We start from the raw sequence: 72,089 nt of genomic DNA on the forward strand, positions 1-72,089 counted from the left end.
CCTGTCGTGATGGCGATTATTGTGGTACTAGGCAAGACGACATTTCCAAAATACTCCCAACATTTAATAGAAAATGAATCAAGAAATTTTAAATAACTAAAGTTTTCATAAAACGGGGTAAAAATCCAAAACACAAGTGCGGAAAAATAGCTCCAAAAAATCAGGGTGTCACTGAGCTCATGAGCATCTATACATCAACAGTCTAGAAAAGAAAGGTCTACGAGTGTCTGGATCAAATACAAATAAAAAGAAAAGACAAGGAAGGAGAAACAAGGACTGCAGACGTCGGGCAGCTACCTCGTAAATCTTCGAAGATCAACCGTGCACGATATCAACGTCCCCCGTGTCCAGAAACACTTGGATCTGCACACGAAGTGCAGCGTGAGTACAACCAAATCAATAAGTGACAATAATAAATAAGGAACTGAAAGATAGTGATGAGCTACATAGTTATAGTTCATTTTCAGTAATCTCAACAAGAAAGTAGACATGCTTTCAAATCCGACAATTTAAGTCAAATCAGTTTATACATGCCAAGTTCAAGTAAAAATTGGACACAATATCTCCTAGAAGTTTCAAAACAGTGACATATAACAGCTATGTGCAACAATAATGAAAGCAAATACAGCCTCTCAGGGCAACATCACTAGTCTTTCTCAATAGCTCATCACTCGGCTCTCATCCCTCAACACTCACACTCAATAGGTACCTGCGCTCACTGGGGAGTGTACAGACTCCTAAGAGGTTCCTTCAGCCCAAGTGCTATATCGTCGCGGTTTGCAGCCCGATCCCATAATATATAATAGCCATAAGGCTCGTTGCGCAGTGCAACCCGATCCACACACACACACACACACACACACACACACACACACACATATATATATATATATATATTGCAACCCGATCCATATACATACAAATAGCTCACATCTCGGCACTCAGGCCCTCACTCAGTCACCAACCTCTCCAGTCTCTCGGGCTTTCGGAAATCATAAAAATCAACCCAAACATAGATAATATAATGTATTAACATGAAACAAGAAGAGACTGAGATACGGTACGCAAGTAAAACTGTGACTGAGTATAAGACAATAATTAGCAAATAATTCAACAAGTACACGACCTCTGCGGATCCAGACAGTGTCAACACATAGCCGAAACATGATTTCTAACATGATTAGCAGTCAAATTTCTATAACAGAGGGAGAGCATATTGCTAACAATAAGTTATTCAACTTTACAGTTCCACGGAATGGACCAAGTCACAATTCCTACGGTGCACACCCACACGCCTGTCACCTTGCATGTGCGTCACCTCCAAACCAATCACATAATGCATAATCTGGGGTTTCATACCCTCAGAACCAGATTTAGAACTGTTGCTTATCTCAATCAGAGCAAAACTCTACTCCAATATGCCTTTGCCTCGCAAGTCGGCCTCCAAATGTCCCGAATCTAACCATAAACAGTACAATACAATCAATACGGGCTAAAGGAATCAATTCCACAAGAAAATACGAAATTATAAGCCAAAATCCGAAATTGGCCAAAAGCCGGCCCCCAGGCCCACGTCTCGAAATCCAACAAAGTTACAAAACTCGAAAGCCCATTCACTCACGAGTATAACCATACTAAATTTATCAAAATCCGACACCAAACGGCCATTCAAATCCCCAAAATTCCTTAGCCTCAAACCCCCAAATTACACCTCAAAAATACACCAACTAGGTGGAAAATCAGTGGGGAAACATAAATATTGAAGAAAATTGAACACAAGGAGCTTACCTCAAGAATCCCCTTGAAAAATCCTCTCAAAAACCTCCAAAATCCGAGCTCAAAATGTTAGAAATGGCAAAAATCTCGGAACCTTCGCTTATATAGGTTCTGCCAGGCCTTCTGCACCTGCAGCCAAAACCCGCTTCTGCGGTGAAAATTCTGCTTCTGCGAAAGTCACTTAGCCCCAGCTCCCTCCGCTTCTGCGACGTCTGGCCCGTATCTGCGGCCTCGCAGGTGTGGAAAAATCTTTGAACCTGCGAACCCCCTGTTCCTCTCTTCCTTGCCCGCTTCTGCGGCTTCTTTCCCGCTTCTGCGGCTCGCACCTGCGGTTCCCCATCCGTAGGTGCGATTACACCAACAAGAATCACACTTCAGCAATCTTTCAACACCCAACTTTGATCCGTTAGCCACTCGAAATTAACCCGAGGCCCTCGGGACCTCAAACAAACTTACCAACAAGTCTTAAATCACGATGCGAACTTACTCGAGCCTTCAAACGACCTCAAGCAATATCAAAAACACGAATCGCATATAGATTCAAGCCTAATGAACTTTGAAATTTTCAAATTCTGCAAAACGACGCCGAAACCTATCAAATCACGTCCGATTGACCTCAAAATTTGCACACAAGTCACAAATGACACCACGAACCTACTCCAACTTTCGGAAATCCAATCCGACCCCGATATCAAATAGTCCACTCCCGGTAAAACTTTCCAAAATTCGAACTTTTGCCATTTTCAAGCCTAACTCTACTACGGACCTCCAAATCACAATTCGGACACGTTCCTAAGTCCAAAATCAATTAACGGAGCTAACGGAACTGTCAAAATTCAAATTTGAGGTCATTTACACATAAGTCGACATCCGATCAATTTTTCCAACTTAAGCTTTCAATCATGAGACTAAGTGTCACTATTTACTCTAAAATCTCTCAGGACCCGAACCAACCAATCCGATAAGTCATATAACAGTTGTAGAGTACAAAAGGAGCAGAAAATGGGGGAACGGGGCTACAACTCTCGAAATGACCAACCCGGTCGTTACATCCTCACCCTCTTAAACATATGTTCGTCCTCGAACGGGTCTAGGAACATACCTAGAGTCACAAAAAGGCGTGGATATCTGCTCCGTATCTCCTGCTCGGTCTCTCAAGTAGCCTCCTCAACGGGCTGGCCTCTCCTCTACACCTTTACTAAAGCTATGTCCTTTGACCTCAACTTTCTAACCTACCGATCCAAAATGGACAGCGGCTCCACATCATAAGTCAAATCTCCATCCAACTGAACCGTGGTGAAATCGAAAACATGAGACGGATTGCCAATATACTTCCGGAACGTAGAAACATGAAATACTGGATGCACACTCGACAAACTAGGTGGCAAGGCAAGCTTGTAAGCCACCTCCCCAATCCTCTGAAGTACCTCAAAAGGACCAATAAACCGAGGGCTCAACTTTCCCTTCTTTCCGAACCTCATAACACCCTTCATGGGTGAAACCTTCAATAGAACCTTCTCCCAACCATGTAAGCAACATCACGGACATTCCTGTCGGTATAACTCTTCTGTCTAGACTGCGCCGTGCTAAGCCGCTCCTGAATCAATTTAACCTTGTCCAAAGCATCCTGAACCAAGTCATTACCAAATAGCCTAGACTCACCCGACTCAAACCAACCCACCGAAGATCTACATCGCCTCCCATACAAAGCCTCATACGGAGTTATCTGAATGCTCGACTGATATATGTTGTTGTAAGCAAACTCCGCGAGCGGCAGAAACTGGTCCCATGAAGCCCCGAAATCAATGATACAAGCACGTAGCATCTCCTCCAATATCTGAAAGGTGCGCTCGGACTATCCCTCCGTCTGAGGGTGAAATGCTGTACCCAACTCAACCTGAGTGCCCAACTCTCGCTGCACGACTCTCCAAAACTGTGATGTAAACTGTGTGCCTCTATTTGAAATGATGGAAACCGGTACACCGTGAAGGTGCACAATCTGTCTGATGTAAATCTCAGCCAACCGCTCTGAAGAATAAGTAGTACCAACTAGAATGAAGTGCGCGGACTTGGTCAGCCAATCCACAATCAACCAAATAGCATCGAACTTCCTCGAAGTCCATGGGAGCCCAACTACGAAATCCATGGTGATCCACTCCCACTTCCACTCTGGAATCTCTATCTTCTGAAGCAATCCACCCGGTCTCTAATGCTCATATTTTACATGATGACAGTTAAGACACCGAGATACAAACCCAACTATATCGTTCTTCATCCTCCTCCACCAATAATGTTGTCTTAAGGAAAAATAAGGACTGCTGGCGTCGGGTAGCTACCTCATAAAGCTTCGAAGATCAACCGTGCATGATATCAATGCCCACCGTGTCCAAAAACACCTGGATCTGCACACGAAGTGCAGGGTGTAACCTAGGCTCATGATTCGTGAGACCTATGTAACCTAGGTGTGCATCCCGATCCATATACATACAACCCTAAGGCTCGTTGTGGCATGCAACCCGTTCCATATACATACATATAGCTCACAACTTGGCACTCAGGCCCAAACTCAGTCACCAATCTCTCTAGTCTCTCGGGCTCTCAGAAATTGTAAAAATTAGCCCACATAGAGATAATATAATGTATCAATAAGAAACAAGAAGAGACTGAGATACGGCACAAGTAAAACTGTGACTGAGTACAAGACAACAATTAGCAAATAATTCAACAAGTACACGACCTCTGCGGGTCTCGATAGTGTCAACACGTGGCCTAAACAAGATTTCTAACATGATTAGCAGTCAAATTTCTATAACACATGGAGAGCATATGGCTAACAACAAGTTATTCAACCTTACAATTCCACGGAATGGACCAAGTCATAATTCCTACGATGCACGCCCACACGCCCGTCACCTAGCATGTGCATCACCTCCAAACCAATTACATAACGCATAATCCGGGGTTTCATACCCTTAGAACTAGATTTAGAACTGTTACTTACCTCAATTCGAGCAAACCTCTACTCTAATATGCCTTTGCCTCGCAAGTCGGCCTCCAAATGTCCCGAATCTAGCGACAAACAGTACAATACAATCAATATTAGCTAAAGGAATCAATTCCACAAGAAAATACGAAATTGGCCAAAAGCCGGCCCCCGGGCCCACGTCTCAAAATCCAAAAAAGTCACAAAACCCGAAAGCCCATTTACTCACGAGTCTAACCATACCAAATTTGTCAAAATTCGATACAAAATGGCCATTCAAATCCTCAAAATTGACTCTCCAAATCCCTAGCTTCAAACCCCCAAATTACACCTTAAAAACACACCAACTAGGTGGAAAAATCAGTGGGGAAACATAATTGTTGAAGAAAAATGAACACAAGGAGCTTACCTCAAGAATCCCTTGAAAAATCCTCTCAAAACCCTCAAAAATCCGAGCTCAAAATTTTAGAAATGGCAAAAATCTCGGAACCTTCGCTTAGATAGGTTCTGCCCAGGCCTTCTGCACCTGCGCCAAAATCCGCTTCTGCGGTGAAAATTGCGCTTCTGCGGAAGTCACTTAGCCCCAGCTACCTCCGCTTCTACGACGTCTGGCCCGCATCTGCAGCTTCGCAGGTGCGGGAAAATTTTCGCACCTGTGACCCCCATGTTCCTCTCTTCCTTGCCCGCTTCTACGGGCTTGCACCTGCAGTTCCCCATCCGCAGGTGCGATTACACCAGCAGGAATCACACTTGAGCAATCCTTCAACATCCAACTTTGATCCGTTAGCCACCTGAAATCAACCCGAGGCCCCCGAGACCTCAACCAAATATACTAACAAGTCTTAAATCACGATGCGAACATAGTCGAGCCTTCAAACCACCTCAAACAACATAAGAAACACAAATCGTACATAGATTCAAGCCTAATGAGCTTTGAAATTTCCAAATTCTACAAACGACGTCGAAACCTATCAAATCACGTCCGATTGACCTCAAATTTTGCACACAAGTCACAAATGACACCACGAACCTACTCCAACTTCCGAAAATCCAATCCGATCCCGATATCAAAACGTCCACTCCCGATCAAACTTTTCAAAATTCTGACATTCACCATTCAAGCCTAACTCAACTACGGACCTCCAAATCACAATCCGGACACGCTCCTTAGTCCAAAATCACCTAACGAAGCTAACGAACCCGTCAAAATTCAAATTCGAGGTCGTTTATACATATGTCGATATCCGATCAACTTTTCCAACTTAAGCTTTCAATTATGAGACTATGTGTCTCCATTCACTCGGAAATCTCTCCGTACCCGAACCAACCAACCCGGTAAGTCATATAACAGCTGTAGAGTACAAAAGGAGCAAAAAATGAGGCAACGGGGCTACAACTCTCGAAACGCTCGGCCGGGTCGTTACAATCCGTCCCAATACCAGCCCTTACTCCCATATTCAAATTCAAACCTCCCAGAGTTCAAGTCATGACAAGCCCAAAAAGACGGGCCATAAAAGTCTTCCGTTAACCAAGCGTCTTCATCAATAACCTTATATTTCATCCCCAGATGTCATGTTGAGAGAACTAGAAACACGTTAAGAGAAAAATCAAATTATTATAAAAATAAAAATATTTAAAAAAACAAAACTTGTAAAGATAGAAGTAAAAGTCTAATCTAGAGAAACATCTAACTCTAAGTCCCCGGCAACGGCGCTAAAGACTTGTTGCGGCCAAACGCACACGCAAGTATACACGGTCGTCAAGTAATAAAGTGACTAAAAGTCGGATGTCGAACCCACGAGGACTTGTGATTAACTATTAACTAAATTAGACTATCCTAATTATCTAAACAAGGATTAAATCCAAAAGTAGCAATGCTAAAGTAATTAAACTAAAAAGAAAATAACTAATGAACTTTAAATAGAGGAAGAGAAGACTTTTATATTATCAATGTGATGAAAACGATCTAGGGTTATGGGCTATCTAACATTCCTATTGTATTCTTCAATTGAATTGACTAAATTATTTATCTAGTTTATTGGTTAACAGGGTTAATATTGCTCATAAGAATCTGTCAAACTCTTACTCGCCTATTCAAGCTAACCTAATGCCAATATGTCTATGAAATTAGAACTAACAAGAATGAATTTATAATTCCTGAAAATCAACCAAGCAAGGCAATTAGGTATATGTCTATCCTAACCGCGAATCCGTTCCCCGATGCCTAGGTTCAAGAACTTGCTGTACTCCTATGTGCAATCTAGAATTCCCACTTTCGAATTCAATTCTAGATTCGTAGATAATATTTAATTGGTGATCAAGCAATCAAATAATTAAGCGCAAGATTGAATAAATAAACTAATATGATAAACTAAGAAATCAAAATCAATATTCAAATAACAATAGTCATGAAAGAACCACAACCCTAGAACATGAAGTTTAGCTCCACACAGACATGGTAGCCAAACAACAAATCATACAAAGAAACATAAAAATTACTAAGTTTGATGGAAGAAAGATGAAACCCGGCCTCCACGGCATCTCTGTGCTCTCCCTTCGTCAAAAGTTGCTCTAAAAAACGTTTTTACATGTATTTATACCAAGTAGGGTCAGGCCCAAACGAAACCACCTTCTCCTGCGCGGAATTGGAAAAATACTCTGTAAAAAATACACAGGCGCGCCACATGGGGCGACGCGCCACGCGGAGTGGTAGTGGACTTTATCAGGAACCTTGCAATTCCGAGGCAGCAGCAAAATAGGCAGCCGCGGCGCCCCACGCGCTGCAACTGCGGGTTTTTCTCAGAGTTTGCCTTTTTGCTTGATTTTTGAAGTTCAGACGTGGTTCTCGACCCCCGAACGCAATCCCAGCTTAATCCTTTGGGCTTTTTACTCAGACTTTAAAGCTCCAAATAGCTCGAATTCGTTCCATAACATCTACGTAGCTCGAAATCACTCCTACAAGGCATAAAACATGCAATTAGTGCAAAACACTAGCGATTAAAGCTCAAACTCAATTAAAATAGTAGTAAATTAGAGTGTAATAAGCGACTAAAATACGAGATTATAGCTTACCATTAGGCGCAATTATCAAGTTGATCTTTGAAGGACTCGATAGAATTTTCCTCCTTGACTTCAGTGTTGGACTATTTTCATCTGGTGCCAAAAATCACGTAGTAATCTCTTTTTTAACATTTCCAATAAGCAATTGAATAAACCATTGACAATAGTTCCACAGCCATTGAAAAGAAAAAGTAAACCTCACTGATTTTTAACCCTGAACCATGATATGAAATAAGCCGATAAAGCATAAATTCAATTTATAAATCGAATCATCGTGAACTTTAGGCTCTTCTTAAAAGCCTTGCATTTTTAGACTATTAACAATCTTCACATTACAACATACAAACAATCTTCAAATACTGCAAAATCAGAATAAAAGAAAAGGAAAGTAGAATGACCACCATTTGCAGCCTATCTAGATACATGTATAACCCGAGAAAGAACAAGAAAGGTGAAAAAACAAAGGAAGAAGAAAAAGAAGATCAAGAATAAAAGCTCTACAAAGGTACTCAAGGCCTCAGGACCAGCTAGTATTTCCTATTAGGATTAATGCGCGAAAAAAGTGAACGCCTTTGCTTCTTTGGTTTAGTTCCAAAGATGAATGAATGTAAAGGAATTCTTGACCTACTCACTGATTGCATTAGTTGTGATTGGTTTCCAGTAAGTCCAAACTCTTGATCCAATTCTGTTATAGTCTTCTCAACATCTACTTGAAGTGTAGTTACACGACGAAAACCAGCTTCTAGTTCCTCACTTACCTTGTTGTTCTCTTGTTTCATGTTCAAAACTTGACCTTGGAATTTTGCAGCTTCATGACTGCTGAATCTGATATCATCTGATTTAATTCCCTCCTTTAGAGCGTTTGCTATTTCGTCTTGAATATTGCATAATGCTGGGAATTTGCGCTCAAGTTCATCTTTCAGTGACAAGGTTTGTGCTAACCATACTGTTAGTTCATTCTGAATTTCCTTCATGTGTTTATATATTGGCTTTATTTCTGATTTTGTTTCTACTCTAGGGCTGTGATCTTGCATTTCCTTGTCTTTGATTTTGGATATTTCACGCTGCAAGTCGTGGAATGTCGTCTTGAATTTCTGAATCTGATGGAAAGTTGAACTGAATCTTAGCCAGAAATCCAAGTTTTCGTCTAGTATTGCATCAATGCTCATCCGGAGTTTTTCCTCAGTTGGCGATACTGATGCATGTTGATCAACCAAAATCGTCTTGATGTCTTCTTCGTCGTTCTCTATAATAGGATTATCTTTGTCCTTCCTTTGTGGTAGATCCTCAAGTTTTAAGCTTCGATCAAATGAAGGATTAGATGCTTGGCATTTTTCTTCCTCCAACTCTTTATTTTCCGAACCATTTCCTTGCTGCAGAAGATTCAATTTTAGACGTAGATTATGTATCTCCTCATCCTTTTTTGTGATAGCACATTTAAGTTCTCTTATCTGAAGTGTGAGGTTGAACTCCGCGTCTCTATCTTTCTTCTCCATATCGCTTAGCTTCTTTGTAACTTCTTTATAATTCTTGAGAATTGTTGTATATTCATTTAACAGAATATTTTCTTTATCCTCCAATCCACTCAACAGCATCTGTTGCCAGTTAAGTTCATCATCCTTCTCCTCATCTTTCTGTATTTGTGTCTCATAAAAACGACTTCCAGATTGAACCAAGACTTTCTCATCACCTTTTCCAGATGGCGTTGGCTCCGAAAATGTGACATGCTTCTTACTGGTTTTTGTAACTTCCGCGTTTTCACTTACAACTATGATAGAACCTTGCTCTTTGTGAACTTCTTTTTCTTTGGTTTTTATGGTACTTAAGTTCTTAGTACCTTCACTTGAACTAGGATGATTTTTTTGTTTTACCGACTCTTCTTGTAACTTGATTTCAACAAGTGTAGTCACTTCATCTGGTGATGAATCCGTTCCATCGTGCTCCTCATCTGGTCTGACGCTACTCAATTTATCGGACAAATGATCAAGATTGGTACGAGCTTCCACAAAGTGAGTTCTTAGGCTATTGTTTTGGTTTACAACATCTTTATTGAGGTTCTCAATTGTTTGCAACTTTGCTTCTATCGCCGTCACCCTGATATTCAGATTGTGTGTGTCGTCAGTTAGAGCTGCTTTATCATCTTCCAAAGATTGAACTTGTGCTTGGAGTTCATCAGCTTCTCTTCTTAATCTCTCAATTAGAAGAGTCTGAGATGAAACTGCTGTTTCTAGGTTGACCACTTTATTCACAAGCTCGTCGATTTTCTCTGCCAGTTGTGACATTGTTAAAGACTCCTTAGAGCTCGCATCAACTTGGTCCTTAATCTTGTCCTGTGACGATTCTATTTCCTTACCAACTTCTTGGTTTGGGATATTATACACATTTGGCTTTATGTCACTAATTTTATCACCAAGATACTTATGTCTGAAGGACTGCAGTTTCTTACAAGAATCTTCCATTTTTTGGAATTCCTCTCTTGCTTCTTGTGTATATATCTTGTTTCTCCTGGAGCTGAGTCAATGTTTCTTGACATGACTGCAATGCAGCTTCAGCCATCAAAGTACAAGCCTCAGCATCCTCAATAACCCGACCCTCGCCAAATTCATCCTCCAATTCACATATCTTCTGCTGCTTTTCCATGATTTGGTTTTCAAGTCCCCGGTACTTTTCAAGTCCATTTTGGTATGAACTCCTTACAAACTCTTTCACAGTTTGTAAGGCCAAAATGTCTTTCTGAAGCTTGTCAATCTCTTCAATAGCTTCACTTTTATTCAAACCAGATTTCGCGACATCTTCTGTTTTGGTTGATTTCTTGCCTTGCCTTTGTTTTGAGGCAGTTGTCATAAGACCCTTCAACTCTTTTATAGGAGCCTTTGGAACCATTGGTATATTATTTGATCCACTCGGCGGGATTTGTGTGAAATCTTTTGGCATTCTTGGGGCACCATATTCATCTTCTTCATCCATTGCTAGTTGTATTTGTTCAGGGAAAATAGTAGCAATAGTGTTGTTGGCTGTCTGTAATTCCTTTGACAAATGATCATATCGTTCAGCCAACGCGCGATAGGCACGATAGGATTCCTCCACAAAGTTTATCAGCTCTGGTCTTTTCTTGTAGTACATTTCAGCCCTTTTTGCAAATGAATCTCCATCTTCTTCAATGAGTTTGATCACACTTTCCACCTTCCCTTGCATATCTGTAACATCAAATATATAAATGGAGTTACTTGTTTTCATAACAAATACTATAAACTATTAGAAAGCAAGAAAAAAGGCAGGAGCTTCCAAGAGAGAATAGAAAGAAAATGGCACATTTGATTGACAGCACTACTTTTGATCACTTTGAAACAATTCTCCCTCCTTAAGGGGATATTAGCAATGGAATAGTACTATTGTGCTTATATTTACTATTTTAGGTTCTTTTTCAATAAGAAGAGGAGCCTTAGAGTAATAGTAAAGTTGTCTCTGTGTGACCTATAAGTCACTGATCAAGCTGTGAAAGCAGCCACTAATGTATGCATTAGGCTAGGCTGCCCCCTTGGGGTGCGGCCCTTCCCTGGACCTTGCATGAACGAGGAATACCTTGTGAAGCGGGCGCTAGAATATATTAGAGAGGCCCTAGTGTTAGATAATCTTTAAATATGGACCATTAAATATTTTAGACCCAAATAGAGCATTTATGATATTGCATTCATACAACTAACTCCAACTAGTTTAGGATTGAAGCATAACTGTTGTTGTAATAAGATTGAGCAATCTACCAGATATTTAGAACCCTTTGTATTTTTCTGCCTGTTTTTAAATTGAACAGAAATGGAGGGGGGAAAGCATTACAATGTAAACAAAAAAATGAAATGAAAAGTTAAAAACTGGAAATATATTCCAAAATCTTGCAGACTTCAATCAAAATATAAGCAAGAATTTTTCCTACAAAACAAATTATTAGCCTTATTATGACATATCATATATTCATGTTTGAATAGTTTACTTCTCTTCCAACAACAAAATATACATCTTTTATATGCTCTTTTTTAATCAATATTGTAAATTTAACAAAAAAAACCAAATAAAGCAGTCTACACTAAGCTCCCGTTATGCGCAGGTCCGGAGAAGGGCAGGACCATAAGGGTCTATTGTACACAGCTTTAATTTACCCTGCGTTTCTGCAAGAGACTGTTTTCACGGCTTGAACCTGTGACCTTTCGGTCATATGACAGCAACTTTACTAGTTACGCCATGCCTCCCCTTCCCAAAATAGAACAAAAAAGCCAAAAAACAAATTATCAAGACCAAAAACCCAATTTGACCTTTTTTTTGTGGAAAAAAATACCTTGAAGGCTTTGTTCAAGCCATTTGGATTGTTTGGTCCTAATGTGGCTAGCTGCCCACCATGAATAAGCATTGCTTGCAGCTCTTTGCAACATCTTGCCAATTCTTGATCTTCTTTTTTCTTCTTTTCTTGTTCAAATAATTCACATGATTAATGAAACTCTTCCTCTCTCTTTCCCCCCAAAAGAAAAGTACCTTAAGAAAGAGGAAGAGTTTCAATTTTCAAACATGAGAAAAAGCACAATGAAAATGAAAAAAGAAAAAGAAAAAACTCAAGATTTTTTTGTTTTGGAGATTAAGGAAAATTATAGTATAATTATTGATTAATGGTTGGGAGCTACTTTCGTTCCAAAATAAGTGTCGGACCCTTCTTTCTCTTTCTTTATTTCAACCTCTCACGTAAAAAGGCTCCTTTAGCAAGTCATAGCCATAGCAAAATTAGCAGATAACTATATCAACGTGGTATCCACTGTTTAACCAACTATTGAACATATATATATTATATATAGTTACAAGTCAAACTTCTATATAACAGCTTCGTTTGTTCCGATATTTTTTGGCTGCTATAGTGAAATGATGTTATAAAAAATATATATTACAACATAGTATAAAAATCGGTTCCAAGAAAAACATGACTTTTATAGTGAATGACTGTAAATTAGGATGTTGTTACAGAGAGATCCCTGTCATTAAAACTGCACAAAACCCCCCGGAAGTATAACTTTCACATTAGCTTGATGTTAAGCGACAAATGATAAGACTAGCACATAATCACGCACAAATTAAAGAGGACAGAGAAGAAAAAACTAACAGCAAAATATATTGAGGTTCGGCTGTTAGCCTATGTTTTTAGGACAAGAGCTGAGAGAGTATTCCACTATGAAAAAGATATGAGTAACCCCTGTTAATTACAACCCCTTATAAAACCCAAAGCCTTTTCCAAGTTGAATATCATGCATGTTTAAGGGATTTTTGAGTATTGAAACAAAGATAATATATTAGAGAAAATAATTAATATTATCTTGAACTTACACTAAGCTGGTAAAAAAGTGTGTTGAGTTGCAATAAAGTTTACATAAAAGGGTCAAAGGGTATATCGATATCGGACTGTGGATGTCAATGTTTAGCTAACCATGATAAGAGTAAGGTGAGAGTATAAGATGGCAGAAGGATCGGTAATAATTTAGCAACCACGTCTTATAGCCCGTTTGGCCAAGTTGCAAAAATCAGCTTATTTTGAGAAGTGTTTTTTTTCAAAAGTGCTTTTCTCAAAAGTACTTTTGGTGAGAAACAGTTTGTGTTTGGCTAATTAGTTTGAAAAGCACTTCTGAGCAGCAATTAGTGTTTGGCCAAGCTTTAAAAAACTGCTTCTAAGTGTATTTTTCTCAAAAGTGCTTTTCAAAAAGGTGCTTTTGGAGAGAAGCTACTTTTTTCTGCTTCTCCAAAACTGCTTCTGCTTCTCCTCAAAAGCACTTTTTTTCCTTCCAAAAGCTTGGCCAAACACCTCAAATTTTGGCCAAAAGTGCTTTTGGCCACAAAAAAAAAAGCACTTTTGACAAAAAAAAGCTTGGCCAAAGAGGCTATTAGTCCCAAACAACTTACGTTCGGCTATTTTGTTAGTTATACAAAGTAATTAAGGATCACATTTAAAACACCTTGATCCATGCTGAACCAACAAGTAGAAGTAGATGTGTTTTTATGTTTGAAGTTGCTTTAGATACTAAATAAAGATCGGTTGAAAGTGGACGTAGCCCCAACAGTGTGATATTGCTTAGTCTACACTGAGGCGAAGCTATGTGTGGTCAAGGGTGGCCAACTGAACACTCTTCGTCGAAAAATTATACTGTGTATAGGGTAATTAATGTTTTTTTACTATGCTCATTATTTTGTTATTCCAGCATTATATATGCTTAAATACTTTTTATTTTTTTAATTTATAAATAATATTTATTTATTGTATAGGTAAGTCCATAATATAAATTAAAAAGGGAAAATCATAATATTAAAAAGTTTAATAAAATAAAAAGAAGATAAATATTTATAATTTAGAGGGTAAAATAGGTATTTGGCAATCCAAAATTTAGAAAATTTAGTTGACTCATGAGTGACCTTCTGAGTGCAATAGGCATAGTTTAGTGACTTTGTTGTCACAAACGAAAGTAAGTGATTTTAGGAGATAATTTGGGATAGTTGAATGACCATTTGAGTAATGGACTCTTAAAACCATACAACAACAATATACCCAGTGTGTATTCCTACGGTGTCAGATTTGGAGAAGTAATGTATACACAGAACTTACCCCTACTTTATAGATGTAAAAGAGGTTGTTTCCGATAGACCAGCTAAAAAAAATAAAAATTAAATAATAGTGAATAAGCCATACTAAAAATAGTAAAGCAACGTTAAAATCATATCACATAGTATATCTCAATTTGACAAGCTAATGCCTTGTGAAAAAGAGATTGTGCACGATGATTGTTCGTCCACTGTGTTCGAAAATAAATTGTGCAAAAATAAATAGAAACAGAAACAAAAGTAGAAAAACTAAAAAGTTCGGAGCTCAACAGAAAATGGTGTGATCTTAAGGAATTTAATCCCCTCACTGTGTAATTGCCCAATATTAATAGATTAATTCCTCCCAGGATAGAACATAACAACTATTCGGTAATACCGGTAATGAAAATTACAAAACTTCATCGAACTCAACAAACGGTAGCAAACCACACTAGAATTTATGTTGTGTTTTGAAAATATGCAGTATGCAGAATAGAGAGAGAGGAGATTGTTTTCAGAATTTCCGTGTGTGAAAAAATGAGGCAAAGCTACTGAATTTATAGTCAAACAGTCTGAGTTAAATAGGTGCGAAGATAAGGTAGTTTCATTTCGACAGAAACATTTGAATTTCTGTTTGGTCGCAAATTTTAAATTCGCAAATAAGCGTTAGAAAATTAACCATAAATTTAAAATATAAAATCCACACAAAAAGAATCAGAATAAATAAAAATAAAAAACGGAAAAAGAAAATAAATTTGGTCCGCTGATTGTGCGCACCAAAAGTTATACTTACAGGATTTTTGAGCTTACCTTGTGGTTTCTTGAAATAAATAAAAAAAAAAAACTTATAAAAAGTATTTTGATATTGGGGGAAATAGAGGTTGGCCTAATTTTATAACCACCCTTAGGTAGTCAAGAAAATTTTAGGAAGGTGAACAGACAACCTAACATGTTACTGTTCTTTTGCCTCTCCTATTTCCCCAACTAATTAGCCCACCAATATTCTCTTTAACATATGGACTGTCCCAACTGTTTCTTGAACTGCTTAGGACCCGTTTGACTATAAAAAATATTTAACTTTTTCTCGAATTGTTTTTACTTTTTTTTTCGAAATCAGCGTTTAGCAATAAGATTTTAAATAATGTTGTTGTTGTTTAAGTTGAATTTCGGAGCTTTTCGAAATTTAAAAAAATTCCAAAAAGTTGTTTTTCAAATTTACTATTCAAATCACTTAAAATTTTGAAAAATAACCCAAAATTGTATTCTTGTCCAAACTCAATTCTAATTTTCAAATATCATTTTTACTTGAATTTTTTTTATTTTTTCCCGGAATTTCACAATTCTTACGTCGAGTCCAAAACTTAATTAATAATTTTTTGAACATAAAATACATTTTTGATGTTAAAAAAAAAAGATACAATAATGGGTATTTCGCAGTTTTATACTGCGAAATGGCTTAACGGATTTTTTGCAGTTAAGGCATTTCGCAGTTTTAAAAAAAATAATTTTTTAATGACATTTCGTAGTACAGTACTGCGAATTACAATTCGTTGTACTGAACTACGAATTGCCCTAATAAAAACGGGTCGTCTTCTTCCCACAGACAACGATCTCCATTAAAAAATCAAACTCAAAGTTTTCTGGTCCCCCACCCCGCCTACAATTTAAAAAAAAAAAAAATTTCGGCCCCATCCGTCCCATAAAGAGCAAGAAGTGTAGGTCCCACACACAAAAGAAGTTTTGGATTGCGTGTTTCGGGTGCAAAAATTCGATTTCAATAATATTTACATCGAGCTATTTCAATTTAGTTTATGCTGAAACTCATATAGTCATGCATTAGTATTGTTTAGTATGTTTCCATGTGAATTTTTGTTATGTTAGTGTTTAATTTTGTTTCTTTTATATACCCGGTTTGATTTATTTGATATCCGAATTTATGTTATGTTTGTGACCAAAAATGCTACTTGATTGTTTGTGTTAAATAATATTATTTATTTTATTTATTTGTATTGTTGATGTTATGTTCATATTGTATAGCCTTATAGCGTAGTAAAATATAGTGTCTTTTAGCGAAGTAAAATATAGAGCCTTTTAGCGAAGTAAAATGTAGAGCCTTTTAGCATAGTAAAATGTAGAGCCTTTTAGCGTAGAAATTGAGACTTATAATAATTAAGAATTATTCGGTGGTACCGGGCGTCAAAAATCAAGCCTGGAACCCATACATAACTATTATCTCCAATTTCAAAAATCATACTTAATTTAATTTATTAAGTTAATAAAAATCTAAAAATGTTGAAATTGAGACTTATGTGGCACCGGGCGTCAAAAATCAAGCCTGGAACCCATACATAACTATTATCTCCAATTTCAAAAATCATACTTAATTTAATTTATTAAGTTAATAAAAATCTAAAAATGTTGAAATTGAGACTTATAATAATTAAGAATTATTCGGTGGCACCGGGCGTCAAAAATCAAGCCTGGAACCCATACATAACTATTATCTCCAATTTCAAAAATCATACTTAATTTAATTTATTACACTAACACAAACAATTAATTTTGTTTAAATTATAGTAGACGACATGGCGTTTCCTCCGCCTGCGCATCCTGGACCTGCCGAGGATCAGCTACTAGTGCTGCAGGGCGACCATAGGTCATCCTATGTTTGGGAGGGACAGCTAGCGATGCAGCCTCTCCGCCCCAGGAGGCCTGATGATTTGTGGGAGTTTATTGCGGAGCATCGTTTCCATCCGCGCGTAGTAGAGATCCTCCAGACTTCGGGATTATATACCATTTTTCAGCTTGGACGGATGCAGCTTGATTGGTCGCTCATCACGTCCTTGGTAGAGCGGTGGCGACCGGAGACGCATACATTTCACTTGCCCACTGGAGAGGCTACTATCACGCTGCAGGATGTCCAGGTTTTATATGGACTGCGCGTAGAGGGGCGCGCCTTCGCACTGCCCCACCACTGGAGAGGGATGACACGTGCACAGTTGGCGGACATGATGGGGCAGTTGACTGGTTCGAGACCGCAGGGTGACCGGGGTGGCAGTCGCGTGGCTTTATCATTCATTAGAGATCAGATGGCGGTATTGCACCCAGATATTACCCACGAGACAGAGCATCTTTGGATTCAGCGGTACACTCGGTTGGCGTTGCTCCTGCTTTTCGGGTGTGTCTTGTTTCCGGACACCTCGGGGAACAAAGTGAGTATGCGCTTTCTTCATTGTCTTGAGCAGCTGGATGAGCTACCCCAGTACAGCTGGGGTGCTACTGTTCTGGCGTATCTCTATAGGAGCATGTGCCGCGCGAGCGTAGGTCCAGCGGTTGATATATGTGGTTTTCTGCCCCTCCTTCAGGTGCAAAAAATTTCCGAATACATTGTTTGTTACCCCAAATTCTATATCGTGAAATGACTCATAAATTTACATCAACATTTTATCTTAGGTTTGGGCCTGGCAGCGGATCATGCCGTTGCAGCCACCTCTACCAGTACTTCCGCCCGGTCAGGATTATCCGTTTCTCCCTCTAGCTATCAGGTGGATTCTCCGGCGTGGGAACTACCGAGGGACGGATGCTCACCATAATCTCCCCCTTCTTAGGGATGTGTTAGATATGTTGGTGGACGGACAGGTAAATATGTACCTATACTTGGTTGTTTTAAATTGAGTTGTGTTTTGCGTACTCATTTTTATGTTACTATTGGTAGTTCATCTGGACGCCATACAGCATCGAGTTGCTTGGTCACCTACCCGCTTGTTGCTCAGTCGACCGGTTGATTTGGAGCACCTCCGTCCCGTTGATCTTCTGGGATTTTGTTGAGTATCATGCCACGGAGCGTGTGCTTCGACAGTTTGGCCGTCCTCAGGCTATACCGAGGGAGCCTGGATGGGAGCCTACTCACTATCAGCGGGACGACCGTTCGAACATGGACCGACAGTATGTTGGGTGGCTACAGCAGCAGATAGCTTATTGGGAGGACCGAGCTGAGCGCATCCCGCTACCACCTACAGTTTTCCAGGAGGCCTCTATTCAGCTGTATGATGGGTGGTACCGCCGCCATACCCGATTGATGATCGGGAACCCCGTGCATGTACTTGGCGAGCGCTACAGACCGTACGCCGGGAGGCATGAGGCACTGGTATGTTTTTGTGACTTATTAATATCTTATAATTGTGATATAGAGTTATTTAATTACTATTTGAAATGTTTCACAGGCTATTGGGCTTCATCGCATCTACCAGTCGGGACAGGAGATGCAGCAGCGTTCGGACATCCCTGAAGTGGTTGAGTATGGCCGGGAGATGGCCCAGATGGCTCGTCTGACACTGTTGCAGGCGAGAGATGCCGAGAGGTTAGACCATGAGCCTCAGTATGTGGCTCCAGGGGCCTACCAGAGGGGTAGGCCAGTCCCACGAGCCAGGGGTAGGGCACCAGCGAGGGGACCCCCACCAGGCAGGGCTGCCCCACGGGGTCGCAGGGGACGGCGAGGAGGTGGCCAGCAAGGGGGCGTTGAGGTACCTGTCGACCCACCTGCCGATGCACATGACGAGGAGTTCGGAGTTGGGGGCTTTGGAGATGACCAGCAGGGTTATATCCCTCATGCAGATGAGCCTTCCAGCAGCATGCCTTCATATAGCCTTCAGCTATCTTTGCCAGCATCGCAGGTCACCCCGTCAGGAGCATTGTCGATCATGGGTACATTCGACGGGGATGTAGATCAGTACTTCGCATGCACATCTACCGCAGCTGAGGGTCGGCCTGCCCGGGACGTGGATGGCGGGCGCAGGTTGAGTTATCCATCGTCCCCGGCAGTTCATGCGGTATGTTTGTATGACTTTAATATTTCAATTTGTTTTCTTTTCCTTAAATCGCTGCCATTAATTAATTGTAACTTTCTTATGCAGTCTTCGTCTCAGCCCATCTTTGAGGACACTACATGCGGTGATGAGCACACCATCGATACATATACCCAGGAGGTCGACGAGACCATGGTGAGAAAATATTTTCTTACTTAAAATAATAGTACATTCTGTAGGTTAAGATAATAATACATTTTCATAAAATAATACATTCATACATGCTAAGATTACTTCTTGTTTTGTAGGTTACTCACGGCCCGACGGCCTATTCTTCCGACCCTGCCAGTTGTGGTGTTGATGCTGCTGCACATCCTCACATAAAGAGGCGGCTTGATGATGATGATCCAGATAGTGTGCCCGGGCGACAGGGGATGCGACTTAGGCCAGCAGCAGCACTGAAGCACACAGGCTGCGGCACTCACTGATTTGCTTATGTATTAAATTTGTGTAAATAGTGCTTTATGTAAATAATAGTAACAACTATCTTTTGACAACAATTTTATTTTAATTGCGTTTGAACAGCAATTTTACTTAAACAATACAACTCAAACACAAACCTTACAAACCTAACACATAAACAAACAGTACAACTAATGAAAGCACTTGACACAACAGAAACATGAAGATACACTACAACACACAACACGTAAATGTCATCGCTTAGTTACGACCGCCTAGTATTCTCTCCTTAATCCTCTCGAGCTTTCTTTCCAATTTCTTTTTCTCTTCTTCCACCTCCTTGATCTTCGCCTTCAACTCTTCAATTTCTTGTTTCGATTGGCGCTGTCTGTCCCACTGCCCATTACACACATCTTGAAGATGATACACCTGGTCTTTGTAGTATTCCTGCTGACATGGTTCATCAACCCATACCTTAAAATTGCATATAGGTACGTCGGGTTGCCTATAAAACTTGTTCATGCACGCCCAGTAGCGGCGTCCAGCTTCTTCCCATTCATCGTACATCATGCTTTTGTTTCCACATTCGCACTTTGGGCAACGAAAGGGTCGTACAGACATTTCTTAAAGAGAAGTTTGGTTTTATGGAAAATCTCGATTATAGGTTCTTTTGAAGCGTAGAAAATAACTCGAACGTGCTTGTTATTTATAGGCAAGATATCAAATAGATCGTAGTATTATACTGCGAATTACAAACATGACAACTCCACAAAACGTAGTATTATACTACGAATTACATAGACATGACAACTCCACGAAACAGGGTTTTCACATGCTTTTCAGCTTTTTCAGAACGAAATGACAACTCAATAAAACGTAGTATTGGAGTACGAATTACTTATTAAATTTCTCTGACACAAATTCGCAGTATTCAACATGCTTTTCAGCTTTTTCAGAACGAAATGACAACTCCGTAAAACGTAGTATAATACTGCGAATTACATATTAGACAACTCCACAAAACGTAGTATTATACTGCGAATTACATATTAAATTTCTCTGACATGAAACAGGTTTTTCACATGGTTTTCGACATAACATTTTAAATTTCCACATGACAGCTTTAGACTTGCATATTTCGACATATTTTTTATTGAAACAGAATTTGAACAAGAAACATAATTTGAACATGAATTTTATTAGAAAATGAAACACAAACACAAAAGCGGGAAATCTAAAGATACATGACAGTACAACTGCTACAAACACATGACAATGGAAACATGAAAATACACTACTACGCTTATTAAAAATAAGCTACTATTTAATCACGATCGTGTCTTACAATTCGCTCCACACAACTCGAGTTGCTCTTCCAGGTTTTTTTTCTCTTCTTCTGCCTCGTTGAGTTTGGCCTTCAACGCCTCAAGTTCTTCATTGGTTCGACGCTCGCTCTCCGCTTGGCTATGACATAAACAATGAAGCTCATAAATTCTTTCTTTGTAGCGCTTTTGCTTACATGGTTCGTCCATCCAAACCTCAAAGTCACATGTAGGCTTGCCGGGTAACTCCTCGAGCTTGTTCTTACATGCCCAGTAGCGGCGTGCACCTTCTGGATACCATTTGAACAAACTGCATTTTTCTCCGCAGTAGCACCTTGGGACATAAACGTTTTGTGCAGACATTTCTTATAGAGAAACTTTGGTTATTGTTAAGCGAAGAATATAAGTACCATGCAACCGTTATTTATAGTCAAGATTTCAAACAAAAACGTAGTATAATACTGCGAATTACATAGTAAATTTCAATGACTTAAAACAGAGTTTCCACGTGCTTCTCAGCTTTTTCAGCAGGACATGTCAAATCCACAAAACGTAGTATTATACTACGAATAACATATTAAATGACCCTGACACGAAACAGGGTTTTCACATGCTTCTCAGCTTTTTCAAAATAAAGGACTAGGGGTATGCTTGATAGTTGGGTACATTGGACGAACTTGCACCAGGATTACCACCGCCACGCCCACCACCTGAAGGACACTTACGACGGTCATGTCCAGTTTGAGAGCATATGCCACATTTACGCGCATAAACGGACTCACCAACATCCATTTGGTTCCGTATACGCGTTCTCTTTTGCACTTTCAGCTTGCGCAAATAGTCCTTGTTACATACCAACTTAAAAGGTTCCGGCGGCCAATAATGCTCAGCACCTAATGGATGCAACTTCCCACTATACGTGTCTACGTATGCTGCAACACTGTATTGCCTATCAATGTAGTTTGTTGCCCCATATCCAACTTGTTGAAAGCACTTCAATGCATGTGGGCACGGCATGTGGTAGATGGTCCATTTCCCACATGAACATAACCTTCTATTTTCATTCACCGTCTGTAGATTATTCCCACGGTGTCCGTTGATAGCGGTCTTAACTTCAAAAACACCCCGTTCATGATCATACTGAAGAAATGAATGCCACTGTGCCCGCCTCCTGTACCTTTCAAATCTTGTCATGGGTATTGGCATAAATTCAACACCCCTGTCCATCAATGACGATGCAGCTGCATGCCTTTCAACAAACCTCTCTGCACTCTGTTTGAAAGTCATGCGGACCATGGCAGTGACAGGCAGTCCACGGGCAGACTTCAACAAGCCGTTGAATGACTCCGACACGTTTGTAGTGAGGGCTCCCCATCGTCTGCCGCCATCAGCATGCAATGTCCACATTTGAGGGTCATGTTGCATCAACCAAGTATAGGCTCGTGGTTCTATCTGCCGGATCGCTTCCATGCGCCTCGTGAATTTACACTGCTGGTGCTCAGTTGCAGCCATCCACATTAAGTCATGCAACGCCTTGTCAGGAAATTTCTTCTGGAAATTGGCCTTCAGGTGCCTCACACAGTAACGGTGGTATGCATATGGTTCCTGCCATTCAGGCAAGTGACGTACAGAACTTAAAATACCACCATGCCGATCAGATATTAGACAAATACCTGAACGCTGTTTGACAACGTGCTGCTTCAAGTGGTTCAAGAACTGCGTCCACGTCTCTTCACTTTCGTTGGCACAAATGGCAAAAGCTAGTGGAAATATTTGTCCGTTGGCATCTACAGCAACTGCAATCAAAAGCTTAATATCATACTTTCCATAGACATGAGTACCGTCTATGGAAATTACAGGACGGCAATGCACAAAACCATCAATTGCTGGTTTAAATGACCAAAATACATAGTTGAATATATATTCCGGTCTGTCCGGACTTCGCTCACGCCTCCATTCAACAACAGTCCCGGGGTTAAAGTGTTGCAGTGCAGCCATGTACCTGGGCAGATTTGAAAAAGACTTATCCCAGTCGCCATAAATAAGTTCAAAGGCACGTTTGCGACCGAGATATGCCTTTCTTTTGGTTATAGTACAACCATACTCCTGGTGGACGGCTGTAATACACTCTTTAATCTTGAACCTAATGGACACTTCCAAAAATGGAATCAAGACAAGGGAAATCAAGTCCACATCCAAGTTGAAGTGATTCTCATTGAATGTGTCCATTTCACATCTGTGCTCGCTAATAAATTTACCCACTTTCCACAAACCTGATTTCTTCTTTGTGGCACGCAGCATCCAGTGACAACCCATAAACCACCTACGGCATACAGCCTTGTATTTCTCCGTAGTTGACTCACTTACCGTCATCTCACGACACTCCCTTATACTGTAGATTTTTACAGCCCTAACTAGGCGAGCTTTATCGGGGAAATACATGCCCTTTGTAAGAACAGCTGGTCTAGATTCATCCCACATCACTGACCGTAATTCATCATCATCCCTTGTTAGGGCATCAACGTTAGGCATGCTTGGCAAATTATCAAGGTAGGGAATATTTCGCTCATGAAATGGCACGTGGGACTCATACACTCTTGGTCTAGCGGGAGGTGGAGGAACATGCTCCCTAGTCAGCTCAGGTTCAACATTCACTTCCTCCTCCTCATCATCACCCTCATCATGGAAGGGTGTCTCATCCCCAGACTCATCCGCATTGTTGTCATAATCACTATCATCCTCCTGACTCTGCGCATCTGCCAAATCACGAGTAAAAACGTCGTCTATGGGCAACTGTGTGAGGCCAGGAGCTTCAAGAAGCTCGTTTTCACTGCACAAAACGAACAAAAACCTAAGTTACCCAATACTCAGGAAAAATACTTTAGATATCGCTATATCACTTTACTTACAAATCGTATTGTCTTGACGTTTCATGATGGATATTTTCAGGTTGGTGATAACTCCCAGATGGACCACCGTGGTCCAATACTCCAGACCTACGCAGATTCCAACTAGGGGCGAGGTCATAACTTGTAAAATTCAAATCCGGACGGTACCCCCTATAAAAAATATGAGTGTTAATACAAATCCAATTAAAACATGAAAAAAAAATCGCTAAAACGTAGTAAAATTGAAGTTTACCAGTCGTCTTGTTGATTATATAAAGTGGAAACATTATTTTCTGGCTGCTCATTCGCCTGTGGTGACAAGTTTAAATCAAGGCAAGCTCTTTCATCTCCAATCTGTCCGGCAAACGCTGCTCCAGAATAACCACCCGATGACTGGGGGTTATCCCTGCTATGCACGCCCTCATTACTAGGAACGTCTTCCACCTTGACGTACATTTCCAATAATTTTATTACAATAAATTCCCTGTATTCATCCGGAATCCGCAAAAAATCTCTAAGAGTTTCATCATCCTCGATGTTAAACTCAGAATAATAAGCAAACCCCTGCGGAGTCACTGAATAAGGAAATCTACCGGTTACTTTAAGGCTAACCGAACGCCTCCGCTCACTCATTTTTTTACGTAACAACGATACCAATGTATTGCACTCCATATTAAGCGGCAATTTAACATGACACTGTGGAGGTGAGCTATACCTCACAGAGTTATTCTCCACCACAATCTCACCCCCCCAATACAGTGAAACCCTTATTTTTGGCACTTCAGACTATGTAAAAAATTGATTGATAAGGAGAAGAGAGAATAAACGTATGTTTGAAGTTTAAGTGTTGATTGAATTTTTATAAAATTGAAGCGCCTATAAATAAGGCAAGTCCGACCTTGGGGTGTACAATTTTTCAAAGTAATTCGCAGTATTATACTGCGTTTTATGAATTTGAATTATTGTTATGTCAGTTAATTATTGGTGGGGCCTAAAATCAGCCTATTTCGCAGTACTGTACTACGAAATGTCATAAAAAATTATTTTTTTAATATTTCGCAGTTTTATACTGCGAAATGTCTTACCGGCAAAAGATCCGTTAAGCCAATTCGCAGTATAAAACTGCAAAATACCCATTATTGTATCTTTTTTTTTTTTAACATCAAAAATGTATTTTATGTTCAAAAAATTATTAATTAAGTTTTGGACTCTTCTTACGTCCTAACCGCCAGTTAATTAAAAGGCAATTTTCACCTGGACAACTTTGTATTCTTCGACAAAAGTAACTATAGTAATTTTAGTGTAAATAAAAATCTTTTAAACATATCACGTTCAATCCCAAATAAAGAAAAAGAAAAAAAAGAAGAAGAAAGATTGAGTGACAGAGTGTTAATATCTAAAAATAGCAATTTATTTTACTTCACTACATCAGGAAATTACACATCTCATTTTCGAATATTTCCAGAAATGTGCCTTTTCTTAAGGAAATTCGATGTGACTTTGACTCTTTTTGTTAACCATAAATATGGGGGTGCCCCAGATGTAAATCCGACCCATTTCGTACGACATCGTTTCCTTTCCCCTATCACCATTAATAAGCTTCCCAGATTTGAATGAATAGCAATCAATCCGCTGAGCGTTGACAGTTGAGAATCAAAGAATGTGATACTGTTGACTGTTCTGTGGCAGATCTAATAGTAGTTCATCTAACTCACCTACACCAATTAATTACTCATAATTAGCTCTCTCTTCAAAGACCCAATTGGAATTATTTCTATTTCTTCGTTTTTTTTTTAGAGTTTTAAAGCTTTTTGAAGTGCTTCAATGGCTGGAGTTTTATCTGCTCTTAGACGTGTATATCTCACCCTTTACAATTGGACTGTCTTTTTTGGATGGTATGTTCAATCCCCACTTTTTTTCTTTTTTCTATTATTATTTTCCATTTGCTTCCGTTGTCCTATTATCTTGTTGATTCTACTGTTTGTTTATTGCTCCCTTTTCTGTTTTTGAGCTGAGGGTCTATCGGAAACAGCCGTTATTACCTTCATAAGGTAGGACTAAAGTCTGCGTACACACTACCCTCCCCAGACCCCACTTGTGGGATTTCAGTGGATTTGTTGTTGTTATTGTTGTCGTTGTTGTTGTTGTTGTTGTTGTTGTATGGAGTATTGTTTTCTCTAGTCGCATGCTACATTGACGCCTGAGATATTTAGAAGCGGATCCAGAATTTGAACGTTGTGGTTCGAGTTTGGAATTCTACCATATCTCATTAGATTTATTTTGGCTTGAAACTTATTTTTTATTCTTATTTATTGGATTTTTAAACACATATACAGAACAGTTCCGAGCCAAAGTTATTGGTTCGAAACTTCGAATGAACTAGTATATGAAAATTTTGGGATTTGAAATGTAGTTGGTTGGTTGATTGATTTGCTGTCAGTTTTGCTTTTTGTTTTTTGATTAGTAGTTAACTGCAGATTTGATTTCTCTCTGTTTATTACTCTAATCTGTTGTATATAAATTGGGTAACTGGAAATTCAGGTTTCAAGTGTTTTATCTTGCTGTGAAAACACTGAAAGAGTCAGGGCATGAACATGTTTATGATGCTGTAGAAAAGCCTCTGCTTTTAGCTCAAACCGCTGCCATTTTAGAGGTAAACCCCCACCAAGGCTATGTTTTTAGGATTTAAGTTATCCATACTGACAGTGTAAAGATTATTTTATGCTATTAGTGAATTTTTACCTGTAATAGCAGGTCAGTTGTCATTTTTACGAGATCACCAATTAAATTTTTTAATTATGTAATAAGTGACCTGATTATGTAAATAATTTTTACACTATGAATGCACGGAACTTAAACGCATAATTTTATAATAATGTATATAATAGCTGGGTTTGTTTTTGTGGGGTTGGGGTGGGGGAAGGGGTTGAATGCTATTTATTCTCTGTATAAATATTGGGTATGATATATGATAGTTGATAAATGTGGTTGATGACACATTAAATTCTCATCACTCATATTCATGGGTCAGTTTTCCTAAAAGGTTGAATCTTTAATGGGTATGAGAGATATCTATTTTAGGAAATTACACCAATTAGATCTGCTTTCATTCAAAGATGTTGGGTCAAATCTGGCAATTGTAAAGGGATGTAGCTGAAAGATGTTAGAACGAGTTAGTATTTGGCCAGAATAGTCAGTTAAGTGTAGTGTTGCTAAAAGCTATTTTTTGGAGAATTCCCAAAAGATATTTTTTATGTTATTGCAAATTTTTCGTTTTCCAAATTTCCGAACTTTTTCTTTTGTAGAGTGTGAAAATAATGCACTAATGCAGCTTGGTGGAAAAATAAACTCAAAAAGATGATACCTACTTTTATAAGATCTGTGTCTAATGACAGTGCTTTTCTTTCTAATCATTAATAATGGTTACTTAAATCTAATGAATGAACAAGAGGTAGTTCGGAACTTGATAACGATACTAGCTCACTCCCTCAATCTGTGTTGTCATTTTTAAAATAGTTTTGAGATGTTTCATTGGATATCCTTCTTGCAACTCACATGTAGCTAAGCCCTCTTAGCTGTAACCGACATGTAGTTGGTTGTTTGTGCCGTCCCCCTTCCCATATTATATGCTTATGGATTTTCTTATTCGATTTTGAGGTAATTAATTGTTGCTGAGAAATAGTGATTTAAATTTTTTTGTATGGTGTTATTATCATTAAATGCAAATGGACTGGGATGCTAACTTGTTAATTTCTTTTTCACATGAACTGCGGAACAGATTCTTCATGGTTTAGTGGGTAAGTTTACTTGATCACAAGCCTAAATAAGCCCGCGAGAAGATTTTGCACTTAAATAACCTTTCCATTTTTCTTCAACCTTAACTAGGTCTGGTAAGATCTCCAGTATCAGCTACTCTTCCACAGATAAGTTCAAGATTATATGTAACCTGGGGTATTTTATGGAGTTTCCCTGAGGTTAGCTTGATTATTTTCCTCTGATTTCTACATGACAATGTAAAAGTATTTTTTACTAATGAATTGGATTGTCGATGCAGCTCCGGTCTCATATACTTGTCAGTTCTCTAGTGATTAGCTGGTCTATAACGGAGGTGAGCCTTGCTTATTCATAAGCTTCAAACTTTTTTATCTTAAGATGTTTATTTATAGTAACTTGAGTTATTAAGTCTCCCGACAATAACTGCAATAGTCAGAGCATCACTTTATTAATCAAATAGAAAAATATCAGTTCTCTGACCAGATATGCTCTTTCTGTATTTTGTTTACTATACTTAGTTGAAGAGTGAAGAAAAGAGAACATTGAACAACTGAAAGTAAATACCTGAGGCTTATGGTGGTACCACGTAATTGCAAGTGTAGAGAAATTGTTTTCCACCACTCCTTGTTGCTGTGAATCCATCTTATTATAATTTTGCAACTGAAACTACGTTGAAGACGCCTCTGATTTTAGGTGGAGAAGATATTCTTAACTGCGCCTTGATTCTCTTTATTCTTTACTTGTAAAAACGTCACAGTATGCATAGCTGAAGAACACCTTTTTTCATATAAACCATTGACATTACTATTTTCTTCTCATTCTTTTCTAGTCTTATATAGCTTTACATTAAGTTTTGATTTCTCAATGAATTGGCACTCAAATGATTATGATGGATGTGCTTCTGTGCTTCGGAGGTAGCAGTAAGAGCAGCGAGCTTTTTTGGCTAGACAAATGACAAGATATAGATTCTTTACAACATCTGACCTCGTATGCATTTATTTCTATCTTTAGGAAGATTTGATGGTTCATGATTGTAAGACGGTGGTGTCCAAGCCAGCTTGCACACGCATCGACTATTTCACCGAGTCTTGACGCATTTGTTTTCTTCTGAGGTCTAATAGTCCACTTAATAGTCATAATTTACCTAAAAATACCTTTCAGTTATCCTTGCTCCATGTAGCTAACATAGAAGCTTGTAGGTCAGACTTAAAGCATCCTCCTTAACTCAATAAATTTGTTCACATCAGACTGAATTTTGTCATTGCATGATGCATGTATTTACAAGTGCTTGTATCAGTATTCTCCTCCCTCTCTTTCTGTCCACTAACTTCTTTCTATATCTGTTCATAACCATGCCAGTTCATGAGTGCTTAAATGGTCGTATTCATATATAAAAGTTGTGTTGATAAGTATAATCTATTCATGTGTAAGTAACATGTTGATAATTGGCATGATCTTTCTGCTCAAACTTCAGATCATCCGATATTCATTCTTCGGGACAAAAGAGGCATTCGGTTCTGCACCTTCCTGGCTCTTGTGGCTAAGGTATGATCCTTTAACTTTGTGAGCATGGTAAATGAGTTCGTGCGATAAATAGGTTGGGGCTAAACTGTTGTGAACAAACCCATCAACCCAAGTTTGACCCTTTTAAAATGAACCACCTTTTTCTTTTTCAAATAACAATCCAACGCAGAGACACTCATATTCTTATTGATATCATTGGTTAGCGCAACAATTTTTTTCCTAAACGCAGAGACAACCATTTTGAACTTTCATTTGAGTTAGCCTTTTGGTCTTATTAGTCATGGTTAAGTATCCAAAGAAAGATTCAATTTGGAAGAGAGGTAGCCAGTGATTGAGTGATAAATTGATCGATAACATACGAACTGTGAAATAAGTGACAAGAAATAGGAAAGAGAAGGAAAAGTAAGATGGTTTAACAAGTGTGTCACTTATGGGACTAAAATAGTAACTATTATATGAACGGACAAGCCATCAGATTTGCACCCATTTTTTGTTCTCTAGTGGTGGCAAATGCCTTCTCTAGCAGGTTCTTTTTTAGTCTGATTTGCACCTTAAAGACCGATCTTCAGGTATTGATTTTATTCGTGCAGGTATAGTACTTTCATGTTGCTGTATCCTACTGGCATCACAAGTGAAGTTGGTTTAATATATAGCGCCCTGCCTTACATCAAGGTACCGAGACAACATGTCTCCCTTTCGACTCATACAAGTTACAGTAAATGAGAAGTCATATACTAAAAGCATCATTAGATTCTGAAGAGTTTGAGAAGTCCTTTTTCCTTTGAATATTTTCTATCATATATTTATTTTTTGGTTTCAGAAATTAAGTGGGAAATTCCGCACTCCTCCCCCTCCTGTTCTGAAATAAAAACTGATTTGCTTTATAGTTTTTATCTTAGCCTCTCAGAGACACTCGCACATAATTTCTTCATCTATATATACCTACTTTATTGGACTCTTGTACTTGGAGTTCTGCTCCTTGCCTCGGCTTCTCATCGTTCAGTTTATATGCGTGGTCTGTCTTCTAATCGAACTATATTTTTCCAGGGATCTGAGAAGTATTCTCTTAGGATGCCAAACAAATGGAACTTCTCTTTCGATTACTATTATGCAGGACTTGTTGCCCTCGGTATCTATGTCCCAGGCAAGTATCCTTTCACTAAAATATCTCCTTCTAAGCCTCACATGCACGCTCATTTCTTTAACTTTTCGCAGTATTCCTTTCTGTTTTAGATTTTGATTAGTTTGCTATGTATTCATTAGATGATATTCTGAATTGCAGGTAGTCCTCACATGTATGGTTACATGCTCGGACAGAGAAAGAAAGCTCTCTCCAAATCGAAAAAGGAGTAGACTTGATCAAGATCTAGCTATTAGGGATTGTATTTTTGCAAGTGATTTATTCTGAATCAATGTATTGCATCTGTTTTCATGTTTATTTTATTGATTTAAACAATAGAACAATTTGCATTTCTCTTCTAAAAACCTAGTGGTTTAATGAAAAATCACTTACAGATTGCTGAGTTTTCATTAGAACTATCACCAAAGTGTGACATTGAATAGACTCAAAAAATTTGAGACGAAGATAGATACTTTCACAAAGAAAAAGTTACATTACAATGACATAATATCAATTTCCAACTGTTGTCAATAGTTGGTAGTCACACATATACATTTCTTGAGTTAGCTTTTACATTCCACATTTCAGTAGTTAGTCGGTACTTATTTTCAGTCAGCCACATTGCACACAGAAGATGGTGACCTTGCTTTTGACTGTTAGCTAATTTTGCCTTTCCCCTTCAGCCTGGGTAAGGCAGCCTGTCATAGCAAAAGAAAATTAAGAAAAAACACGTCTATGATAAACTTAATAGGAAACTCAGTTAAAATGATAACTAACTTGCTATCACATGTTAAAATTCATTGATTATATATATAAAAAAATTATATGATCACTATATAAAAAAGAGGGGGGGAGGGAACTAACCCGAGCTTTAGAAAAGTATCGGAGCTGTGGTCCTCTAGTGGTGGGGGACTAGTAGAGTTACTTGCATTATTGACAGACTCAGAGGATTGACGTTCCTCGTAATATATGTTTTCTGATTCAACTGCTACTACAATTGCTGGATGTTCGCTGCTGTTGATCGATATCTCCCTCACCTACACAAAGATTTCGCAGTAGTTATATCAGTACGTACAAAGGGAAGCCTTGATGCAACAGTAAAAGCTGGCGTCGTGTTCAAACTGCAGAAATTAGCCTCTTGCAAAAGTTCAAGGTAAGGCTGCATGCATATACATGACTCAATGTGGTCCGGCCTTCCCCGGATCCCGCCGAACTGCCAGCTGCAAACCCTGCCACCAGTTAATAAAGAGACTTTCCAGTTGTGTTCTTACCTGCTGTTTCAGTCTTTCATTCTCTTCCATTAGTTGTATGCCCTGTAGATTATACAATATCTTCAGCCTTGTGGAATATTATGAAAGTGAAAATATGACAGTCAATTTTATAGCTCAAATTTTAAGCTTTGATATATGTGATACTCTTTAAAATTTATATCATATCAAATCTACTTTTCAATCATCATTTTAATTTAATTTTTCACTGTCACTAACGTAAAGTCAAAGTAACATTTTTTAAAATTTTGCGTCCAGTCAAACAACATTATAAGCCATACAAAAAAGTATTAAGTTAACACAAATGACCTTTTCTTGAAGCTGGTTGATCTCTTTCATTATTTTGTCACCCTGAGAAAATAAGCAAAGCAAAATTTATGAAGACCATTAATTAGCTCTAGCAATCTATCTACATAAACAGAGCGAATCCTGCCCGATTTTTTATTTCCGTCCCCAGGGGAAAAAGGTTAGATCAATCAAAGGGGATACTACGAGCCCTCTGTCCCACGCATCTAAAACAATGATTAACCTTCTTCTCAATGACGCGGCTCAATCCAGCTTCAAGAGACTTCTCCAATTGTTGCAACTCCTCAATACTTAATCCTTGAAGCTCTTCTCCTCTCATTTGCCTGTTTCCCTTTCATGTTAAATCTCATTTTGCATATTTAACTAAAAAACTTATTGACAGAACTATCTATACCTCAGTTGATGGCTTTTCTGAGAAATTTCCTTGGTTAATCTAGCGTAATCGCTGTTCTCTACCAGCTGCAAAGAGTACTTTCCATCTTTAGAACAAAAGGAAGTAGAAAGTCGAAATAACTACAAATGCAAACACAAAAACTCTGAAAGTACAATGGATCAAGAAATTTACCTGCAGCTCAAGAGAAGGCTGCTCCAATTTATGCAGATTCTTTGAGAGCAAATTATGCCTTTCAAGAATTTCTTTCATGCTTCACAGAACAAAATAAATCTTAATATCACATCATCTCGAGATTATCAAAATGGCGATACATGATCAGTTGACTCCAACTTGTTGGGACAGCTTATAAACGCTTGTTGTATGTGTAGACTCTACAAGAAACTCCAGTATGGTGTGCAAACAAGTCAATAAGGCTTTTCACCGTACAATTCCTTAATATTTAAGTCTATTCTAGTCTTTTCAAAGTGCTTTTGTAGAGTAGTAAGCATTTCATCAGCCGATGAAGCAACATTGCTAATCTCAGTCAGTTGTTGGTTTGTGCCATAAACGATCATATCATCATGTTCATACTCTATAAATATTTCATCACTGCTTTGATGTTTCCGCAAAAGATTATGCAACATAATTACAATTCATACTTCCAGATCGATATCGTAATTATTCATGCCCTATATCTACTATTCAAGCTCCAAAAGTTTTGCACAGAGAGGAGTGCCTAGTTAAATAGTTTTTTATCGTTTCGTTTCTCTTTCGCTCCCTTTATAGTCCTGCAAATTATCACATTTCTTTGTATGGAGCTAAAAATACTTTCGTGTTTGGAAGACCAGCGTCAATATCATAATATTTATCTACCAAAATGAAATAACATTAAACTAGCTAACAACATTAAAATCTAATGTAGTTAAAGTCTAATACCGTGTGGTAGAAATGAAACTTTGGCACTAGGTCAATAATCGCATTCTTAAGCACTCTACTATTATGTTTTGTACCTTCCCATCCAGCTGCAATAAAGGTGAATTGCATATCAAAGTTGCAAGCACATAGGACATTGTTCGAAGTGTTTCCTTTGCGATTACGATATGCTTGCTGCTTGTTTCTTGAGTGTTCCGTCAATTTCACCAACACAATCTTACCAAATAGAGAATCCATTAAATAGAATTTCTTGCAAAGATGAAACACTAGATGTTTATAAGAGTTGGCTGACTAACCTTCAAGTGAGATCAAGACCACAAAAAATAATCATGAACATGTTTGGATTTTACCTTAAAGTAAGGCCAAAGGCAGTTATTATGTCGAATATTAGGATGTATGACAGTCATATTCTTTTGGACAGATAACTATTGATGCCATCCGACTAATTGCCTTAGCGGTTGTTCTAACGTGTCGATTAATATCTCGAGTCAATGTTGAAAACAACACTTGCCAAGCGCTAACTATCATTACGTACAACAACAGTCAAGAAAATAGTCACATACTCCTTAACTGAAACATGCGTGGTTTGGATATGGTATAACCAAAAGAGGGGGTCGTTTCATAAAATCCAAACCGAACATCAATCCACGTGTGTTCCAATTGAGAAGTTTGTGACTATTTTTCCGGGCTACTGTTACACGTAAGATAGTTGAATGTTTGAATATTTTCAACATTCACTAGAGACAAATAAACGGTACATTAAACAGTCGCTAAGGCAATAAGTCAGATGACAACAATAGTTATATGTCCAAAAGATATGACATACATCCAAATATTCGTCACAATAACTGTTTTTGGCCTTACGTTAAGGTACAATTTAAAATTGTTTCATGATTATTTTTTATGGCCTCGGTTTCATATTGAGGTTAGCCAGCCACCTCCTTTAAACTCCTAGTATTTCGTTCTTGCAAAAACTTATTTTATCAGATAAATTCTCCACTTAGCCTTGGAAGGATTGTATATGTGCAAATTATGAAACATATCTACAAGCGGACCCAACAAACAAGCAACATGCATATCGTAACCCTAAAGTGAACATTTCGTTAAATGTCCTATGTGCGCATGGGATTTTGATATGCAGTTCACCTTTATTGCAGCTAGGTGGGAAGGTACTACATATGACAATAAAGTACCAGAAAGTATGATTGCTGACCCAACGGCAAAATTTCTTTCTCTACGACACGGCATAAAACTTTAAATACATTAGATTATTAATGATGTTAGCTAGTATGATGAATTACCTGTTCTTTAAAGCACGAAGGAGTTTTAGCTCCATACAAAGAACTGCAATACCTTTTGCATGACTACAAGAGTGAAAGTCGAAAATAGTAAATAACTATTTAACTATATGCACTCTTCTGCATGCAATACGATTGAAAGAACTTTTGGAGCATTGAAAAGTACACTGAGAATGCTACGATAAGCCATGATTAATTATGATGTAGACACGCAAGTATGAATTGTAGTTGCTTGTGTTGTGTTGTATAATTTTTTGCTGGAACATCAAAGCAGCAATGAAATATTTAGTATGAACATGATGATATAGTTGTTTATGGCACCCATCAACAATAGATTGAAATTGACAATCATTTTCTCAGTCAGCTCATTGGGAAATGCATGCTCGAGTGAAAAGATTGTTCGCATAATGTGAGAGGACTATACTTAAGAAAAGCTAGTTACTATTGCTGTTGCTTTTTTGTACTAATAGATTTTTGTAATAGAAATACAAAATTGATGAATTGCAATAGTATATAGTAGCTCGTACATGTGTAATCAGTTGTTATAAGAATAGTGTGTGATGGTTTGGGATAATTTATTTACTAATTTACTAAAAAATGATAATTTTCTTCTCAGCTTATCTCTATACAGAATTAATTTTGATATTTTTTTTATAATAACACAATTACATTTAAGAATTACGCAGGTTTAGTTCTTTGTTTCAGGTAGAATGGTCAAGTTGGAACGATGTTGATAATTTTTATTTTACAATATTCCAAAGATATTGACTGCAATATGAGCTTTCTTTTACCTATAGGATTAACAAGTGCTGCCGCAATATGTTGAAGCATTAGTAATATTTTATCTACATCAACAGTTCTTAATCTTAATATCGGGTAAAGTATATTTTAGTCATTTTATTATAAGAAAACGTTTGTCAAATTTAATTTTTTAGAAATTATCGTCAATTAGATAACTAGGTTCATACACCCCATTACTTCATAAGTGGTTACCACTATCATCTTTTAAATAATATGTATAAAGATTATTCATAAGAACTGTTATACAGTGAGTAATTATGTCTAAATTTTATACGGTGAATAATAAGCAGAGATTTATTTTTTTACTTTTTGTTGCCTTTAAGAGTATCTTTGCTTTGGAAACTCATGTCCACAAATTACAAATATTTGCTCGGTATAAAATAATATACACATTTTCTAAATAATATAGTTGATGCCACTGGAAGTGTAACTATCGTACCCCACCTTGCTATAAAATGCATCACTCCAACGAACTTACAAGGCAAAAACACAAAGAATCTATTTCATTCTGAGCTTAATCAGTATATGAGATAAGCTCAACCAAAAAAAAAAAAAGCATTTCAGAATGAGAAACTAGAGAACACGAATTTATTTACAATATATATATATACACACAAAAAAAAAAAAAAAAACACAAACACACACACACACACAGAGACATACCTGGAACTAGAATAGTCAAAGAGTTTTCCAGTAGAAGAGAAAATGATGAGAGCAACATCAGCATCACATAGAACTGAAAGTTCTTCAGCTTTCTTGAAAAGCCCTCTTCTTCTCTTTGAAAAAGTGACTTGCCTTGCTGTAACATTATCAATTTTCTTGATCTGAATTTTCTCTTTAACCATTTTGAATATATATACTCCTCAATCAATATTTTCAAGAATTACCCACTTCACAGAATAATTAAACCAAAATATAAAGAGATGGATGTGTAAGAAAATGGGGTTGACCTAATTTCTGTTGAGTGGTGCACAAGGCTTTCTATTTTGGAGATTATGTTGGGGGACAAGCTTTGCAAAAAGCTGGTGACATTTTTGCCAAAATTAGAGGGGCAAAAAAGAACAAAAAACCTAATTAAAGAGAAGGTGTATGTGGGGGAGCTTTGGAAATAGCAAAAACAATCCTTATTTGGCCATTGATTTTGGTATTCAAGATCCAGGCAAATGGGAGAGATGAGACTTGTCTTTTTATGAAACACACAATTAGATGGTGGGTATAACAGAATAATAAAAGGAGAAAAAAAGATAGTGATAGGCTGAAAAAGAATTTAATACTTTTTCCTGTTTGGTTTCACCTATGGGTCGTTTGATAGTGTGTATAAGAATAGTGCTGAATGTATTAGTAATGTAGGAATTTGTAATGCATGTGTTAGTAATGCAATCATTAGTTATGTAGAGATTATTTGTTATCCAATATTTGGTGTAGTGTATTAAAAATTAAAATGTATTGCATAACTTCTAAGAAATTAGTAGTAATGTCCTCCATATTCTTTAGCTTTAAGGGACTTTAAGGATGATATGTCTTTAACTATGCTAATACGTGCATTAATAGCCTTGATATTGCTAATATTATGGTTTGTTATGTATTAGTTATACATAGGATAATATCAAATAGTTTGTATAACTAATATACTTGCATTAGTAATACATAGGTTGAAAAAGTGTACCAAACAAGGAATTAGTAATACCAAACGATAATGCATGTATTATTTTCTCTAATGCATCCTACCAAACGGCTCCTTAATGATTTGACTTTGTGCGTGTCTTGTACTTGGGATTTTTTATTAATTTAGATTCTCTTTGTGTAAGGTTCGTTAAAGGGGGATTTGCTCGTTACTAAAAAAATTATATTCAAAGCTGGATTAGGAAACGCATGACATAAAAGGATCTTATTCATCTCATCACTAACTCATAATAGTTAACAAAGTTGGGATTACTTATGTTTAACATTTCCCTATAGTACCTTGATTTCCTTTTAAATTGTACTATTTTCTTATTAGTTAGTAAGAAATGGAGTAATATATATATATATATATATACATATTAATTTTAAACTAATTATTTTATCCTTAGTGGCATACATTTATATTCAAACAAATATCATTGTATGTTTTAGACCATTTCAATTTTTTTTCTTTTTAAAACTCCTTATCCAATCAAATACAGTTATAACTTGAAATGAAGTGAGTAATATTTGAATATGAAGTATTTTTAAAATTTGCAAGAAATATATACTTTTGCCAAAAAAGAATTAAATATTTTTGACTTATGCCGAATACATTGACGACAACCCCTCAAACTTGTCAAAAGATTTCACTCAAACACTTAACTTAAAATGTGTGATATTTTGAACATTATGTTGATAATGTACCTACAAAATACATGTTTGACCTTCACCCAAAGACTTTAAATGTGTGGTGCACACAAAAAATGTAACGACCCGGTCGATCGTTTTGAGAGTTGTAGCCTTGTTCCCCCATTTACTGCTCCTTTTGGGTTCTACAGCTGTTATATGACTTATCGGGTTAGTTGGTTTGGGTCCGGAGTGATTTCAGAATTAATTGACACATTTACTTTCTTAATTGAAAGCTTAAGTTGGAAAAGTTAATCAGATGTTGACTTATGTGTAAACGACCTCAGATTTGAATTTTGATGGCTCCGTTAGGTGATTTTGGACTTAGGAGCGCGTCCGAATTGTAATTTGGAGGTCCGTAGTAGAATTAGGATTGAATTGGCGAACGTTGGAATTTTGGGAAGTTTGACCGGGAGTGGATTTTATGATATCGGGGTCGGATTGGATTTTCGGAAGTTGAAGTAGGTTCGTTGTGTCATTTATTACTTGTGTACAAAATTTGAGGTCGATCGATCGTGATTTAATAGGTTCTGACGTCGTTTCTAGAATTTGAAAACTTCAAAGTTCATTAGGCTTGAATCCATATGTAATTCATGTTTTTGATGTTGTTTGAGGTGATTTGGGGATTCGACTAAGTTCGTATGATTTTTTTGGGACTTGTTGATATGTTTGGTTGAGGTCTCAGGGGCCTCGGGTGAGTTTCGGGTGGTTAACGTATCATTTTTGGACTTAAGTTATTGGCTGATATCTGTTGGTGTGTTCTTCTGGTTTCCTCTTACGCGTTCGCAAGAGGAGCCTTGCGTTCGCGAAGGGTGTTTGTGAGCTGGGAAGATTTTGTTCTTCGCGTTCGCGAAGAAGGATGCGAACGCGAAGGTATGGTCTGTGTGTGCATCGCGAACACGGGAGAGGTGTCGCGCTTGCGAAGAGATATTGAGGCAACTGAGGACCCCAGGTCCTTGGTCTACGCGTTCACGTGGTATGGGTCGCGTTCGCGATGTGTAGAGTTGGTAAAACTTCGCGTACACGAAGCGTTGGTCGCGTTCGCGAAGAGTTAAAATTGAGAGGCAGACAAATTGGTCTACGCGAACGCGAGAGGATGGCCACGTTTGCAAAGAAGGAATAACTGGGCAGTAGTGTTAAATTTCAAAACAAGGGTTTGAACCTATTTTTCATACTTTGAGCTAGAGACCACGGATTTGGGCGATTCTTGAAGGTATTTTCAAGGAGTTGATTGGGGTAAGTGATACTTACTTGGTTTTGGCTAAATTCCATGATTATGTCTTTAATTCCATCATCTAATTTGTGATTTGGGGTGAAAATTTTTTGGGGGGGGGGGGGGGAAAAGGAAGAGTTCTCGAGTTAGATTTTTTAGGTTATGAATGGGATTTTGTTATCGGATTTGAGTAAATTTGGTGTGGTTAGACTCGTGAGTGAATGCGCTTTCTGGTATTGTGACTTTTGTTGGATTTCAAGATGTGGGCCCGGGGTCGGGTTTGAGCCGATTTCGGATTTTTGGCTATAATTTAGTACTTTTCTTGTGGGATTGATCCTTTAGCCTAAATTGATTGTATTGTACTATTGTGGCTAGAATCAAAACGTTTGGAGACCGATTTGAGAGGCAAAGGCATTTTATAGTAGTGTTTTGCTCGGATTAAGATAAGTAACACTTTCAAACTTGGTTCTGAGGGTTCGAAACCCGAATTATGTGTTATGTGATTGGTATTGAGGTGACGCACATGCAAAGTGACGAGCGTGCGGGCGTGCACCGTGAGAATTGTGACCTGGTTGATTCCATGGCATTGTATAGTGACTCTATCTTGTTGATATCCATGTTTTAATCATGGATAAAGTTATTGAGTTGTCAATCATGCTAGATATCATGTTTAGGCTTTATACTGGTACTGTTGGGACCCATAGTGGTCGTTACTTGTTGTCACCTTACTGATTTCATTGATATTTTGTACTCAGTCATATTCATTCATTTCATATCATATCTTAATCTCAGTTGTTATTTATAGATACATCATATCATTGTTTCGGGCTAGTTTTCATGACATTGTGAGCTCGTGAGTGAGATTGGAGAGGTTGATGACTGAATGAGGCCGAGAGCCTGATTATGAGTGACAGTTATGGGATCGGGCTGCACGCCGCAGCGGTTTATTATAATATTGTGATAGCTCTTGGGCTGTAAGATCCCCTCCGGATTCTGCACACACCCCCAATGAGCGCGATTGATATTATTGAGGGGTGGATCTTTCCTGGACATGGATTTTGTCCGAAGCACTTGATACTTGGAGATAGATCTTCTCCATAGGGCTAGATTGACCTTCCTCGGTACTGGGCGACTGATGGTCAGTGATGTATATATTCCGGAATGGATCTTTCCTCGGCCGTATGGGCCATATATAGTACCGAGTGGTTGAGCATTTGAGAGCATGAGCATATGAGGCTGTCAGCATGGTGCATCACATACAGCATGTGCATTGGCATGTAGAAGTAGAAGAGTTATATTCTTCACATTGTTCAATTTTGATCTATTTTAATGTTTCGAACTATCTATTTAACTTGAAAGCATGCCCACGTTTCTACATAGTTATATTTATTGTAACTGTACCGTTTGAGTTTGTCACTACCTTTCAGTCTAAAGGTGGGACTTGTTACTTACTGAGTTGGCTGTACTCACGTTACTCCCTGCACCTCGTGTGCAGATCCAGCGCTTCTGGTCACGGCGGCTGCTGATTGAGGCATCAGAGTTCCGAGACTATCGAGGTAGCTGCATGGCGTTCGCATGCTTGACTCTCCTTCTTTATCTCTATCTGTATTTCAGTTTTTATTCCCTAGACACTATAGTGGACTGTATTCTGGTTTATATGCTTATGTACTCTGTGACACCCCGATTTTAGGATGGATTGTATCGTATTTTGGATTATTTCAGTTTTTAAAAAGGCTTTTCGTAAATATTAGATTGCTTCCGTCTTTATGTTCAAAGATTTTACAGTGTTGAGATATTGAATTGTGGCTTGCCTAGTTCCACCATCAGCACCATCACGACGGTTAGATTTTGGGTCGTGACAAGTTGGTATCAGAGCCTAGGATACATAGGTCTCACGAGTCATGAGCAAGTTTAGTAGAGTCTATCGGATCGTTACGGAGACGTATGTACTTATCTTCGAGAGGCTGCAAAACCCTCCGGGCTTCACGTCACAGCGGTTATACTGATTTATGATAGCGCTTGGGCTGGAAGAGCCCCTCCGTAGTCTGTACACACCCCTAGTGAGCGCGGTTGATATTATTGAGGGATGGATCTTTCCTAAACATGGATCTTGTTCGAAGTACTAGATACCTGGAATTGGATCTTCTCCACAGGGCTGGATTGGTCTTCCTTGGTACTGGGTCACTTATGGTTAGTGATGTATATATTCCGGGATGGATCTTTCCTGGGCCGTATGTGTCACATACAGTACCGAGTGGTTGAGCATTCGAGAGTGTGAGCACATGAAGCTGACATCATGGTGCATCACATACAGCATGTGCATTGGCATGTAGATATAGAAGAGTTATATTCTTTACATTGTTTGGATCAAATCTACTTTACTATTTTGAGTTGCCTATTTAATTTGAAAGCATGCCTACGTTTCTGCACTATTATTTCTGTTGTTAACTATATCGGTTTAGTTCATCACTACCTTTAAGTCCAAAGGTTGGACTTGTTACTTACTGAGTTGGATGTACTCATGTTACTCCCTGCACCTTGTGTTCAGATCCAGGTGCGTCTGGTCACGACGGCGGCTGCTGATTAAGGCTTTTCTTTAATATTAACTGCTTTCGTCTTTATTTTTAAAAGTTTTCACTATGTTGAGTAGAGACTGGCCTAGTTTTATGATAGGCACCATCACGACGGTTGATTTTGGGTCGTGAGAAGTTGGTATTAGAGCCTAGGTTACATAGGTCTCACGAGTCATGAGCGGGTTTAGTAGAGTCTTGCGGATCGGTACGGAGACGTTTGTACTTATCTTTGAGAGGCTGCAGAACCCTTAGGAAACTTCACATTCTTGAATTCTAGTCATGCGAATCTGTTGATTTTGGTAACTAAACTACTGTTATTCTATTCCCTCACAGATGGTGAGGACACATACTATTGGGCAGGACAGACAACCACCAGTACCACCAGCCAGGGCCGCGAGAGGCCGAGGTTACAGTAGAGGCCCCGGTAGGGGCAGAGGTGCAGCTCGCACAACAGCTAGGGCAGCACCTACAGATCCACCAGTTGCCCCAGTTCAGGATCAGGTACTAGTTGTGGATGCACCGGTGGGACCAACTCAGGCACCAGTTGTGCCCATTGTGATTCCAGGCCTTCAAGAGGCCTTAGCTTAAATTTTGACCGTGTGCACCAGTCTTGCTAAGGCGATATCTGTTCTGGCAGCAGCAACCACTTCTTAGGCCGGGGGAGGTACTCAGACTCCCATCGCCCGTACACCCGAGCAGGTGATACAACGACTCCATACACCGGGGGCACTACCAACCCAGCCGGTGATAGCTACTCATGCCCATGTGGTTCCTGCTATGACTGATGATGAGCAACGGGGACTAGAGAGGTTTGGTAGACTTCATCCTCCATCCTTCAACGGGGCAGAGTCGGAGGATGCCTAGGGTTTCTTGGACAGATGTCAGAGGATTCTCCGTACAACAAGTATTATAGAGACCAGTGAGGTCTCGTTCATTACTTTTCAGTTTACTGGAGCTGCCTTCAACTGGTGGGAGGCTTATGAGAGGCGTAGGACGATCGGTACAGCGCCACTTACGTGGAATGAGTTCTCCATTCTCTTCCCGGACAAGTATCTATCGTAGTCTCGTAGCGATGAGCTGCACAGACAGTTTGAGCAGTTGCATCAGGATGATATAACTGTGACGCGGTACGAGATGAGGTTTTCTGAGTTGGCTCGTCATGCTGTTTGGTTAGTTCCCACCGATAGGGAGAGGATCAGGAGGTTCATTGATGGCCTCACATTTCTGCTGCAGGTGTTTATGACTAGAGAGAGGGTGTCTGGTGCTACTTTTGATGAGGTTGTTGACATTTCTCGGCAAATAGAGTTTGTCTGCAGCCAGGAGCGGGTTGAGAGGGAGTCTAAGAGGTCTCGTGGATCAGACAGTTTTGGTGGTGTTCCTTCTAGAGATCAGTTCCACCACGGCAGGGGTCTTCCCAATAGGCATGCTCAGATGGCTAGTCCAGCTCAACGTGGTGCACCATCTAGCCATAGTTCTCACAATTCTCAGCAGGGTCACTCGTCTCTCAGTGCCCTTCCAGCTCAGAGTTCGTCTCATGCACCATCAGCTCAGGGTTCATCTATGTCGGGTCCTTCTAGCAGTTATCCCGGTACTCGGGGCTCCCTTCATTCCCCACCACCATTTGCAGGGAGAGGTTGCTTTGAGTTTGAAGATTTGGGTCATATTCAGAGGCATTGTCCCCGCCTTTCGGGAGGATCATCCCAGCAGAGGAGTCAGCCTACGACTTCAGCACCAGTTACTTCATTACCCGCTCAGCCAGCTCGGGGTGGAGCTCCGTCAGCTAGGGGTCACCTTAGAGGGGAGGCCGAACTAGTGGCGGTCATGTCCATTTCTATGCACTCCCTGCTAGACCAGATGCTATTGCTTCAGACACAATGATCACAGGTATTGTCTCAGTATGTCATCGAGATGTTTCTGTATTATTTGACCCTGGTTCCACCTATTCATATGTATCATAGTATTTTGCTCGTTATCTAGATATGCCCTGTGAGTCTTTAGTTTCATCTGTTCATGTATCTACACCGGTGGGCGTATTATTGTGGACCGTGTGTATCGGTCGTGTGTAGTGACTATTGGGGGATTGGAGACTAGAGTTGATCTCTTGCTACTTAGTATGGTTGATTTTGATGTGATATTGTCTATGTATTGGTCGTCTCCATGTCATGCTATTTTGGACTGTCACGCTAAGACTGTGAGTTTGGCGATGCCGGGGTTGCCAGGGATTGAGTGGCGAGGTTCTTTAGACTATGTTCCTAGTAGAGTGATTTCATACTTGAAGGTCCAACAGATGGTTGGGAAGTGTTGTTTATCTTATTTGGCCTTTGTGAGGGATGTTAGTGCTGAGACCCCTACTATTGATTCTGTTCCGGTGGTGCAAGATTTTTCGGATGTGTTTCCTACAGACCTGTCGGGCATGCCGCCCGACAGAGATATTTCCTTTGGTATTGACTTGGTAGAGGGCACTCAACCCATTTCTATTCCTCCGTACCGTATGGCACCAGCTGAGTTGAAGGGGCAACTTCAGGAACTCCTTGAGAAGGGGTTTATTAGGCCTAGTGTGTCACCTTTGGAGTGCACCGGTTCTGTTCGTGAAGAAGAAGGATGGTTCTATGAGAATGCGCGTTGATTATAGGCAGTTGAACCAAGTCACAATCAAGAACAAGTATCATTTGCCGCGTATTGATGATCTATTTGACTAGATTCAGGGAGCGATGGTGTTCTCCAAGATTGATTTGAGGTCAGGGTATCACCAGTTGAAGATTTAGGACTCGGACATTCTTAAGACAGCTTTCAGGACTTGTTATGGACATTATGAGTTCCTTGTTATATCTTTTTGGTTGACCAATGCCCCAGCAGTGTTCATGCATCTGATGAACGGTGTATTTTAGCATTATCTCGACTCGTTTATTATTGTGTTCATTGATGATATCCTGGTGCACTGTCGTAGCCAGGAGGAGCATGCCCAGCATTTGCGAATTGTGTTACAGCGGTTGAGGGAGGAGAAGCTTTATACCAAGTTCTCCAAGTGTGAGTTTTGGCTCAGTTCAGTGGCATTATTGGAGCACGTGGTGTCCAGTGAGGGTATTCAGGTAGACCCGGAGAAGAAAGAGGCGGTTTAGAGTCGGCCCAGACCGTCCTCAGCTATAGAGATTCGGTGCTTTCTTAGTTTGGCTGGTTATTACCGTCCGCTTCGTGTAGGGTTTCTCATCTATTGCATCACCCTTGACCAAATTGACCCAAAAGGGTGCTCCTTTCATATGGTCGCATGAGTGTGAGGAGAGCTTTTAGAAGCTCAAGACTGCCTTGACCACAACTCCAGTTCTAGTTCCACCATCAGTTTTTGGTTCTTATACAATATATTGTGATGCTTCTCGGATCGATATTGGGGGTGTTTTGATGTAGGAAGGTAGAGTAATTGCTTGTACTTCACGCCAGTTGAGGCCCCATGAGAAGAACTATCATGTTCATGATTTGGAGTTGGCTGCCATTGTTCATGCGTCGAAGATTTGGAGGCACTATTTCTATGGTGTGTCTTGTGTGGTATTTACTGATCATTGTAACCTCCAGCACTTGTTCAAATAGAAAAATCTAAATTTGAGGCAGCGGAGATGGTTGGAGCTGCTAAAGGACAATGATATCACTATTTTGTATCATCCGAGGAAGGCCAATGTGGTGGCTGATGCCTTGAGTAGGAAGGCAGTGAGTATGGGAAGTCTTGCATTCATTCTTGTTGGTGCGAGACCTCTTGCAGTTGATGTTCTGGCCTTGGCCAACCAATTCGTGAGATTAGATATTTTGGAGCCCAGTCGGGTTCTAGCCCGTGTGGTATCCCGGCCTTCCTTATTTGATCGCATCAGAGCGCTAGTATGGTGATCCTCATTTACTTGTCCTCAAGGACAAGGTTCTGCACGATGATGCCAGAGATGTGACTATTGGAGATGATGGGGTGGGTGTTGAGGGTGTAGGGCCAGATAGGTGTGCCCAATGTAGATGGGCTACGTGAGTTGATTCTTGTGGAGGCCCACAACTCGCGATATTCCATCCATCCGGGTGCCGCGAAGATGTACAAGGACCTGAGGCAGCACTATTGGTGGAGGAGAATGAAGAAGGATATAGTTGGGTTTGTAGCTCGGTGTCTCAATTGTCAGCAGGTAAAATATGAGCATCAGAGACCGGGTGGATTGCTTCAAAGGATAGAGATTCCGAAGTGGAAATGGGAGCGGATCACCATGGATTTTGTAGTTGGGCTCCCACAGACTTCGAGGAAGTTCGATGCTATTTGGGTGATTGTAGATCGGTTGACCAAGTCTCCTCACTTCATTCCAGTGAGTACTACTTATTCTTTAAATCGGTTGTCTGAGACTTACATTAGAGAGATTGTTCGCCTTCACGGTGTGCCAGTTTCTATCATTTCAGATAGAGGCACGCAGTTTACATCGCAGTTTTGGAGAGTCGTGCAACGAGAGTTGAGCACATCATTTCACCCTCAGACGGACGGACAGTCTTAGCGCACTATTCAGATATTTGAGGAGATGTTACGCGCTTGTGTCATTGATTTTGGTGGTTCATGAGACCAGCTTTTGCCGCTCGCGTAGTTTGCTTACAATAACAATTATTAGTCGAGCATTCAGATGGCTCCATATGAGGCTTTATATGGGAGACGGTGTAGATCTCCGGTGGGTTAGTTTGAGTCGGGCGAGGCTAGTCTATTGGGTACTGATTTGGTTCAGGATGCTTTGGACAAGGTTAAATTGATTCAGGAGTGGCTTCGCACGGTACAGTCGAGACAAAAGAGTTATGCCGACAAGAAGGTTAGTGATGTGTCATATATGGTCTGGGAGAAGGTTCTGCTGAAGGTTTCGCCCATGAAGGGTGTTATGAGGTTCGGGAAGAAGGGCAAGTTGAGCCCTCGGTTCGTTGGGCCTTTTGAGGTACTTTAAAGGATTGAAGAGGTGGCTTACAAGCTTGCCTTGCCACCTATCTTGTCGAGTGTGCATCCACTGTTTCATGTTTCTATGCTCCAGAAGTATATCGACGATCCGTCTCATATTTTGAATTTCAGCACGGTTCAGTTGGATGATGATTTGACTTATGATATGGAGCCGGTAGCCATTTTGGATCGGCAAGTTCGAAAGTTGAGGTCAAAGGATATAGCTTCAGTGACGGTGTAGTGGAGAGGTTGGCCCATGGAGGAGGCTACTTAGGAGACTGAGCGGGATATGCGGGGAAGATATCCACACCTATTTGAGACTCCAGGTATGTTTCTAGACCCGTTCGAGGACGAACATTTGCATAAGAGGGGGAGGATGTAATGACCCGGCCAGTCATTTTGAGATTTTTATCCCCGTTCCCTCATTTACTGCTCCTTTTGTGTTCTAGAGTAATTATATGACTTATCGGGTTAGTTGGTTTGTGTCCGGAGTGATTTCAGAATAATCGAGACACTTAGTCTCTTAATTGAAAGCTTAAGTTGGAAAAATTGACCGGATGTTGAATTATGTGTAGAAGACATCGGATTTGAATTTTGATAGTTCTGTTAGCCCCTTTAGGTAATTTTGGACTCAGGAGCGCGTCCGGATTGTAATTTGGAGGTACGTATCAGAATTAGGCTTGAATTGGCGAAAGTTGGAATTTTGGGAAGTTTGACCGGGAGTGGACTTTTTGATATCGGGGTCGGAATGAATTTCCGAAAGTTGAAGTAGGTTTGTGGTGTCATTTATGAATTGTGTGCTAAATTTGAGGTCGATTAGTCATGATTTAATAGATTTTGACGTCGTTTATAGAATTTGGAAATTTCAAAGTTCATTAGGCTCGAATCCGTGTGTAATTTGTGTTTTTGATGTTGTTTGAGGTGTTTTGAGGATTCTACTATGTTCGTATGATGTTTTGGGACTTGTTGATATGTTTGGTTGAGGTCCGGGTAGCCTCGGGTGAGTTTCGGGTGGTTAATGGATCATTTTTGTACTTAAGTTCTTGGCTGATATCTGCTGGTGTGTTCTTCTGGTTTCCTCTTACGCGTTCGCGAGAGGAGCCTCTGAGCTGGGAAGATTTTGTTCTTCGCGTTCGCGAAGAATAGGACGCGAACGCGAAGGTATAGTCTGTGTGTGTGCATCGCGAATGCGGGAGAGGTGTCGCGTTCACGAAGAGATGTTGAGGCAGCTGGGGACCCCAGGTCCTTGTTCTACGCGTTCTCATGGTATGGGTCGCATTGACGATGTGTAGATTTAGTAAATCTTCGCGTTCGCAAAGCGTTGGTCGCGTTCGCGAAGAGTTAAAATTGAGAGGCAGACAGATTGGTCTTCGCGAATACGAGAGGATGGCCACGTTCGCGAAGAAGGAATAACTGGGTAGCAGTGTTAAATTTCTAAACGAGGGTTTGAACCCATTTTTCATAATTTGAGCTAGAGACTACGGATTTGGGCGATTCTTGAAGGGATTTTCAAGGAGTTAATTGGGGTAAGTGATTCTTACTTGGTTTTGGCTAAATTCCATGATTATGCCCATCACCTAATTTGTGATTTGGGGTGAAAAATTGGAGGAAAAGAGGAAGAGTTCTTGAGTTAGATTTTTTAGGTTTTGAATGGGATTTTGTTGTCGGTTTTGAGTAAATTTGGTATGGTTAGACTCGTGAGCGAATGGGCTTTCGAGTTTCGTTACTTTTATCGGATTTTGAGCCGTGGGTCCTAGGGTCGGATTTGAGCCGATTTCGGATTTTTTGCTATAATTTAGTACTTTTCTTGTGGCATTGATCCCTTTAGCCTACATTGATTGTATTGTACTACATATGGCTATAATTGGAACGTTTGGAGGCCGATTTGAGAGGCAAAGGCATTTTGGAGTAGAGTTTTGCTCGGATTGAGGTAAGTACACTTTCAGACTTGGTTCTGAGGGTTCGAAACCCCGAATTATATGTTATGTGATTGGTATTGAGGTGACACACATGCCAAGTGACGGCGTGTAGGTGTGCACTGTGAGAATTGTGAACTGGTTGATTCCATGGCACTGTATAGTGACTCTATCTTGTTGATATCAGTGTTTTCATCATGTGAAGTAATTGAGCTATCAATCATGCTACATATTATGTTTAGGCTTTATGCCGACACTGTTGGGACCCATAGTGGTTGTTTTTTGCTGTCACCTTACTGATTTCATTGATATTTCGTACTCAGTCATATTCATTCATTTCATATCATATCTCGATCTCAGTTGTTATTTATTGATACATCATATCATTGTTTCGGGCTAGTTTTTATGACATTGTGAGCCCGTGAGTGAGAATGGAGATATTGATGACCGAGTGAGGCAGAGATCCTGATTATGAGTGGCAGTTATGGGATCGAGCTGCACGCCGCAGCGGTTACTGATATTATGATAGCGGTTGGGTTGTAGGAGCCCTCCGAAGTCTATACACACCCCTAGTGAGGGCGGTTGCTATTATTGAGGGATGGATCTTTCCTGGACATGGATCTTGTTCGAAGTACTTAATACCCGAAGATGGATCTTCTCCATAGGGCTGGAATGGCCTTCCTCGGTACTGGGTGACTGATGGTCAGTGATGTATATATTCCAGGATGGATCTTCACCGGGCTGTATAGGACATATACAGTACCGAGTGATTGAGCATTTGAGAGCGTGAGCACATGAGGCTGTCTACATGGTGCATCACATACTACATGTGCATTGGCATGTAGAAGTAGAAGAGTTATATTCTTCACATTGTTCAGTTTTGATCTATTTTACTGTTTTGAACTTTCCATTTAATTTGAAAGCACTACGTTTTTGCACAGTTATTTCTATTTTAACTGTACCGGTTGAGTTCGTCACTACCTTTCAGTCCAAAAGTTGGACTTGTTACTTATTGAGTTGGTTGTACTCGCGTTATTCCCTGCACCTCGTGTGCAGATCCAGGCGCTTCTAGTCACGGCGGTTGCTGATTAAGGCATTAGAGTTCGGAGACTATCGAGGTAGCTGCATGGCGTTAGCAGGCCTTGACTCTCCTTTTTTATCTCTATCTGTATTTTAATTTTTATTCCTTAGGCACTGCAGTGGACTGTATTCTGGTTTAGACGCTCATGTACTCTGTGACACCGTATTTTTGGGATGGATTGTGTCGTATTTTGGATTATTTCTGTTTTTTAAAAGGCTTTTCTTCAATATTAAATTGCTTCCGTCTTTATGTTCAAAGATTTTACTGTGCTGAGATGTTGAGTTATGGCTTGCCTAGTTTTACGATAGGCGCCATCACGACTGTTAAATTTTAGGTCGTGAAAAAAAATCAATTAACCCATTTATCACTTTTTAAATATAGTTCACTTTTCTAGAGTATATTCGTTTCGCCATAAAAACAAATTCACTTTTACCATTTTCTTTTTTACTTTTTTTCCGAATCATGAAAAATTCAAAATTCACTTGAATTTAATTTTCGGAATTTTACGAAAATTTTAAAAACTCCAAAAAGTTATTTTTCAATATTTTCACTTCAAATCACTTATAAGAATTCAAAAATGCCTTTAATTGTATTCATATCCAAACACGACTGTAATCTTCAAACACCATTTTTACTTGGAAAAAAATATAAAAATTGCACGGGGCGTCCTATTTGGTTGCCCCCATTTAGCCTATACCCATTTTTTTAAAAACTTTTAACTTGTACCCACTTTTTAAAAAACTTTAGCTCCCTTTCTCCTCCCCTTCAGTATCTCACCAGAAGAAAGCAAGGTTGTGTTTTAACATTTATAAATAAGGGACAAATAACTCTTCCATTTGGGCAGATAACAATTAATCCACGTCGTTGGACTTGTATAAGTTAACGAATTTGATAAGATTTCTGTTGTGGGAAAAAAAAGTGACAATGGAAGAGCTGTACAATTAAACGACTAGGGAATGGCAGCAAGTCTATAAAAAGCCATTGTAGTAGCAAAAGACACCATTATCTAATTGGCACAATCAGTCCAAATATTTCTGGGGAAACTTCAAAAGAACACAATGCACGAGAAGCGGAGATACCAAAAAAAACTTAGCAGATAAGAAACGATAAAAGAAACCAGATTTACATGATGCAGGGGACAGTGAAAAACTTCAGCTCTGAATCCAAATAGGACAGTGAGAAACTTCAGCTCTTACAACACAATAATCTGTTACAACACAAAAACTTCCCAGTTACAACACAAAAAGTTCAGCTCAAGAGCTGAACTTCAGGCCCGGCTACTAGAAAGCTGAAGTTTTGCGTGATTGCCTTTGCTACTTCAGCCCCGTGTGCTGAAGTTATGTGAAAAAGCGGGTACGCTTGCAATTTTTTTGCAAAGGGGACACGAGTTAAAATGTTGCACAAAAAGCCGGTATAGATGCAAATGCCCCGAAAAAAATCACTTTTTTCCAAAGTTTCACAATTTTTATGTCCAAACACCCACTCTTTTCGCATAATTAGGAACAAATTTGACATTTTCTCGTTTTATAAAATCAAACAGATATAAAGTTTCTTTTGAAGGGCAGGTACCCTGAAAATCTTATACAAATAGATTCTGTCATGACTTTTGACAAAAGTGGACAATAACAAGTCAAGAACACAAGTCATAGCCTCATAGGGCTATAGAATAGCTATTACAGTGAATGCTGTTTTCCCACATGCACACATTTGCATATCTCCTTTTGGTAGTTTCTCATGTTATTCTAATTATTGTTATTTCGTTGTGAAACAAAAGTAAGTAGGTAATATGTAAAATTGCGTAACCACTTTTTAAAGTGATATTTATTTTTTATCTAATATTTTTAATGCTGAACAAAAATAACTACTAATCTATTAAAATTTATATGAAAAGATGATGCTACCCTTTCTTCTATTCCTTTTCTGTTCTGACCAATTTCTGCAAATACATCAAAAAGGAATGGAAAACTCCTGCCGTCGAGCAAAATGACAACATTTGGATTGGAAGAAATGAAATTTCCCGGTGGCATATTGGTTTTAAAAACAGTAGATTTGTATTCTTGAATTCTTGATCTGAAGAATTTTAGCTTGATTATAAAAATAATCTTTGTCTATCTTTCCATGGACCAATTAAAGGAAAACCATAATCGCCGGAAATTTTACGGATTGGTAATTTTGTGAGCTCAGATGATTGTGTTACAGTTGTTCTTGTTGGTATTTTTTCTGATAAAGAGAGTGTAATGGGACGAACAATGACGTATTATGATAGAAACTGTTGGTGAAGAGAATGGAGAGGAAGTGAAGAAGACTAAGATAATATGGTCCCGAACTTAGAGTTCCAAGTTCAAAAAATAAGGACATGTAGTCCTGAACTTAGAGTTACAAGTTCAAAAGTTAAGGACAGGTAATCCTAAACTTAGACTTACAAGCTCAAAAACTATAGTTTAGGGGTACGCAGGTTTTCCACTTTATACAAGACAAGGGGCTAGCGCGCAATGACTTTCTCTGATAGAGGCTCGCTTCTTCAAGATCAAGTTCCGCTTGCTGCTTTTCATTTTGATAGGAGTAGGTACAGGTAGTCCTTAACATTACAAGCTCATAAATTAAGGACAACTAGTCCTGAACTTACGGTAACAAGCTCATAATTTAAGGACACTTGGTCCTGAACTTAGAGTTTGAAGTTCAAAAATTAAGGACACTTGGTCCTTAACTTAGAGTTACAAGCACAGAAATTAAGGACATATAGTTCTTAACTTAGAGCTACAAGCACAGAAATTAAGGACAAGTAGTCCTGAACTTCGAGTTCCAAGTTCAAAAGTTAAGGACACGCAGTCCTGAACTTAGAGTTACGAGTTCAAAAGTTAAGGACAGATAGTCCTAAACTTAGACTTACAAACTCATAAATTAAGGACAGCTAGTCCTGAACTTTCAGTAACAAGCTCATAAGTTAAGGACACTTGGTCCTGAATTTTATGAGCAGAAGGGTATTTTCGTTCGGGCGGCTAAAAGTTTATTAATGCAACGGCTAAAGAATAAAGACATTTTAAATAATGGCTTAAAAGTAAATAAATATCTTATTACTAACTGTGCACTTGCCCCCATAACTCTTCTCCTATATCAAAAAGTATATCGATTATAATCCGTTTTTTCCGAAAATAAGATGAAAAACTTTTCGGTCAAATTTTTTCCTTTTGAAATTTAAGTGGTTGTTTCTTCTGCATGTGACTTAATTTCTTAATAAAGCTATATAGTATAAGGTATTATCAAGAAGAATGTGTCAAGAGGAGGGTGAGCAGAGGACGTACACGGTAGGAAATGGGGTCACCGACACCTGAAAACTTCGATAAAAATTTCATATATACTTGCAAATATCTTCATAAAAAAAGTCAAGCATTAACAGAGCCACTCGTATCAGTCTTTATGAGCAATAACAAATTTATACTGACCGTAAAAATATCGCATGACCGTTTAATCCTGGATCCGCGAGATGATCTTCCCAAACAAGAAGAGGGTGAAAATTGAACAGCTTTAGTTATGGAGTTTGTAGCATATTAAATATTTGACTAGCATTACTTGCATATGTATACATTTTGGTTGCAGAATAACATTAATTATGCAAAGGAGGGCTGAGGTTTCTCTGAATGCAGTATTTTTGGTTTCGGACCACGTATATATGTTAACAAAATTACTAAATAAGTATAAATAGTTATTTTTGAAGGTAGTAGCTCAAATAAATTGTGATAAAATTTTAAATTTAAATATATAAAGTTCAAATTCTGAATCTAGCTTTGAGATAAGTCTTTCGAAAAGACAAGCAATGCATTCGTACCATTACAAAGATCGCCAAAATCATGAGTCCGAAACTGAAATGACGTATTTTTGTACTTAAAATACGTTTTTACAGTTAAAAAGAAAAGTTATATTTCTACATAAAACGCAGTATAATACTGCGTTTTACTTTAATGGAAAGTTAGCCGTTAAAATAAAACGTAGTATTATACTGCATTTTATTAAAAAAATAATTTATATAGTACTACGTTTAAGGAAAACGTAGTATTACACTGCGTTTTCCTTTAATAAAATATAACCCCTCCTTCTTCTTCCCCACGACAGAACTTCCATTTTTAAAAGAAACCCCAAACCCCCCCCCCCCCCGGCGCGCGATTAAAAAAAAAAATTCTTGGGCCCCACCCGTCACACGAAAAGTGAAGAGCGTAGGTCCCGCATACAACCCAAGCCTTGGATTCCTTCTTTCGGGGTCAAAATTTGGAATTTTTGATATTTCAAAAAACATAAATCGAGGTATTTCGATTTAGTTTATGTCGAAACTCGTAGAGCATATGCATATTTATTTTCTTGAATGTGTTTCCACGTTGATTTGTGTTTTATTTGCGATTAAATTAGTGTGTTATTTTTACCCGGATTAAATTATTAGCCTTGGGAAAAAAATAGTTAAAACTTGATAAACTAATTTTTATTGTTAATGAAATTNATATCGAGCCTGGAACCCATAGCTAATTACTCTGTCAAATTAAATAATTAATTATTTAATTTATTAAACTAATAAAATTCTAAATATATTGAAATTGACACACAAAAGAATTAAGGATAGCTTGGTGCTATTAGGCCTCAAATATCGAGTCTTGAACCCATAGCTAATTACTCTATCAAATTAAATAATTAATTATTTAATTTATTAAACTAACAAAATTTTAAAAATATTGAAATTGACACACATAGTAATTAAGGATAACTTGGTGCTACTGGACCTCAAATATCAAGCCTGGAACCCATAGCTAATTACTCTGTCAAATTAAAAAATTTAAAAATATTAAAATTGACACAAAAAAAAATTAAGGATAGCTTGGTGCTACTGGCCTCAAATATCGAGCCTGGAACCCATAGCTAATTATTTTGTCAAATTAAATAATTAATTATTTAATTTATCAAACTAACAAAATTTTAAAAATATTGAAATTGACACACATAATAATTAAGGATAACTTGGTGCTACTGGGCCTCAAATATCGAGCCTGGAACCCATAGCTAATTACTCTGTCAAATTAAATAATTAATTATTTAATTTATTAAAATAACAAAATTTTAAAAATATTGAAATTGACACGAAATTGACACACATAATAATTAAGGATAACTTGGTGCTACTGGGCCTCAAATATCGAGCCTGGAACCCATAGCTAATTATTCTGTCAAATTAAAAAATATAAAAATATTGAAATTGACACATAATAATTAAGGATAGTTTGGTGCTACTGGGCCTCAAACATCGAGCCTGGAACCCATAGATAATTACTCTATTTAATTAAAATTAATTATTTAATTTATTATAACACTAATACACAATTAATATTGTTTAAATTACAGTAGACGACATGGACTTGTCGCTTGTGCATCCTGGACCAGCCGCAGATCAGATATTAGTGTTACAGGGCGACCATAAGTCCGCCTATGTATGGGAGGGACATCTATTGGATCAGACTCTCCGAGCCAGGAGATCGGACGACTTGTGGGACTTTTTGAGGGAGAGAGCTTTCCATGCCCGCGTAGTCCATCGCCTGTGTGCTACGGGCTTCCTTAGGATTTTTGAGATTGGGAGGATGCAACTCGATTGGTCTCTCATCACGGCGTTGATAGAGCGGTGGCGACCGGAGACACACACTTCATAATTTTATTTGATAGATATCGCAACATACACAAGTACAGACACGTATTATGAAAAACAATACGAAAACAAAAGACTAGGTGTATCCTTGATAGTTGGGTACACTCGACGAACTTGCACCAGGAGCTGGATTACCACCGCCACGCACACCACCTGAAGGACATTTACGACGGTCGTGTCCAGTTTAGGAGCATATGCCACATTTACGCGCATAAACGGTGTCACCAACATCCATTTAGTTCCGTATACGCGTTCTCTTTTGCACTTGCAGCTTGCGAATAATCCTTGTTACACACCATTTTAAAAGGTTCCGGCGGCCAATAATGCTCAGCACCCAATGGCTGCAACTGGCCACTATAGGTGTCTACGTATGCAGCAACACTATATTGCCTATCAATATAATTGGTTGCCCCTAAACCAACTTGTTGAAAGCACTTCAAGGCATGTGCGCACGGCATGTGGTAGATGGTCCATTTCCACATGAACACAACCTGCTGGCTTCATTCACCGTCTGTAGATTATTCCCCCGGTGTCCGCGGATAGCGGTCTTAACTTCAAAAGCACCCCGGTCGTGATCGTACTGTAAAAATGAATGCCAATGTGCTCGCCTCCTGTACATTTCAAATCTTCTCATCGGTATTGGCATAAATTGAACACCCCTGTCCATCAATGTCGATGCAGCTCTATGCCTTTCAACAAACCTCTCCGCAATCTGTTTGAATGTCATACGGACCATGGCAGTGACGGGCAATCCACGGGCAGACTTCGACAAACCGTTGAATGACTCCGACACATTTGTAGTCAGTGCTCCCCATCGTCTGCCGCCATCGGCATGCAATGTCCACATGTGAAGCTCATGTCCCATCAGCCAAGTATAGGCTCGTGGATCAATCTGCCGGATCGCTTCCATGCGCCTTATGAATTTGCACTGCTGGTGCTCAGTTGCAGCCATCCACATTAAATCATGCAAGGCCTTGTCGTGATATTTCTTCTAAAAATTGGCCTTCAGGTGCCTCACACATTAACGGTGGTATGCATAGGGTTCCTGCCATTCAGGCAAGTGCCGTACAGAACTTAAAATACCACCATGTCGATCAGATATTAGACAAATACCTGAACGCTGTTTGACAACGTTCTGCTTCAAGTGGTTCAAAAAAAGTGTCCACGTCTCTTCTCTTTCGTTGGCACAAATGGCAAAAGCTAGTGGAAATATTTGTCCGTTGGCATCTACTGCAGTTGCAATCAAAAGCTTAATATCATACTTTCCATAGACATGAGTGCCGTCTATGGAAATTACAGAACGACAATGCACAAAACCATCAATTGCTGGTTTAAATGACCAGAACACATTGTTGAAAATATATTCGGGTCTGTCCGGACTCCACTCACGCCTCCATTCAACAACTGTCCCGGGGTTAAAGTATTGCAGTGCGGCCATGTACCTGGGCAGAGATGATAAAGACTTATCCAGTCGCCATAAATAAGTTCAAAGGCACGTTTGCAACCGAGATATGCCTTTCTTTTGGTTATAGTACAACCATACTCCTGGTGGACGACTGTAATACACTCTTTAATCTTGAACCTAATGGACACTTCCAAATATGGAATCAAGACAAGAGAAATCAAGTCTACATCCAGGTTGAAGTGATTTTTATTGAATGTGTCCATTTCACATTTGTGGGTGCTAATAAATTTACATACTTTCCACAACCCTGATTTCTTCTTGCTGGCACGCAACATCCAGTGACAACCCATAAAGTCTCTACCGCATACAGCCTTGTATACCTCTGTAGTTGACTCCCTTACCGTCATCTCACGACACTCTCTTACGCTGTAGATTTTTACAGCCCTGATTAGGCGAGCTTTATCGGGGAAATACATGCCCTTTCCCAGCACCGCTAGTCTAGACTCATCCCACATTTGCTGACCGAATCTCGTCATCATCCCTTGTGAGGGCATCCACGTCCGGCATACTTGGCAAGTTATCAAGGTAGGGAATATTCCGCTCATGAAACGGCACGTGGGACTCGTACACTCTTGCTCTAACGGGAGGTGGAGGAGCATGCTCCCTCGTCAGCTCAGGTTCAACATCCACTTCCTCCTCGTCATCACCCTCATCAGGGAAGGGTGTGTCATCCCCAGACTCATCAGCATTGTTGTCATAATCACTATCATCTTCCTGACTCTGCGCATCTGCCAAATCACGAGTCAATACGTCGTCTATGGGCAACTGTGTGAGGTCAGGAATTGAATTATTGTTATGTCAGTTATCCGCATAACATTTATTGTTGGGCCCAAATTTTAGTGTAAAACGTATTATAATACAACATTTTCTGTAAAACGTAGCATTATACTACGTTTTACACTAAAAAATAAATTATTTATGTCAGTCCTGCAGAACACTTATTTGGTGGGCCCAATTTTTAAGTAAAACGCAGTATAATACTGCGTTTTACTTTAACGGCTAACTTTCCGTTAAGGTAAAACGCAGTATTATACTGCGTTTTATGTAGAAATATAACCTTTTTTTTAACTGTAAAAACGTATTTTATGCCCAAAAAGGCAGTATTTCAGTTTCGGACTCCCAAAATCATCTATCATATTATTTTTTTTTTTGGTCGATTTAAGTAGGAAGTCCCTTTTAGAAATGTGTATTTAGAGCCCGTTTGGATATAAGAACTTTTTTCTTTTGTTTCGAAATTTTTTCACTTTTTTTTTTCGAAATCAGTGTTTGGACATAAAATTTTCAAATTTTCATTTGAAGATGATTTTGAAATTCTTCGAAAATTTGAAAAACTCCAAAAAACTGTTTTTCAAAATTCACTCAGTTCACTCACAAAACCTCAAAAACAACCCAAAATTATATTTATATCCAAACACAACTCTAATTTTTAAATACTATTTTCACTGTAATTGTTTTCTTAAATTTTACAATTCTTATGTCCAAACTCCCAACTTCCCCTAAATTTTCTCATTTTGGTCAAAATATCGACAAATTTAAGAAAGTAGAAAAATTGAACAGGGGGGAAAAAGTTAAGAAGAATATACTATATTATGTATTGTTGTATTTACTTTTATCACGTAAACATAGTTAAATGCTCTTTTTTGTAACAATTTACGTAATGTATTTTCCTTTATAATGTAACCCAAAGAATGAAATTTCTATTTAGTAATATTTTGACTTTAGAATTTTTATTTTACTCTCAGTGAGATGATTTAGAGTTATATAGTTGTTTATAATTTATTTTAAATTACAAGTTATAAAAGTCTTTCGTTAAATGTTGTACTAAATCAAATATCTCCCATAAAATGGAAGCAGGAAGTATTATATCTTTTACTTCAATTTATGCTTAAGTTTGGTAAGCTTTTACTCCCGCTGTTCCAATGTAGGTGACACATTTTTCTTATTAGTTCGTTCAAAAAGGAATGATACATTTCTACAATTAAAAATAATTCAACTTTAAACTCTTCATTTTATCCATTTTACCCTTAATGAGAAGCTTTTATAATCACATAAATGTTATCGCCGCTTTTACCCCTTTAGACTTTTAGGATCAAAAGTTTCAAAAATCTTCTATTTTTTTAAGCTCTATGTCGAATCAAACTACTTTATCTAAATTGAAACGGAGGAATTATTAATTAAGATAAAATTCAAAATATGGAAGCACTTTTGACCCAAAAGAACTTGGCCAAACATGCTATTATTCGTTTTAAATTTATTATGGTCTCTAATATTTCATTAACACGTATGAATGTATGATAGATCAAAACTCAATATCGAAGATTGTAATGTTTTCTTTTTAATGGCATGTTTGGAACGTATGATATGGTAGAAACGATCAGTTTCACTGGCGATAATTATTGGACTTTGTGAACACTCAAAAATGAAATAACCATAGTGAAAGTATGGTACACTACAAACTAACCGCTTTACATTAATCATTTCAATTTAACGTGATATATTAATACACTATGGTTTAGTGAGAGAAAATTTATATGTAGCATATATATGCCATGCGTTTACTAATTTGATATAAACATCGAGTGCAAGTAAATTCTTATCTTTTGTGACAGACGACAACAATAAAAATTATTAGCCCTTCAGAGATTTCTAGTATATAAATTTATTTTGGAAACAATATCATATTTTTGGATTAGAGCACCTCTTCAGCTAGAAAATGAACCAGGATAAGAAGCATATTAGATTTGAAAAAAAAGGACAGAGAATTAGAGATAAATTCAGTCGACATTTTGGCTTACATTAGCAATTTCGGAATTTCGTTTAAAGAAACAGTTAAACAACCCAAGGGAAAAAGGAAAAGTGAAACAAATGCCAGAATGAAAAAAATAAAGGGCTTTTAATTGGTCGATCAATCGAAAATAATTACATACGCTAATTAAATATAATATACATTGAATAAAAATATATTATATATTAATATACCCAAAATATATAATTTGCAGCTATTATTTTGCAGGACGGCTATGCAGTGTAAATTTCTCAAAAATAAAGTACAAATATGACAAATCTGGGCCTGATTAAGGTGCAATCACATAAGCCCAAATTAAAGCTAGTGTTAGGTTTATTCATGGGCTCCACTTACCCATTACATTCAAGATGGACCCGACTTGTATTTCTTTGAAAGATGCACAGGCCAGCCCAAGTAAATTAACATGATTCTCCATTAAATGTAGGGAAATTTTCATAATTACATATAAAAATCATAAAATATTCCATAATCTACAACTTTTAAATAAATAACATATTCTACAATATAACCATAAATAAAGAAGATATCTTCTAAATACGGTACCTACCCAGTAAAAAAGGAAATTGAATATGAGCCACACTTAATTATCCCTAAAAACCCTCTATTCGGTTAAATGTAGATTATCAAACGAGCATCCTTCCTTGGCATAGAATAGGTACTCCATTTTGGTATATTTTCATTCTTTCACATTCCTTCTCTATCTTGGGATTTTTTTCCCCCCAACAAAATTAGATCTATGATTATGTTCCATTGGGACTATTCTTGTAAAAAAAGGCAACATAATGTGTCATGCTTTTTTGTAGGGTAAAAGAAAAATGTAATATTTGGGTCATATAGAATATCAAATAAATTGCTATAGACCAAAAACTTAATCGACTTATTCCATTGCTTTTTGTGTACTCTAATAAATAATGGTTAATATACCAACAGTTAATTCGAGCAGCATATATATATATATATATATATATATATATATATATATATATATATATATATATATATATATATATATATATATATATATATATATTAGGTATGCTAACGGGATTAGAGTTAGTCCTAGGTTTACAAAAGAATTTTTGTAAATGTAGTTTTTGGCTTAGTGATTTTAGTGGAGAGTTTGGGAAAATCCTACTGGAAGGTAGGTCGTGGGTTTTTCACCTTTTGAGCCAGGTGTTTTCCACGTAAAATACTTGTGTTCTTTACTTTCCGCATTTACTATTTCTGCAATAGTAGGTTAAGGAACACATAGAAGAACCATGTCTTTCCATAAAACAGCTTAAGCGAAAAATTGGTCACCATACAAATCACCCCCCTCTTGTGTGGTATTGAAGTATAAAACATCATTTACCTCTATGAATTTAGACGGTGGAACGTGGACCGATGGACATTGAAGATTTATATAGCCGATTCCTGTTTGTTTGGAGTTGTTTGATATCTAATGGACAAACGATGTTTTAACTCTTTGAGTTGCGTCAAGGTTGTACATATTAAGTACGACCGTATCTTTTTTGTGAAGAATTAACTTAAACAGCCGTTCACTCAATCACTTAAATTAAAAATAGTCGGCTAATATGTAATGTATGCATAATCATATATAATTTATGTATACAGGCAAGAAAATCTAAAAAATGAATTTGGGCGGCTATTTATGTAAATATCCCGTTGTTTTTCCTTTGTTGGACTATTCTCAGGCTCAGGCCGTGCTTAGCATGTGTACTTTCCCATTATATGTTGAGCGAGAATCATAACTTTATCTTATTTCAACATGTTTGACTTCTGATTAGAAGAATGATGAACACATATATAAATCAAAGTTATATTAGTAACACTTTAGAAAAAGAGCAATTCCTTTTCTTAGACTTTTCATATTCTGCGTTTGTCTTTGCTTTACACCTTTCGTTTTCTCAGCTTTTTAGACGTGTTATGGTTGTTTCATCATTTCCCTGGTCAAGCCTCTCACAGGGACACGAACAAACAGTGTGGAATACCTTTTGTTACACAATATTATGAGTGCATATTCACACCATCTTGATTCAAGATAAAACTTCCACTTTCTCCTCCCATTTCTGTTGTTGCATTATCCATCAATCAAATCTTAGCTCCCACCATAGATTTTGACTATTTGTTTTTCCAAAAGAAAAATAAATTGAAAATAACGTTTGTTTATGGAATATAATCAGTTTTTGAAAACAATTTGATTTTTTTCCAAGTTCCAAAAACTGGTTTAGGGCAGTTTTTTGATGAATTTTTTTTTTCTACTCACAAAATTTCAACTTGTTATTCAAATAAAATACATGTCCAAACACAACTTCAACTTAACAACAACAACAACAACCCAGTAAAATCCCACTAATAGGGTCTGAGGAGGGTAGTGTGTACGCAAACCTTACCCCTGCCCCGAAGGAGTAGAGAGGCTGTCTCCGAAAGACCCTCGGCTCAAGAAAACAAAAAGACAAAAGGAGACAATAGTAGTATCACCACAAAAATCATAGGAAAAATAGGAACAACATGAAATCCAGAAGAAAGATGCAAAGCAAAAGCGATAGCTAGTAAATAGGTCCTTCACTGAAAAGCGAAATAGTAAGACACAACATTGCCACTAGCTATCTTAGACAAAAACCCTACCAGACCAGTCTCACAAAGGTACGAAGTAAGGCAAGATTCAACTTCAACTTCTATTTTTTTTTCTTTCCAAGTTTTAACCAAATCTATGTCCAAACGCTAGCTTATACGTTTAGTTTCTTTAATTGCACCAAAGAAAAAAAGATTATAAAGAGAAAAAAAATTCTTAGCTTGTAAGTTTACTTGAAATTAATATTCCTCCTTTTATTTTTCTTTTTTTATTATCTTTTCCTCCATCTCGAGCTTTATAATTTTAAGTTTCAACTTTTACGTTGAAAATGAATCCATTTGTTGGAAACATATGACATTGACTGTTGGATAAAGGTGAAATGTAATGTTCTCTGGTTAACCAGCATTAAGTGACCATCCAGCTGTGCTTGGTTGAAATTAGTATGGTCTTATGTTCATTATTTCGCATTTCATGTCATATTGCATACAACGTGGAAAAGTAAACTACTTATGCATGACTACAAAGTGAAGGTAGAATATTGTCAAGGAGATTTAAAAAACACGGGAAGAAGTCAAGGAAATTCAATATAATAAAATATACATAAAAAAGTTAATCCTATTATACACAATATAATTATTTAGTGAAGGTCATTCATCCTACCCCTGCATGACGTCTCCAAAGATTGACGTAACATATGAGCAAAAATTAGGGCATGGGAGTACTCGTTTACTGCAACCTATTAGTAAAATAAGTTGCGGTTAATCAAAAAGTAAGTGGTCCATTATGCATGTAATAATGAAATAACAATTGAAACCTTAGAGAAACTCTCACCTCTCACTAGAACCAAATCCAATGGACAACTCACCCAAAATATCTAATATATCGACGGAACCACCGGATTCCAACAAAATGGAGGAAGATACCCCCCAATTACACTCCTACAAAAAAATGCTCCTTGACTAACAGGAAACCTCACAAGCAGACTACTTTGTATCTGAGCTGGAAAACCCAGAAACTCAACAAAAAGGCAAGGAAAAAATAGGCCCAATCCTACTCTCCCAGGAAGACAAAAACAGATTATACGAGCCATGGCGCTATTCGATCATCATCAAACTCTTTGGCCGGCGTATGCTACACTACCTCCTCCGATCCAAATTAATTGAACTATGGAACCCATCCGAACAGTTAATCTTGATTGACATAGGATGTGATTTCTTCATAGTCAAATTTGGTAAGGAAGAAAACTTGGTTAAGGCTATTCAACAGGGGCCATGGTTCATTTCTGGGAGCTTCCTCTCCGTCAGACGGTGGGAACCAAAGTTTGTCCCACAAGAAGCCACCCTTTCCCTCATTGCGATATGGGTTCGTCTCCCCCAATTGACCATCGAATTCTACGACAAAGAGATTTTAGAAAAGGTAGGCAGAAAGCTTGGGAAACTTCTCAAAATCGATACATGCACCTCAACGACCCTAAGAGGGAGGTATGCCAGAATCTGCATCCAAGTCCCACTGGAATTACCAGTTGCAACATCTGTTACTATAGGAGACCATAAACAGCTGGTTATCTACGAAGGTGAGAACGTCCTTTGTACAGGATGTGGAAGGTTAGGTTACATTCTGAAAGGGTGCTCAGACAGGCAAAAACAAACTCAATCGCCACCACCACAAGACAGCCCAAGCTGCTCCAATTCTAAGACAACTGGTGAAGAAAAAGAGGAATGGAAAACTGTTTCCTTTCCAAGAAGGCGCAAACAAGGACCCCCCACCGAGCAACGCCCTACACCAAATCTGAATAGAAAAGGTAAAACACCGGCCCAATAGGACGACATCCAAGTTTGGATGTTCGACGCCATTTCCGGTAAATTTCTCGAAACACAAACCTTTCACTATGCTTCAAAAACTAACCCAATGCAGGACACAAGCCCAGCCCAGTGCACAAAGGCCACCACTCCACCGATGGATAATCAACCCACTAACGGGCAGCCCACAAGAGACAGGCCCAACACAAGCATGAAGAGAAAGGCGGGCCTAGTAGCTAATGAACAAATACCCAGTGCGGAGAATGGGCCTACATCCTAAAGCCAAAACCAAACGGGCCCCTCCCAAAAACAAAACCAAACATGCCCCCGTAGAAACCCAAAGTCAACTACCCCAAAGGGCCCAGAGGGGAGTCTGACAGCGCACCAGATGGAGACCCACTCCACCCCTAAACCCATCAGCTCCCTAGTAGACCCCAATGATGATCCCTACTGTTCTACGTCTTCCCTACGAACACACTCTATGAAAAATCACTCCATGGAAACTCAAGAGCAAAATCTGAGAAATCTAAAAATTGCAACTGATTTGACACCAACCATCAACTCAATCGAATTTTCCAGTAATCCCACAACCAGTGTATTAGACACAAGTTTCGAAGCATCCAACATGGGTGTCGATCCACTACCATCATCAGCAAAAATCATTGATTACCCCAATAACCCCCATTTAATAACAACCCAAAAAAGGTTAGATAGAAAAAACCCAAAAATAGAATCCCCTCCCAATCCCCCAGTCATTCTAACCTCCGTTCCGCCACCACCGGACCACACGCCGGTGTCCTGGCTGGAGATAGCCCTCCATGGTCAGGCACTGTGTTACAATTTTCAGCTGGGCAATCAGCCCATATCCCTTATCATCCAAAATCCAGCCCATTTAGCCAGAGTAACTGCAGAGGCGCTAAACAAGGGTTTGGGGATATTTGGTGCTCAACTATGGCAGTCGATGGTGCTTCAGAGCAACCTCAACCCCATGCAACAAAACAACTACCCACCCTCAGTCCACACTATGATGCAACAAATCTTCAAATCCATGCCTTTCTTCCCGGATCCGGCAGTGGTAGACCCCTACGCGACTCCTCAGTTTAAAGTTCTTCAACACTGGCCACACCAGGACCCTTCGTCTTCAACGCAAGAGAAACAGTACTCATCACCCCTGGAGAATATCTCGAAAGAGATATCAAAAGCCTTGGAAATCCTGAAGAACCACGAAGCTCCTATGGTGAAGGAAACAATGCCATTAGACAACCAATCGAGAACAAACTCTCTATGGATGGAGGCAGTACGAGCGGTGGAGTTCAGTGTGGACCACAACGAAACTGATCATTTTATGCCCAAAGAGTCTAGCAAGATGTGGACTGAGCCTGTCCTCCCATCAAAGCCAAGGTGTTCTGAACCCACTCCTAACACTAACTCTAGTGATGAGATCTCAACCATCTCAACCCAGGGAAGAGATACGATGCCAACCCAGGGAAGGGACAAAGCATCGACGAGCAACCCCCACCAATCCCCCATCCACTAATGAATTTCATCATATGGAATGTTAGGGGGGCAAACAGTGCTGAGTTCAGGAGGCATTGCTCAGAGATGGTGAAAATGCACAAACCTGCTATGGTAGTGTTGTTGGAAACGAAGATGGCAAATCATAAAAAGCTCACAGAGGAACTGCAATATGACCTGCATATTCAGTTCCCACCAGTAGGCCACTCATGAGGTATAGTCATCATGTGGAAGGAATCTTCCCTTCAGGTAGATGAAGTAGTAGTAACACCACAAGGTATTCATGCAATGGTCAAGGTCCTCCCTTTAAACCCTCCTTGGTTAATTTCGGCTGTCTATGCTAGTAATTATATTGAGGTTAGAAAGATTCTCTAAGATAACTTGATCGATATTTCGAAGAATTTTAAGGGTAGTTGGTTTTTGGGTGGAGACTTCAATGAAGTCTTGAAATCCAGGGACAAATTTGGGGGCAACCCCATCAACACAAATAGGAGCAACTTATTTTGGAATTGTATCAACAATTGCCAACTTGTAGACCTAGAATTCAAAGGAAGCAAGTACACTTGGTCTAACAAGAATTACAAGAATAGGTCATGCCTCATCCTAGAAAGAATTGATAGGTGCTTTGCTAATAACTTCTGGGTAAATGAATAGGCAAATATTACTCACCTTGCTAGAACCCACTCTGACCACTGCCCTATGCTAGTCAATCTAAACAATAACACTCAAATGGCCTCCACTAAGCCCTTTAGGTTCGAATCCATGTGGTGCAACCACCCTATGTTCCAAGCCCTCATATGGGATTCCTTCCCACTCCAATCCACCTTAATTCCTTCCACCATAAGATTCAAAGAAAATGCAATCAATTGGAACAGACTCACATTTGGCAACATTTTTCACAAACAAAAAGAGACTGCTTGCAAGGATAGTTGGGATACAAAAATCCCCTAGCTATCAATCTTGCAATTTCCTCCAAACCCTTGAAAAAACCCTTATTGAGGAACTTGACTCAATCCTAAAAAATGAAGAAGATTTCTAGAAGCTGAAAGCTAGAATAAACTGGCTCTCAGATGTGATGCCAACACCATATTCTTCCATACATCCACCCTTAACAAAAGAAGGAGAAACAGAATCCTATCCCTCAAGGATGATTTAGGGCACTGGCAGTATGAGCCCCAGGAAATCAAAGCTTCAATAGCCAAGTTTTTCCAAGAGCTCTACTCCACATGCCACTCAATCTCAAAGGTACACTACCACACATAGTTCCCATAAACCCTCCCTTTCTGACATCCAAAACTCCACCATCGCAATGCCTCCCAGGGATAGTGAGATCAAAAGTGCCATCTTCTCTTTTAAGCCATTCAAATTTCCAGCCCTGATGGCATGCACCCTTTCTTCTACTAGAAATACTAGGACATAGTGGGGAAGGATGTGATTCAATTCTGCAAAAAATGCTTCTCAATAGCAACAATGCACCCACTGATGAATGAGACTCTCCTGTGCTTAATTCCAAAATGTCCCCAAGCATCCATGATTAAAAACTACAGGCCCATAGGTTTATGCAACACTGTTTACAAAACTGTGACCAAAATCCTAGTAAACAGAATTAAACCTTACCTGTCCCACGTCATTGGCCCTAGCCAAGCCAGCTTCCTTTCCAACATGAGAGCTTCAGACAATGCTATCATAGTGCAAAAATACATCACCCATTTTGTAAATATGAAAGGCAAATCACCTAACATGATCCTTAACATAGACCTTGAAAAGGCCTTTGACAGACTGGGATGGTCCTTCATTAAAGAGACACTCCATGTCTTCAACTTTCCCAATGTCACCATCAATCTCATTATGTCATGTGTCAGCTCATCCTCCATCTCTGTCCTTGTAAATGGGGAACAGACAAATTCCTTTAAACCCACCAGAGGCATCAGGCAGGGTGACCCCTTGTCACCCTACCTATTCTTTCTGTGTATGGAAAGACTCTCCAGGGCCATTGAGAAGAATGTCCAATAAAAGGAATGGTCCCCCATTAGCATTAGCAGAACTGGCCCCAAGATATCCCATCTTTTCTTTGCTGATGATCTAACACTGTTTGCTACAGCTAACCATAGTAACTGCAACACAATCCTCAGTACACTCATTTCCTTCAATCATGCTTCAGGGCAGAAGATCAACCTTAGCAAGTCCAAAGTCTTTTTTAGTGCCAACTGCCAACCCCACCAAATGGAAACCATCTCCAACACCCTTGCCATCCAGGCATCAACCTGCTTTGGCAAATACCTTGGATTCCCAATTTTCCACAAAAGGCCCACCCACAATGATTTCCTATTCATCATAGACAATCTCCAGACAAAGTTGGCTGGGTGGAAAACAAACATGATTAATATGACTGGAAGGACTACCCTAGCAAAAGCCTCCCGAAACACCATCCCCAATCATGTCAAGCAATACATCAAACTTCCCTCCAAATCATCCAAAGAGATTGACAAAATACAAAGGAATTTCATCTGGGGTACCACCACTATCAAAAGAAAGATGCACCATGTTTCTTGGGATACAATCACAAAATCTAAGGCACAAGGTGGCCTTGGAATCCAAAAAGCTAACTTGAAAAACAGAGCCATCCACTCAGGATTGGCATGGGGGCTCTACTAGAACCCATCCTCCCTTTGGGCAAAAACTCTTATAGCCAAGCACTGCAATTGGAGGCACCCTCCAAAGCAATCAAAGTCGATCACCTGGCAATGCATACTCAAAGGGTGGGAAACATTCATACAAGCCAAAAGATGGGTTGTCCACTTAGGGAACAGAGTCAGCTTCATCAATGACCCTTTGATCCCAAACCTCCCCCAATCAGATCCATAATTGAAGGCCCTCTTACTCAGGAGGACCTAGCCATAACAGTGGCATCAGTTCACAACAACGAATATTGGGATTTTTCTTCTATCTCCCTAAGCAACCCCCCAAGCATCAAAAACACCATCCTAAACACATTCATACTATCCAATCTTATAAAGGATGACAAAATGATCTGGGGAATCACCATCAATGGCATCTTCACCTCAAAGTTAGCATACCCTCTACTAGATAATCTTGCACATCATAAATGTGTAGACACAAGTAACAACTACTTGTGGATCTGGAAACTAAAAGTTCCAAAACAGATTAAGTCCTTCTTTTGGCTTCTCTTCCATGATAGGCTCCCCACTGGAGCCTTCCTCCACTATATCGGGATTCATCTAGATCCTACATGCTACTTCTGCAACCAGGCAATTGAAACATCTGCACACATCTTCTTCGATTGCCCCAGCACAAAACTATTCTGGACAAACATTATCTTAGAGAGTTCCAACCCACTTCCAGGCCATGTCACCTCCTTCACTAGTAGGGACTGGCCAACCACATGGGCCTTCCTAAAAGAAACCCTTCAACAACATCATAAATTGGGAAGACCTACTCCCCTTCTGCTTCTGGCAAATTTGGCTTTCAAGAAACAATAATCTCTTCAATAATAGGAAGGATATGGTTAATACAAAAGCTGCTCTGGCAAAAGCAACAGAGTATATAACCATATTGGTCAACAGAACACCCATAAAAGAGAAGACTATCTGGGTCAAATGGACACCCCTTCTAACCAACACATACAAGCTCAACACAGACGGTGCTGCAGTTGTGAATACCTGGAAATGGAGGAGTGGAAGGAGTCTTCAGAAATGCAAGTGGAAACTAGGTGTTGTGCTACATGGGAAGTATTCAACACACTACCTACACACAGGCTGAGCTGCTCGCAGTACTGATAGGCCTGCAAATCGCTGAAGAAAGGCAGCTAACACCCTTGGAAATAAACACAGATTCCACAGAGTTAATTAGAATGCTTAACAATGGATTATCTTTGACTCAATTATCTTTGAATGCAGGTCAATCGTCCAAAGACTAGGAGACGTGGTGGTGAAACATAGCTACAGCGAAACGAACAAAGTTGCTGACTTACTAGCAAAGGAGGGTGCCAAGATGGATTTTTTTAATAATATTTTTGTAACAGCAGTTCCTCCGGTGTTTGCTTGTAACGACCTGGCCGGTCGTTTTGAGAATCAATGCCTCGATGCCCTATTAAGAGCTTTCCCCGTGTTTATTTTTGCTATTGTGATTTGTCAGGATGATTCATTTTGAGTTTCGGAGTGTTTTGGGACACTTAGTCCATAAATGAGAGCTTAAGCTTTAGAATTTGGACCGTAGTCAGAGCAGTATAAAGACAGCTCCGGAATGGAATTCCGTCAATTCCGTTAGCACCGTTGGGTGATTTCGGGCTTAGGTGCGTGTCCGGATTGTATTTTGAAGGCCCGTAGCTTATTTAGGCTTGAAATGCCGAAAGTTAAATTTTTGAGGTTTCCGGATCGATAGTGAAATTTTGATATCGGGGTCAGAATCTGATTTCAAAAGTTGGGATAGGTCCGTAGTGTTGAATGTGACTTGTGTGCAAAATTTGGGGTCAATCGGACGTGATTTGGTTGGTTTCAGAATCCGTTGTAGTATTTTGAAATTTCAAGTTCATTAACTTTGGTTTGGAGGGTGATTCATGGTTTTAGCGTTGTTTGATGTGGTTTGAGGGCTCGACTATGTCCGTATGGTGTTTTAGGATTGGTTGGTATATTTGGTTGAGGTCCCGGGGGCCTCGGGTGTGTTTCGGATGCTCAACGGGTCATTTTTGGAATTAGAGAAGTGGCAGATTTTCTGGTGTTTTGTTGCAGAGAAATCCTTCATCGCATTCGCGAGGGGGGCCTCGCGTTCGCGAAGAGCATCCGGGAGAGGCAGCTAAGTTGTACTTCGCATTCGCGAAGGTGTGGATCCTTTAGCCTACGCGTTCGCGACATGGTCCTCGCGTTCGCGAAAGAGGAATTTAGGCCAGTAGGATTTTGAACATCGCGTTCGCGATGGTAGTCTCGAGTTCGCCAAGAAGAACGCATCTGGGCAGAATTTAAAATCCAAAAACAAGGGTTTGAGTTCATAACTCAAAAATTGGACTGAGAGCTTGGTAGGAGGTGACATTTGGAGAGAATTTCGGAGGAAGTTTGTGGGTAATGATTCCTAACTCCTTTTTGATTATATCCCATTAATCTAAGCTAAATTTCATCATTTATTTTCGGATTCGGGGTTAAAAATTGGGAAAAATCTAGAAAAGTTCTTAGGCCAAATTTCGGGATTTTGATTGAGATTTTGGTATCGGATTTAAGTGATTTCGGTATGGTTAGACTTATGAGTGAATGGGTGTTCATAATTTGTGACTTTTACCCGATTCTGAGACGTGGGCCCGGGGAGGATTTTTGGGCGTTTTTCTATTTTCTTGCCTTAGCTTCAATTTTTTTAGCTATATTAGTTGTTTTTAGTTATCTTTACATTATGAAATTGATTGATTAGATTTGGGCCACTCGGAGTTGGATACTCGTGGCAAGAGCGTGATTTCGGATTGATTTGAGCTTGGTTTGAGGTAAGTGGCTTGCCTAACCTTGTGTGGGGGAACTCCCCTTGGGATTTTGGTATTGTTGTTATATGAATGCCGTGTACGTGAGGTGACAAGTGTGTACACGTGCTAATTGTTGAAAAACCTCATTTTCATTAAGTAAATATCTGTGTTTTTTTCCCTTTAATTGAGTAATACTAGTATTTGAAGCCTCCGGTTTAGTTTAGGAAAGCATGCTTACATGACTTAACTGTCTTAACTGCTTTAAATATTTTACTTGAATTCTGTGTAGCATGTTTAGGGTAGAATTACCTGTTTTCTTGATACGAACTTTTATAGAACTGTAAATTTTCCTTCTTGATACTGTTGTGTATTTACATTGGGACTACGGAACGGATTTTCGGGAGATCCCCTTGCATGTTTACTTTGTGACTACGGGATGGTATACAAGGAGATCCCCCTGTACTGGATATTTATTTTGGCACTATGGATTGGTATATCGGGAGATCCCATGCATATTTATGATTTCGACTACGGGATGGTATCAAGGGAGATCCTCTGCACATTTACGTTTGGGACTACGGGATGTTATCTTGGGAGATCCCCTGTTGTTTCCTCGGTGTACTGAGTTATTTATTTCTGTGATTGCATCTTTAATTACGGTTAGTAGTTCAATTATACTGTCACATTTCTTACTATTTTTACCTTGTTATATATATATAAGAATGGTAGGGCCCTGACCTTCCTCGTCACTACTCGACCGAGGTTAGGCTTGGCACTTACTGGGTACCGCTGTGGTGTACTCATGCCCTTTCCTGCACATGTTTTTCGTGTGCAGATCTAGGTTTTTGCTCAGCCATACTATCCGTGAGGCGAGGAGATCCAGAGACTTCGAGGTATATCTGCCGCGTCCGCAGACCTAGAAGTCCCTCTCTATTCTCCCTTTAGCTATAAACTTCTTGCATTTTCTTTCGTTTTGACTTCTGGAGTTAGTACACTATGTATTCTCTTTAGCTTGTGGTTCATGAGATTCTGGGTTGTGGGGGTGTTATTATTGGTCGAGAGTGTTATTATTGTATATGCCAAGCGGCATTTTAAACATTTTATTTATATTTACCTGTTAGTCGGCTAGTTTTGTACTTTTAATTCTTTTTTTCCGCTAATTGTTAGGCTTACCCAGTCGTAGAGACTAGGTGTCGTCACGACAGTTCATGGAGGGAGAAATTGGATCGTGACAAGTTGGTATCAGAGCTCTAGGTTCATAGGAGTCATGAATCACAAGCCGGTTTATTAGAGTCTCGAGGATCGGTACGGAGACGTCTATACTTATATTCGAGAGGCTATGTAACTGTTAGAAAATTCCACTTCATTTGATTCGTTGTCGTGAGAGATTATTAATATCAAAATTCTAAACCTCTGCTTCTATTCTC

General features: G+C 39.0%; 3 protein-coding genes across 4 annotated transcripts; 1 reads left to right on the forward strand and 2 right to left on the reverse strand.

The window, feature by feature from the left end:
* Positions 1–8,059: 8,059 nt before the first annotated feature.
* LOC109240385 (kinase-interacting protein 1-like) lies at positions 8,060–12,421 on the reverse strand. The gene is given in 3 exon segments (XM_019407012.1): positions 8,060–10,312; positions 10,314–11,016; positions 12,150–12,421. Coding segments are annotated over 3 exon segments (2,763 nt in total). The 5' UTR covers positions 12,244–12,421; the 3' UTR covers positions 8,060–8,346.
* Positions 12,422–25,427: 13,006 nt separating this feature from the next.
* On the forward strand, positions 25,428–30,714 carry LOC109240388 (very-long-chain (3R)-3-hydroxyacyl-CoA dehydratase PASTICCINO 2-like). Its single transcript, XM_019407015.1, has 10 exons — positions 25,428–25,596; positions 25,697–25,794; positions 26,441–26,552; positions 27,678–27,696; positions 27,785–27,873; positions 27,954–28,007; positions 29,148–29,218; positions 29,788–29,869; positions 30,245–30,341; positions 30,480–30,714. Exons 2-10 carry the CDS (start codon positions 25,724–25,726, stop codon positions 30,548–30,550), a joined length of 666 nt encoding a protein of 221 aa, XP_019262560.1. The 5' UTR covers positions 25,428–25,596; positions 25,697–25,723; the 3' UTR covers positions 30,551–30,714.
* A 45-nt stretch (positions 30,715–30,759) lies between these two features.
* LOC109240387 (MADS-box protein JOINTLESS-like) lies at positions 30,760–36,534 on the reverse strand. Of its 2 annotated transcripts, XM_019407013.1 has the most exons (9): positions 35,960–36,534; positions 34,499–34,561; positions 32,457–32,535; positions 32,286–32,350; positions 32,115–32,214; positions 31,895–31,936; positions 31,589–31,630; positions 31,182–31,354; positions 30,760–31,015 (listed from the first exon to the last, which is right to left on the reverse strand). In XM_019407013.1, the coding sequence occupies exons 1-9, from the start codon at positions 36,139–36,141 to the stop codon at positions 30,997–30,999; spliced, it is 765 nt and encodes a 254-aa protein (XP_019262558.1). In that variant the 5' UTR covers positions 36,142–36,534; the 3' UTR covers positions 30,760–30,996. The 2 variants fall into 2 exon arrangements, with proteins under 2 accessions (XP_019262558.1, XP_019262559.1); XM_019407014.1 differs by lacking the exon at positions 34,499–34,561 and having other exon boundaries at positions 35,960–36,528.
* Positions 36,535–72,089: the final 35,555 nt, after the last annotated feature.

Source organism: Nicotiana attenuata, unplaced genomic scaffold, assembly GCF_001879085.1.
Source record: "Nicotiana attenuata strain UT unplaced genomic scaffold, NIATTr2, whole genome shotgun sequence".
Classification (NCBI taxonomy): Eukaryota; Viridiplantae; Streptophyta; class Magnoliopsida; order Solanales; family Solanaceae; genus Nicotiana; species Nicotiana attenuata.

Coding starts and splice junctions, on each gene's coding strand:
- LOC109240388 (XM_019407015.1), top strand. CDS start 25,724: ATGGCTGGAGTTTTATCTGCTCTTAGACGTGTATATCTCACCCTTTAC. Junction 29,870..30,244: donor GCGCCCTGCCTTACATCAAG/GTACCGAGACAA, acceptor ATATTTTTCCAG/GGATCTGAGAAGTATTCTCT. Junction 30,342..30,479: donor CCTCGGTATCTATGTCCCAG/GCAAGTATCCTT, acceptor TCTGAATTGCAG/GTAGTCCTCACATGTATGGT.
- LOC109240387 (XM_019407013.1), bottom strand. CDS start 36,141: ATGGTTAAAGAGAAAATTCAGATCAAGAAAATTGATAATGTTACAGCA. Junction 32,536..34,498: donor CTTCGTGCTTTAAAGAACAG/GTAATTCATCAT, acceptor TGTTCTGTGAAG/CATGAAAGAAATTCTTGAAA. Junction 31,355..31,588: donor ATGAAAGACTGAAACAGCAG/GTAAGAACACAA, acceptor ATCTTTGTGTAG/GTGAGGGAGATATCGATCAA.